At 39.5% G+C, this 72,089-nt stretch overlaps 3 protein-coding genes across 3 annotated transcripts; 1 reads left to right on the forward strand and 2 right to left on the reverse strand.

Moving 5' to 3' along the window:
* Positions 1–41,350: 41,350 nt before the first annotated feature.
* On the reverse strand, positions 41,351–46,663 carry LOC141642609 (RNA pseudouridine synthase 6, chloroplastic-like). The gene is made up of 9 exons (XM_074451453.1): positions 46,326–46,663; positions 45,391–45,519; positions 45,022–45,276; positions 44,855–44,936; positions 44,082–44,197; positions 43,918–43,972; positions 43,467–43,578; positions 42,521–42,690; positions 41,351–41,804 (listed from the first exon to the last, which is right to left on the reverse strand). The coding sequence occupies exons 1-9, from the start codon at positions 46,574–46,576 to the stop codon at positions 41,535–41,537; spliced, it is 1,440 nt and encodes a 479-aa protein (XP_074307554.1). The 5' UTR covers positions 46,577–46,663; the 3' UTR covers positions 41,351–41,534.
* LOC141639475 (uncharacterized) lies at positions 46,624–49,509 on the forward strand. The gene is made up of 3 exons (XM_074448593.1): positions 46,624–46,996; positions 47,347–47,894; positions 49,504–49,509. The coding sequence occupies exons 1-3, from the start codon at positions 46,624–46,626 to the stop codon at positions 49,507–49,509; spliced, it is 927 nt and encodes a 308-aa protein (XP_074304694.1).
* A 1,295-nt stretch (positions 49,510–50,804) lies between these two features.
* LOC141639481 (uncharacterized) lies at positions 50,805–51,871 on the reverse strand. The gene is made up of 2 exons (XM_074448596.1): positions 51,060–51,871; positions 50,805–50,907 (listed from the first exon to the last, which is right to left on the reverse strand). Exons 1-2 carry the CDS (start codon positions 51,869–51,871, stop codon positions 50,805–50,807), a joined length of 915 nt encoding a protein of 304 aa, XP_074304697.1.
* Between the last annotated feature and the right edge of the window lie 20,218 nt (positions 51,872–72,089).

The following is a 72,089-nucleotide window of genomic DNA, read 5'->3' on the forward strand; positions in this document are numbered from 1 at the left end:
CAACATTAAATGGGACGATTCAGCAATTAAAGCAGTAATTAAGGACGTAATAATGGATATTATTACGGGTAATTAATACGGAATATTTAGCATTTATGAAGAGATTTACCAGCCGTTCAGCATATGATTATATAAGAAGCATTTGGAAATCATTTGAAGGGAGAAGACATATACAAGACAAATTCTAGCATACAATATTCTTACACAACTTTTAAGATAATTACATCCCATTGTGCTAAATACTCAATATAATAGTGAAATCCTCTCCTGGCTTGGTGCCCGTGGTTTTTTCCCATTTAAGAGTTTTTCATGTACAAAATTCTTTGTCTTATTATTGTTCTTTTTATTTTACTTTCACTTTTGCATTTCACCCTGACGACCTGATTTACAGACTAACTAAAGCTAGTTAACCATACCTAAATCTTCCCTGACCTAATTTTGCCCTGCGTAAAATCCACACAAAACAATTGCGCCCACCGTGGGGCATCTAGCTTTTTACATCTTTTTTCCTCATCTTACAAAAAACCAAATAAACTACAAAAATGGCCCAACCTACCGTTGAAGAACAATTGAACGCAGCCCTCCAACAAATAGCTGAGTTGGACAGCTTGAAAGAGAAAGTAACCCAAACTGAGGCTGAAATTCTACAGTTGAGAGAATCTGAGTCAGCTCTGAAACAAAAATTGGAGAAAACCCGAGGAGCATGCTCTAGATTCCAGCCAGGAACCCCATTTTCATCAATTATCAAAAACATCAATTTTTCCAGTTTTGGGAGCCCAAGTGTGGACAATGGGCCCACGGGGGCGCTTGGGAGAGAGAACAAGCGTTTGCATTTTGTGGAGTCGCCACCAATTTTTATGGGAAATTGGAACCGTTCGAATACCTCGTGTCATGTCAAGACACAAAGTAGAGACATGAACACTAAGCAATCGTTACCCTTAGCATTCTATGTCTAGAATGACTCTCGTGGATGCCAATGAACACGGATGTTCACAGAGATCTGGAGTAAGGGGTGAGGGTACGTATTAGGAAGCTCTTTTGATCGAACACCTAATCCCGCCCGCCTCAATAGCGGCCTCTACTAATGATTAGGGACATCATCTATACTCGATATATCGTCGATTATATGCATGCAATGCAACATCCAAGTTTTAATCCTAGCATGTGAAGATTAGACTAAGTCGGTTAACACGCAATTTAGCATACGATTAATGTCGAAGTAGGATTTAATGCTCAATTACATGTGAAGGAATACAAATGATACAAAATACAATGATAAATATAATAAATAAAATTACAATAATTACATTGGGTTCATTGATTTATGTCGAAAATACCTTTAAAACGGATGATTTGAGAAAAAGAATAAAAGAAAGAATTAACGGACAGATCAGTAGGCGGTAATACGGTTAATAGTTAATTATACGTAAACTAACTAAACTAGGTCAAGCAACGACAGAGTTCAGAGACAGAAATCAACCTGGAACAGGCGTAGCAGGACTGCGCCCTTTGGAAGAGGCGCGGCGATTCTGCGTCTGTTTCAAGGGTGGTGAGTCTGGCCGTGAAGCCGAATCGCAAATCGTTAATGTAAATTGGTGATTTTAATGGTCGATTAATATATTTACTCGGATGAAAGTGATTAACACGTTATTTACAAGTGAATAAGGGTCGTAAAAGCAACGAAACATGGATGAGACTGATTTAAGACGGATTATTTACATGGATGAAAGATTGATTAGTGACATGGGTGAACAAAATAGGTTAAATATGACAAATTAACGACAAATTAATGACAAAAACGACAAAAGACAGATGAAAATATATCAAAGATCGAATTCCAGAAACCCGATATGAACAAATCGAATTCCTACAACCCGGATTGAGTTTAATGACGAAAACCCGCAAATATGAGATTATAAGGGATTTAAGTCGAATTTAAATGATGGATTAAACGTGTTAATGATGAACAATATTATACAGATGAAATTATTATGCTATTGTATCGAAGAATTAAAGAAAACAAACGAAAACAAACAAAACGAATTACAGAGGACGAAGGAAGAAGAAAGGAAGCAGGAACTGCGGCAGCCTCACGAAGAGGCGCAGCAGGCACTGCGCTCCTTCGAAGAGGCGCAGCAGTTGCTACGTCCTTTCTCGACGGTCTGTCTTCTAGAAATCCGTAAAAAGGGTTCTAAACACGGTTTTAGAAATCGGTTTTAACAAGGTGTTTTCGACATAAACCTTACATTAATGATGATACAAAAAGTAAAGAACAATAAATAAAAGAGAGATTTACACCCTCAGACTTACATGTTTGACGAAACGAGATGAACTAAGTTATCGATTAGTGATGCTCGACTCGAATGTAATGAAAGTGCCCTCGTAAGAGGAATACGATTAGATTAATTAAGTTGATTAGTTGTGGAGTTGGTCAAATTGGTTGGTCATGCAAACGAGGCTGGTACTCAGAAGGATCCGAGCTTACGTGGTCGAATGTTCAAGCACGTAGACGCCAAAAAGTAAGAACAAAGGTCTAGAATGCAAAGGGAGAAGAGAAGGGCGGACACTCGCGTGAGAAATATGAGGAGCGAAGGCTCCTATTTATACTAATCACGTGAAGGAATAGGGTTTTCAGAGAGACTTTGGAAGTGAATCTCGGAAAGATATGAAAAGGATACGAGAAATACGCAGAAAAGGACCTGGGAAGAGGCGCAGCAATCACTGCGTCTCTTGGAAGAGGCGAGACTGCTGCGTCTGTTCTGTGTGGTTTCCTCCTGTGGAAGAAAGATTTCCGTGTTTAAGTTATGGAATGACGGAATAATTTGGTTTTCCTTAATATTTTGTATGAATATTACGGGAAATTGTTTACCAAAGAATAAAAGATTGTGAAATATTTATAAAATATGGAATAGAAACATCCGGAACATTCTAGAACATCCCGACTGGGGATTTAACGGTTATCAGAAAATGAAGACGATTTTAGGCCCGGACTCTAAATGTACTCTAATTACTGTCAAAACGACCGTATCGGCGCGTAGATGACAACTAAGAGGTAGACATTAGTATTTGAGCAATCACTTGACGATAAACTTACGAACTGTCACAAATCGTTCCGCGTACCAAACATGCGGCCCAATCATCACCGGGTGGTTTGCGAGAGGTGCAGAAATGAGGTATCTACAGATCCCCCACTTTGACTGAGGCTTGGACAAGGCGAAAGTCAAAGTATAGCCATCAGGTCAATCGAAGATTACAACCTGACGACTATGGTGACGCGAGGCGGCTCAAGGGGTCTGAGCTCTGTCGACTATCGGGGAGGGTCGTTTAAAGTCCATTAGACTACGTAAGGAGGCTCGCCAGTCATAAGAAGAGACCATACCTGAGACTTCTGGACGAAACGGGACTGAAGACGCTTCGGCGAAACTCTTTGGTCTGAAGATAACTTGGTGTCTGAAGGTATGAAGGAAACAATGATTTTGAGGAAAGACAGCAGGACACAGTCTGGAACTGCTGGGGGAAATTTGTTTGTGTTCAGCTTCAAATAAACTTCGGAAGAATTCGGGATCGATGTTGATCTCCATGTCCTGAGAGGAAGTGACTGTCGGTCGTGAACTCTCGTTGGGGAACATAATCGGGAACTTATCTCCATGTCTCGAGAAGGATAGTCGATCCGCTTACTCTCGCTGGGGAATATAATGAAGGCGTGTCGAAACACCTGTGAAGAAATACCCGCTCGTTGTAACAAGCAAAGTCTTGGAAGCGATGTATAATGTATAACAGTCTGCTGTTGGCTTAAAAATACAGGTCTGAACGGAAGATAATCGTCAAACGGACCAAAAAAAAAGAAGATAAAATGGCATCGAGGAAGAGGCGCACCAAAGATGGGCCCACAAATAACGAACTCATAACGAATTTTTGAAAACTCGTATGGAGGGAACACCAGGAAGAGGCGCAGCAAGAGCTGCGTCTCTTGGAAGAGGCGCAGCACCTGCTGCGTCTGTTCCTGAGGGTGTCTTTTCTGCGTAAAAACGCGATAAACAGAGGGATAATTTACTTCATTTGTTCGAAACACAAATTCCTCATTTTCTCTCTCAAATCTTAACCATTTCCGCCAAAATTTGATTCAAGAGCTTGCATTCATCATGAATAATCGAGGTATGTATATCATTGTTGCATCAATCCCTTACATTTTGCTTAATTTGGATCGAAAAAATTAGGGTTTTCAACCCAATTGATTCGAAAATTTGGGGCTTTTCCCCCAAATGGATTTTCCTTGTAAAATTGGTACTAGAAACGGATAATTGGTAGCATAAGGAACATAACCATGTATTTGTTGCGAATTTTCGTTGAGTTTTGAGCATTTGAGTGAAATTGAGACGGTTTCACAGCTAAACTGTAAATTGCTTCGAAAATAGCCTTAGGATTGCCCATTTGTAACGAAACTTGATATTTGGAATCCTTGTATGATGGGTAAACTTCCTACCATCTCGGAATTTTGGTTTGTGACGGCTTTTTCAGGACACTTTTCTAGGGCATAATCGCTGTTATAACGAAATGCTGCCGAAATTTCGACTCGAACCCATTACTAGGCTTCAACTTAGGCTTGACTTGGCCCTAACTACCACATGAGTGATCGGGTTAGTGAGAATGCGGCCAAAGATGGCGAGAAAAGAGCGATTTCAGGGCTTCCGAAGGCTCGAAAATCCCTTAACTAAGGCTCGTCGTCACGTGACGCGGCCTAAATTACTTTATTGTTGCAGGTGATGAGGCTTCTACTTCAGGGAGAGCTTCCATGGAGATAGACGCTGCTGTTGACCCTTCTCGTGCCATCGAGGAGGCTTTGGTGGAGGATTTCACCGCCGCGGTGATGGCTGCTGGGGACGAGGTCCACGAGGAGGAGGCTGTTGAGGAGGAGGAGGCCCCGAGGCGGGCCAACGTTGGACGAGGAGGTCGTCAGCTTAGGGGAGCACCCGCGTGGGCTGAGACTTGGGACAGCAGGCACTTGCTTTGGGCTGTGGAGGGTCACTTGTCCTATGGGATGGTGAAGAGCTTGGTAATCTTGAATTCATTACTCATCACTCATCTTCTTTCATTTTACTTGCTCATATCTTTTCCAACTTTCACTCAAAACTAAAGATATCTTTTGTTTCAAATCACCATAGGAGGCCGGGAACATCAGGTCGTTCTCGGGTTACACGATAACGATGGAGTGCTACGAGCGGCTGTCGGCGGAGGAGCGCGCCATGATCGAGCGTGGAACGTTTGGTGCCTTGGTGCAGGCCTGGAGGTATATCGCGAAGAGGAAGCTGCGGGCTAACCTTAGCCTGGTCCGCGCTTTCTTGAACCGATTCTGGGACACGACTTCCACGTTTCACATGCTTTTTGGTGAGGTGGGAGTCACTCTGGAGGACTACGGCATGATTTCGGGTCTGCCGTGTGGGACTGAGGCTGTGGAGTGGTCGGAGACTGCCATGAGGGTGGACTCGGCCGAGGATAGAAGGTTGATCGGCTGGAACTTGTCGCCGAAGGCTGTTACAGTGCCTGGTTTGGTGCCCAGTTCCTATGTCCGAGACTACTTTGCGGGGAGACCCCGACGCTGGTGACGATTGATGGGAGAGAGACGGCTCCTCCTCCCTGTACAGCTGAGCAGAGGGCCCGTTTGTGGCTTTGGTGGTTTCTGTCTTCGATCTACCTCGGAGACAAGGGAGAGAGGTTGTCGACGAAGCTTCTTCCCTTCCTTTCTGACCTGAGCTCCCTAGGGCGTTGGGACTGGGTCACTGCTGGTTTTGCGGTCCTCATCCGCTTCATGAGGGCCATGGTTTGTCCGGAGTTGATGGAGAAGGGGACTTCTCCTGGTGCTGTCGGCCTTGGACTACTGTTGGAGGTATGAACCTTCATAAAATCAATTCTTTTCCTTATCAAATTACGAAAGATCGTTATTGACTATCTTGCTTCACAGGCGTGGGTGTACTCCTACTTTCCGAGCCTCTCGCCCAAGAGGACGGAGCCGCTGGAGAAGGCATATCCCGTCGTGAGGGATTGGGTGATGTGCAGGACGAGGAGAAAGCGTTCCTCTCACGGTGTTTACCGGCGGGACGTGAACGTTCTTCAGCTGGACAGCGTGAGCATCTCACTTATATTTATTTGCTTCTATATTGCCTTTAATCGATCATAAGAATGATTCCTTGTTTGTCTTGTCCCAGTGGGTGCCCAGGCCTTGGGCGGAGTACGCGGGAGCGCCTCCTTTTGTGGCTGAGGTCCTTCATCCTAGGACCTCGAGCCGGCTATTGTTGAGGACGTCGATGGGTCCTGTGTGGTACTTGGGCGAGCTCTTGGCTCGTCAGTGCTCTCGGGACGTATTTACGGTTCCCATCGATCCTCCTAGGACGATGTTCAGGGAGCCTTCTGAGGCTGAGAGGGAGGCTGACTTGGCTGGCGTTGGTGGTGACGCCCTCCTTCTTCCTGGCAAGGACTACTCGGCGTTCCTCTACAGGAGGTTGGCGTACTGGCCGGTTGTGGTAAGTGCTTTTATCCTTTTTTATTTTGATTTTGAGAATACGATGAAAGATCATTGATTAACGAGAAACATCTGACTTTGCAGGAGGTTGAGGCGGCGGGCATCGAGCCCCCAGAGTACCCCGAGACCCTCGAGTACACTGACGCGACCGGGAGGACGACAATCTCCGAGCTGCGTGACTTTGACGTGGCTGTGACGGGTGCTGGCCTGGACGATTGGCAGCATCTGATTCGGAGGGTGAGCCTCTAATTTGCGTAATTTTTGTGTAAGAAAACCTTTGATTGAACTTATTCAATTATTGAGAATTTCTTTTTGAAAATGCAGGTTGCGCCGTCTCGGTTCGTGGCGTTATGGAGGGTGGCCAACCGGCTGCGAGCTACTGCCGTCGAGGCACTTGTCGGCGGTCGAGGTCGTCAGGTATGAACCCTGTGTCTATTTCATTTTTGAATTTTGATTTTCCAACTTCTCTTGTAATTGCTTGAAATGATTGACATGAGCCAATTTTGTTGTTTACAGGGGTACCGTGAGCTGGAGCGAGAGTTGGCTCAGTCTCGGGAGGAGACAGCTCGCTTGTTGAGGGAGCTCGAGGTTCGAGACACCAAGGTTGTTGCTCTTGCGGCAAGAGTTGCGGAGCTAGAGGGCGACCGACAGTAGTTTTGCTTTAGTGTGTCGTTTTGTATTTTGCACATTTGTACATTTTGGACCTTCATTTTGGACATTTTGGACTTTGCTTGGGGCTCGAGCCCCCAGTTTGTTGTACATTTCCCTTTATGGTTGTATATATGATGGCCTGAGTGCCTTTGCTGCTGGGTTGTGTCGCTTGTATCTGCAGGTTAGCTTTGAACATGTTTGGTAGATGACGGTTTATGCCGTCATGCTGCCGAAATTTACATAGAAATCACGTAGAACATACATTTGTATATACATATGGCCTGAATTAGCGCAAAATGAATGACTCAAAAGAATGCAAAAATGCAAGAGAAAATGCAAAAAAGTTGCCGGAAATGACCGGACGGTAGGGAGGGTTACCCCTAAAAAAAGAAAAAAAAAATAGAAACCTATAAGTTAGAAATGAAACGAGAAAAAAAATATATATATAAGTGAAATAAATATATGAGTTTTGAAATGAATTAAATTACAAATGAAAATTATTTCCTAAAATGAATTAAATTAAAATGAAAATTATTTCCTAAAATGAAAATATACAAGTGTGGTAAAATGACGAAAATGTTGATATCGCCTCGAAATGCGTGCCCGCGGAATTAGGAAACACGAAAAAATGGCAATTTCCACGTATTTACCAAAATAATAACCCGTAGGAATAGGAAATTATTCGTCAAGGAATTTAGGAAAGATCCAACGCGGAAAATCACATAAACCTAGCAGAGGAAGAGGCGCAGCATGAGCTGCGTCCCTTTGAAGAGGCGCAGCAGGTGCTGCGCCTGTTCCCAGGTGTGTCTGTTCTGGCAGATTTTAGGAAACAGAAATTAGTATAAATAGAGACATCGATAGAGCTTTTATTCACACAATTCTTCCGTCTCTTCTTCGTCTTATTACATAAAATTCTTAATATAATCACTCATCATGAATACTTTGGAGATTCGCCTAAAAGAGTGGACTAATGAGTTTTCCAACATGGAGAAACACGACATGGGCGCCTATAATCTTGGATTGTTGTTGAGTTTGAAGCTTATCAAGGTTGTCAAACCGTTCTTGGATGCTTGTCTTGATTATTGGGATCCAAATTATCATATTTTTGCTTTCCCCGGAGGCGACATTTGCCTATTTCCTGAAGAAATTGCTGCGATCGGTGGGTGGGACCCGGAACACTTGCCTGCAATTCCTTCTACTTCGCAAGGATATAAGAGCAAATTTAGAGACTTGCTTGGACTGACTAGAATTGAGGTGGACCGTTTAGTGACCTCGAAGGGAGTGCGAATGTTGGACTTCATTGACCGATTCATTAACAGGGCCGACCCCACCGTTTCTTATGTTGCTAGGCGAAGGGCATTTGGATTTTGCTTGTTGCATGTGTATGTCCTCCAAGGGCATGTTGATGAAGACTTGAGAGGTGATCCCGGTCTTCTGGGCCTAGTTGAGCAAATGGAGCTGCGCAGGAGCCCAGCTTGTTTATGCTTAGGAGAGATCCTGTTGGGCTTGGATAATAGGAAAGCAAACTGTGACCTACCGTACTTGGGAAGTCCCGTTATTCTGCAGGCAAAAGAACTTTCTCTTCTTCTTTTTTTTTCTTTTTTTTTGTTTTCTTTTTTTTGTTTTTTTTTTCGTTTTTTCGTTTTTTTTTTCTAATACCCGCTTTTGGTAGGTTTGGCTTATGGAGCATCTCCAATTGATCGAGCCCCCAGTTCATGTTCCTTCTTATCATGCTCGTTCGATTGCGATGAGGACTAGGCTGTACATGATGGACTTCACTCGAGTCTGCAATTATTGGGAGAACAAACTGAAGAGTGATGATGGCCCCTTGATTAGGTGGATTGTACCATGGTGGCACCTCAAATCTGTCACTGGAGTATCTTCCTTGGAACCTACTCGATCTGCGCGCATTCCTAGCTTGGAATTCATGGTGTGCATCTTCCCGGAAAGGCTGATGAGGCAGGTTGGACTAAAGCAGACGATCCCGAAGCTTGATACCGTCCCGCAGACTGCCGTGGCGCAAAGAAACGTGTGGTTCTTGAACTCCTCCGCTAATGCTTTATGGGTGTCGGATTCTTATCTGCGATGGAGGAAAGCTACTACTCCGGAAGAGCGCGAGAGATTGAGGAAGCGCGAGCCTGTTGATTACAAGGTGCACGAGGTGGAAAAAGAGAAAGAGAAGCATTTGACTGAGGGAGAGGAAGAAGCCGGGTTTCGAGTTGTTCGTCCTTCGAAGAAACCGAAGACCTCTCCTGCCGTGGATAAAGTGATTGACAAGAATGGGAAGTCTAGGCCTCGAGAAAGACCGTTGATGATTAGGTCCAAAGTGGCGCAAGAGCGTCCGACTCGAGGTCGTGACAAGAAGTACGACAAGAATGACAAGGGCAAAGGGAAAATGGAGGAATAGTCCAAGTCTTTATTATTATTTATTATTATTATTATTATTATTGTTGTAATAAAAAGGTGGGGTTTTTAGAATCCTAGCCTATATTTTTTATTATGTAGCGTATTATTATTAGAAAATGAATGAAATAAAAAAGGTTAATTGGTTATGAAACCGTTGTGACTTTCTATTTATTATTCTTGTCGAATTCCAAATGCAATGCAAATTCCTTCTATTTACATTTTGAAATAATGGGTTGTATCCTGTGAAGGATTGCCTACGTATTCATTAAGAAAATGAAATCAAACCCTTGCGCGTAGTTCGAGTAAATGTAAAAGAATAATTGTTCTAAGCAAGAGCTTGTAATGAACTTAGAAAATAAGCATGAGCTTTTTGCTTACTCTTAAGGTGCAAATTTAGTTTATTTGATGATATGAGGATGACAAATTTGTCAAAATGCAAAAGCAGAGTGACATTAGCTTATTTCAGCTTGGCCAGGGGCCGTTTATTTAGTGGCACAAGAGCGACACCTGAGGTTACGCGAGGCGCGTTTTTGTTCCTATTCTAGGCATAATACCGCTTTAGTTGGTCGAGGTTCGTCGGGTTGGAAAACTCATTCCCATCTAGGTCTGTGATCCTAACCGCGCCCCCTGGAAGTATGGACTTGACTAGAAATGGCCTGGCCCAATTAGGTTTGAATTTTCCCCGTGGATCGACAGGTAAAAGAGCTCTAACCGACTTGAGTACTAAGTCTCCTTCTTTGATGTTCCTTGGCTTAACCCTTTTGTTGAAAGCTCGTTTGATACGTGCTTGATATGTTTGGACATTATGCAAGGCGCGTAGCCTACGTTCATCCAGGAGGATGAGTTCTTCATATCTATCCCTCTTCCAATCGGCTTCCGGGATTTAACTTTCGAGTAAGATACGTAAGGATGGTATTTCTAACTCGATTTGGTTGTACGCCTTCCATGCCGTAAGTCAAATAGAAAGGGGTGGCCCCAGTGGGCGTCCTAACAGATGTGCGATATCCCCACAAAGCAAAGGGTATCTTGCTTGGCCAATCTCGATAGTTGTCAATCATTTTCTTGAGAATTGTGACAACGTTCTTGTTTGCTGCCTCTATCGCGCCATTAGTCTGTGGTCTATATGGCGAAGAGTGGTGATGTCTAATTTTGTACTTGACTAGCAATTGCTCAGTCTCAGCTTGGAAATGTGATCCATTATCACTAATGATCTCATGTGGGCAACCGTATCGACAGATGATGTTGTTTTGTATGAATTTTGCCACGTTTTTAGCCGTGAGACTAGTGTAGGACGCCGCTTCTACCCATTTGGTGAAATAGTCAATTGCCACTAGGATGAAACAGTGACCTCCTGTTCCGGCCGGGGTTATCTTCCCGATTATGTCAATTCCCCAGGCAGAAAATGGCCAAGGAGATGTCATCATGTAGAGCAATGAAGGAGGGACATGTTGTACATTCCCGAAGATTTGGCAATTGTGGCAATGTCTTACGTATTTGATGCAATCGGATTCCATTGTGGTCCAATAATACCCCAAACGCGTGATTTTCTTTGCCATCATGGGCCCACTCATGTGAGGACCGCATTCTCCATCGTGGACTTCTTCTATCACTTTCCGCGCCTGTGAATGATCAAGGCAACGTAGGATTACACCAAGAGATGTTCTTTTGTACAACTCTCCTTGCATGAGAACGTATTGGGAAGCTAGCAGGCGTATAGCACGTTGTCCCTTTTTGTCCATGTCCGGTGGATAGGTGCCGTTGAGCTTGAAATTTAGGATTGCTTGGAACCAGGGTTCCTGTGCGATTTCCTCTTCGTCGGTGATTTGGTGGACATAAGCTGGCTCTGACCGTTGTTCGATACATAAAGGCATTTCTACCGTGTCATCTGGGATATTAATCAAAGATTCAAGTTTTGCAAGAGCGTCTGCAAATTGATTTTCTTCCCGAGGTAGGTGTATGTCACGTGATCAAAGAATTGGGCAACTTGGTCTATTCTGGCTTGATAAGGTGCTAGGCTTTCGCTTCATATTTTCTAAGATCCCGTAACTTGAATGATGATCAGGGATGAATCCCCATGTACTCGGAGGTTTTTAATGCCTAAGCTCACTGCCGCTTGTAGTCTAATGAGACAAGCTTCGTATTCTGCAGCGTTATTTGTCACCTCGAAGTCGAGTTTGACAGAGATTGGTGTATGCTCACCTTCAGGAGAAATGAGCAACACTCCTATTCTAAATCCTCTTAAGTTTGATGCTCCATCAAAGTAAAGGTCCCAGGAGTCTACATCAGTTTGGAGTATATCTTCGTCTGGAAATGACCAAGTGTCTATTGTTTGTGCATCATTGATGGGATTTTCTGCAAAGAATTCGGCAATGGCGCGCCCTTTTATAACTTTCAGGGGCACGTACTTGAGATCGAACTCTGAGAACATCAAAGTCCATCTTGTTAGGCGTCCGTTGAGAACGGGTTTCTCGAAGAGGTATTTGACTGGATCCATTTTGGAGTATATTTTGACGGAATAGCTAAGCATGTAATGGCGTAGCTTCTTCGTTGCCCACACAAGAGCGAAGCATGTCTTTTCGAGTTGTGAGTATTTGCACTCGTACTCCAAGAACTTCTTACTAAGGTAGTAGATAGCCCATTCCTCTTTCCCTACGGTTTGAGCTAGCATGGCGCCCATGGCTGTTTCAGTCACTGTGAGATACAGACCAAGAGGTTGATCTCGTTGAGGTGGCATGAGCACTGGCGGTTTAGCCAATATCTCCTTGATTCGATCAAATGCCTTTTGACAATCATCATCCCACATGGTGTGGTCCGTTTTCTTGAGCTTCTTGAAGATAGGCTCACAAATCAGGGTGAGTTTCGATATGAATCGACTTATATATTGCACTTTTCCCAGGAATCCTCTGACTTCTTTTTCTGTTTGAGGTTGTGGCATTTCGATCAGAGCCTTGATCTTGGAAGGGTCTATTTCTATACCTCGTTGGCTAACGACGTATCCCAGGAGTTTGCCAGATGTTACTCCGAATGCGCACTTCTGAGGATTGAGCCTCATGTTGTACTTTCGTAGCCTTGCGAAAAATTTGCGAAGATTCGCAATATGCCCCTCTCTATCCTTGGACTTGACAATCATGTCGTCTACGTATACCTCAACTTCTTTGTGCATCATGTCATGTAAGAGTGTAGTTGCGGTGCGTTGATATGTAGCTCCGGCATTGATTAACCCAAACGGCATTACCGGCCGTGTAGCAATAGGTTCCCCATTGAGTGACAAAGGCGGTCTTATGCATGTCTTCTATGACCATCTTGATTTGGTTATAGCCCGCATATCCATCCATGAAGGATAGTAATGCGTGATCTGCAGTATTGTCCACTAATATGTCAATATGTGGTAGAGAGAAGTCATCTTTAGGACTTGCTTTGTTTAAGTCTCTAAAATCAACACAAACACGGATTCTCCCATCCTTTTTGGGTACAGGTACTATGTTGGCTACCCAGTCAGAATACTCGGAAACTTTGATGAACCCGGCTTTGAATTGCTTATCAACTTCTTCCTTAATCTTGAGAGCCCATTCTGTTCTCATTCGACGAAGCTTCTGTTTAACAGGCTTGAAACCTAGCTTAATCAGAATCCTATGTTCGGCGATATCCCTGTCGATCCCTGACATGTCTTTGTAGAACCAAGCAAAAACGTCTTTGAACTCGTGTAGGAGGTCTATGAAGTCGACCCTTTCGGTAGAGCTCAAGGTAGTCCCTATCCTAAGTTCTTGGGGTTCTAGTTCGGTTCCTACATTGATGGGTTTAGTATTCTCTATTACTGGTCCCCCTTCCCCTTCCTGTAGTATTTCTTTGGCTACGTAGGGAGGTATTTCAATTGAGTCTGGGTCTTGGTCATCCTTAGTATCATCGTAAACAGAATTGCACCCAAGATAACGCAAAGAGTAAGCAGAACCTGATTTATTCATATTAAAGTTTGAGAAAAGTTGAAACAAAGAAGCCATATGATCTGTGGTCAGTGGCGGTAAAGGGACAGTGGTTGGGACATTTTCCGAACTACTGTTACTACTTGAGGCTAAGCTAGGAGAAACAAAGGGAATGGGGATGACGACAGGAGGAGACTCCTTAGTGACTTCTCTAGACTCCGACTCTGACTCCGACTCCGACTCTGATTCGAATTCATCGTCTTCTGGTTCTCCTTTGAACATCTCTCCTTCTCCAGTGGTGAGCTTGAAGAGTCTTCCTTGATTGTTGGTCCACTTGATTGATTTTCTCCATCCTTTCTGCTGATTCGCGTTTGTTTCTGTGATCAACGCGGTAGGGTTGAAGTGATCGTCTTGAAGTATCATGGTAATGATCTCATCCTGCGCGGCTCTAACAAATCGATCTTCTCCAAAAAATAGACTAACAGCTTGTTCGTCTACGCAAGGTGCTTGACGGGTTTTGACGGTAGGAACCGTTTCGGGAGGAATGAAGTAGCAATCGTGAAAGATCTCGATTCCGGCTAGCTTCCTTTCGAGATAGTGCCAAGGTTCGGGAAATCCGCGAAAGAGTTCTAGACTTCCTTCCTTAACGAAGTATCCGTTTAGGGTAGGGAGATAGGGTCGCATTTGGACTCCTACGTACTTACGGTTCTGAACTTGAGCAAGCATTTCGAGAACTTCCTCTTTGGTGGGTTTGTACCCTAGTCCAAGTGGTATCCTTTTTGAGTTGCCTTCCTTGTATGGTGCGAAGGTGTTTCTTCGGGTAGGGTTTAAAGGCATTCCGGGAAGTATCCCTGGGATTTGAGTATGTGGTTGACCACCAAGTTGGAGTAGGGATCGTAGTATAAGGGTGCCAATTCACTTTCTATGAGGCTTATGCTTTGGAAGCCCCCAAGCTCATATACTGGATCCGCAAGGACTTGATTGTTTGACTTCTTTTCGATTATTGCCTTGATGGGTGATCGTCATCACTTTGCCATCTAGTGGGATCTTGATCTTTTGATGAAGGGTGGATGTCACCGCTTTGGAAGCGTGAATCCAAGGCCTTCCTAGAAGTATGTTGAAGGAAGCTTCAATGTCCACTATTTGGAAGTTAACCTTTCGCACAATTGGCCCTGTGGCTATGGTTAGGTTAACGAGTCCTACTACCTTTCTTCGTGTACCATCATATGCGCGAACACCTTGATTGGTAGGGGTCCAATCCGACTCTTTCATGCCTAGTTTGTATGCCGTTTTGAGGGGTATGGCGTTGACCGCGGAGCCATCATCAACCAAGGTCATTGGCACGTTCTTCTTTAGACAAATGACAGTGATGTAAAGAGCCAAGTTGTGACTAGCGCCAAAAGGTGGCAAATCTTCATCTGAGAAAGTAATAGGATTACTTAGCTTTGGTGATTCTTGGAAAACCAAGTTGACTACATCTTCGGGTGTGGAGTTATGTGCTACACTTAGGTTGGCCAAAGCTTGCAGTAAATCTTGGCGATGTGGGAAAAAGCTTGCTACTAATTGCCAGACTGAAAGATCAGCCTTTGTCTTCTGTAATTGCTTGAGCAAATGATCAGTTGAGTCATCTTCGTTGTTATTTGGTGTGACAACGTTGGTTGGACCATTTTGAGTAGTATTTTGATATGGACGGCCCGAACGAGTTAGGTGGTCCACATCTTGGTCTTCACCATTTTGGACTATTTCTTTGACTAGGGAATTTTCAATGAGATACTCATCCTCATCATCATCGGCCCAAACTCCATTGATTGTAGCTAGTTCCCTCATTCTCATGATCTCGTCTTCTAGTCGTGTGATTGTTGGGAAATGTGTCCTCAACAATAGTGCGATCACATGATTTAATATCATAATTAAATCTCATATAAAGAATACGTAAGGGATGATTCAATTATATAGTCAACTGATCAACATTAATCGGTAACGATTGGCTTGCTAGAGTTTGACGTTACTGTCGTGGGACGGTGGTGGTCAGTTGATCCCTGGTCACACCTAAAGGATGATGCCCTTATCTATAAAGTTAATTAATTGTATGTCGATACAAATTGATTAATTCCTTAAAAATGAACAATTTATTTTTAATGAGAGGAAATATGTATCTTATTATAATGTGATTAAATAAGATCATATTTAGTGGATTAATATGTTAATTCACTAAATTATGTTGAGGTTTTATAAAAGTTTCGAGGTGGAGGTAATTGATTATTTACATTTACAAGAGGTTGTAAATTTAACTAACTAGCTATTATGGGACCCATTATACGTTGATATAATGTTAAAATATTACTCAATAAGTTGAGTGAATATATGTTTATTAATTTGTCTCATAATTGTTGTATGATCAAATTAATATTTAATTATGTAAGATAATTAAATATAAGACTTATAAGCATTTGTGGGACAAATATTATAAGACAAAAATGGACCATAATAAGTGCATTGGACCGTTTTTTTTAGAGGATATAGGACACTTGTCCTATGTCTTCTATTTTGTCTAAAAAGCTTATGACAACCACAACACTTGTCATACTCACTCTACCATATATGAGACTATCAATAAAGCATTTGTAAAAGAGTTTTGAGAAGAAAAAATTGCTCTTATTAAGAGCATATGGCCGGACCACTTTAAGGGTGGGAAGAGCTTTTGTTCTTTTTTTTCTTCTATCATATTCTCAAAATATGCCACATGCAAAAAAACCTCTCTCTTGTTCATAGTTTTTCCTCTAAAACTTGAGAAGTTTGATTCAAATTATTCAATCAAATTACTAATATTATTAGTTTAATATATGAGTATTAGTAATCAATTTTAAGGTAAACTACTAAACAAATATCTAGCAAATATTATTTAGTGGGGATAAGGGATAATCTTGGGTGCAATCAAGAGGAGTGACTTCTATACTTGAGGTCTTTGAAGGATCATCCTAATACTCATCATAGCTCAAGAACAAGTGAAGGTAGGAGACCTTACTTGTGCCCATAAACCGAAATTTACAATGTAAGGGACATTGTTTTCTTATAAATCTTTCATTTTGTTATGCATGCACTAGATCTAAAGAACATATAATTAATAAGTTAATTTGTTCACTATTATAGGAGTCTAATAATAGGTATATGAACCTAACAAGTGGTACCAGAGTATAAGGATGTTGCATGCATAATCGGTTATTGTTTTTCCGAGTTAAAAGGTTAACATATAAAACTAAAAATTTGTGATTTATAAGTATAAGCCACGAAATCACCATGCATGTTATATATTCTGGTCCTAAAATGTTTTTAGGTCATTTTTATGATTTAAGGAATTTTATTGCTCATTTTAAGGATTTTTGGTCATTTTATTACATTTTTATGACTAAAATGAGAATTAAAATGCTAAAAATAGTTAAAACTTAGTTTCTGACCTTGGAAATTTTATATAACCTCACATGCATATTTTACAAGCTGTGTGTAAAAGGTCGAGTTAATTTGATTAAATATTGCATGATTTATGATTTTTATGAGATAAAAATGGATTAAAAGAGGTAAAATGGTTAAAAATAGTTAAATCTCGAATTAAGCCATGATCTTTTAATATGATGTCACATGCAAGATTTACAGAATGTATGTAAATTGCTAGATTAAAAGATCTTCTTTAGCATGATTTATGGATTTTTGAGTAAAAATGGTATAAATAGTTACTATTTTAGCAAAAATTAGCTAAAACGTATTGCATGGCTTGAGAAATTTATTTTAAGTTGTATTAATATCCCACTAATCAGATCTAAGGTTGTAAAAATTATTGGAGTAATTTTTGGATACTTTAAGTATTTTATGAGATAAAACCGATAAAATGCAACTATATTTTCTCAAAATAAATTCGAAAATTTTAACCATGTTTTTTGACATTATGAGTGTCATGGAATTATTCCAGAATGTTCAAAAAATTTAAAATTCAAATTTTGAATTTTTATAATTCGTTTTGAATTTATTTCATAAATATTAAGTTTTTAAGGTAAAAAATGAGCATAAAATTAAATCAAGTTGAATTATTGTCAAAAATTTAGTGATGACTGATTTTTGAGTCCTAAAAGGTGTTAGGATAATTAACTTGAGCTTAGATGTGATTTAAGTGTTAATTAGTGATTTTAAAAGGTTATTATCACGCATTTCCATAAAACCGGGTTATATGTCCGACATAAGTTAAATAGGGCGATTTGGCACATGATTTTGCATGATAGGTACGTATTATAATGATGCATATTTCAATTTTTGATTGTTTTTTATTTATATAATTTTGAATTATGTAATTTTATCTTAGTATGGCCTTAGTTTTAATCGATATTACCCGTAATGAAAGGGAATATTGATTCGGTTGTAATTTAATGTGATCTCGTATCACTTTTATTTTTATTAGTTTTTCCATTTTACAAATGGATAATAGGAATAGATTTGCATTTTTATTATTATTTGTAATTATGGAGCATCTTCAAAGACGGTGTCATTCGGAAAGGTGATCCGACGAAGACGGTGTCTTGGGAGGCGTGCCACTTGAAGATTCAAGGGACCAAAGGAGTTGGTTTCCGAATATGTAATAGATTATTTGATTTTCTATTTTAGGAAGGCCATACAAGGAATTTTATTTATTGCTTTGCATTTCTTTTAATATGTTGCATGCATTGCCAAATCGCCATAACAACACATGCATATCATATCGAGTCATCGACCGTGTCAATTATAATTATCGTAGTTCACCGCTTTAGTTCACTTAAAACGTGATAGATAATAAATTTACAAGACCTCTCACATATAATAATTGAGATAGAGCCTTACCAAATAGTAGAAACCCATGAAGTACCAATTTCATAAGGGAGTTAATCCGGCTTCACCGTAATACAAACCTTGTTACGTTGGAGAAGTGGGGTAATAAAATGTTATTACATCGAAATTTGGATTGAGCTCAACGGAAGTATTGTTGACCGTAGTCGCATGTGTTCCGGGCTAAAGATGAGAATTAGAGTAATTTTTATCGACCGAGAGTTCTAAAAGTAGAATCGATTAAAAAGTTAATCCACCGAGTTATATTAATAAGGGATGAATTGGCTCACCGTGCCCGAGTTGATATGAATTTGGATCTCGGAATCATTTATGTAGTTGGGTGGAGGTCACTATATAAATGCAATACTTGTAGTTAAATTTACGAGTATTATTAAAACGATAGATGTTAATTATTTCCTACATTTCCGTTTTTGTAGTTAATTATTCGCAATGAATTCATCTAATACTCCTACACCAATCACCGTTGAAACATGGCTCCAATCATTCGATGAAAAATGCTCCGAGTATGACAATGAAACGATTAGAGAATTACGCATTGGCATTGGTCAGGATGGAAATTTTTGCTTCTTTACCACCTCCACTCCACCCACTCCAATATTATTGCCCACCACCTTAGAAAGAAATTCTTGTGAAGAAAATCTTACAAAACCTAAGGAATCCTTGTTTGAAGAAACAATGAGAAATATCAAATTGAGTGGGAGTTCTAGCAAGAGTGTCCTTGCAAATGAAAGGAGTATTGGTATTAATAAAAGGAAGGCAAAAATGGGTGAGAAACCCAAACCTGATTATAAATTGGAAATGGATAGTGGGACTACCAAGACCAAGACCAAGAAGGGTGCCAAATCCTATGAGGAATGTCATTATTGTAATGTCATGGGCCATTGGAAGCGAAATTGCCCCAAGTATTTGGAAGATATCAAAGTTGGGCTTGTTACTCCAAGTAGGACTTGGAAATGTGGAAAAGCTAAACAAGAGTGATATGAATCTCCGACAATGAAATGGAGCTCAGGTAGCCGCCACTTCAAGGGAAACTTATGTACTTGTTTTTGCTAATAGCTTTGAGTTATAATTTACATAATTGTTATTATGTATCCACTTAGTCTAAAACATTATTTCCATTTCTATGTGAGACATGAAAGGATCTATATTTTGCCATCAAAGACAATTGTTGTATTTTATTGAAAATTAACATGGATGTGAGCAATGTCACTTATCTTTATGATACACAAGTTTTAGACAGTTCCAACTCATGTAAACATATCTACATAATACGCACCAAAAGACTCATAACTGGTAATCCAAATGATTTGTACATTTGATTTTTCAATTAGGTTACGTAAATGAGAAACGCATTAAACGCTAGTGTCAACTAGAATTATTGAACCATTTGATTTTCAATCATATGGAATATGCGAATCTTGTCTCCTTTGCAATATAATTTGTACTTCCTTTAGTGGTAAAGGGACACAAGCAAGTGATTTGTTGAGTCTAATACATGCCGATGTATGTGTTCTAATGAGCATCACCGCAAAGAGAATTTATGACTACTTCGTCACTTTTACCAATGATTCAAGTAGATAAGGGTATATTTACTTAATCTAATAAAAGGTGAAGCATTTGAGATATTTGAGAAATTTATAAAATGACGTAGAGAACCAATTGAATAAAGTTCTAAGCATTACGACCCAAACGTAGTGGCAAAGATCTAAGTAATAAATTTGATTTATTAAAGATGGATTATGACCTAGCGTCACTACCCATAAGATTGAACTAATATGAGTCGGTTTGAGTTGTTGAACTCAATTTTGGGAATTTGCAATCCAAAACGGACAAGTAATTCTAAACGGATGGTCAACCATGAGATACCTAGAATAGAGAGTCTATTAAACAGATGACATGGATAAGACTCGTATATTATCAAGCTGCCATGTTAGGATGGCCTTTTGAATGCTAATACATAGTCTAAGTAAACTCCTAATACTCCGTTAAATATATATGTTTGTGACTCACAAAGCTATCTCTCATGAATATTGATATATTTCTGAGAGATAGAGTGGGAGTAGATTGAATCGTCACAAACATCTCTTATAGTTGAAATGTTACTTTGTGAAAGTAATAGAATTATAGAGTGGGAGTTGGTATTGAACTATTGTCTATGAAGATAGTATGAGAGCATAGTTCAGTGGGAGTTTATCGCACATGTCTTATTGTTCAAAAATATTACTTTGTGAAAGTGATAGTATCATGACCTTGTTACATACGAGCGAAGCATTACAATCCAAAAATTGTTACTCAAGAGTAGATTTACTTTAAGGCGCGGGTCTCCTCAAAAGTAAATAGAGCTCCGAGTACACAAATGCATAAGATTTATATGAAGATGTTGATCAAGATAAATTGTGTTAGGAATTGCCACATTTCATTACATGAAGAATGGCAAATAAAATTTCGCTTTTCTAAAATGGGAATTTAGAGAAGGAAGTGTTTGAAACACAAAACCTTAGATGAAGATCTAAGAATCCTAACATCTTATGCGTAGCTTTCTTAAGTAAACCTAGGATGGTCTTAAGCAAGCATTAAAGGATTATACTTTTCGTTCATGTGATTATAGTGAATTGTTTCATTCACATGATTGAAGAATCATGATATACATGAAGTTAAGTGGGAGCTAGAATTGTTTCTCTATGTCTTATATGTTGATAACATATTACTTATTGAGAATAATGTACCAATTCTCTCTTCTAGCAAGAGTGATTGGGAGACTAGGAAAAGGTGAAATATACTTTAGATTGCCGAATCTATGTGAGAGTATATTGGCATAGAGTTGAGAGTCTTATGAGGATAAGATCTTTCGTATCTGTTGTAACATCAACAAGGTTTAATGGTTTATTCATGATGATGAAAGTGGAATTACTATGATGGAATCATAGTCGTTCACCGAACCCATTAAGTTGTTGATTACATGAAATCGATTGCTAATGTTTCCGCTATTAGAACGATTATGTATGCCAACAGACGCACGTGCGGTGATGAAACATATGCCTAGGGCATAATAAGTCAATAACAAGATAATTCCCATCATATGGCTTGTGACAGCCTTAAAGAACATCCTTGAAATTCTTGAGAAGAATTAAGGATTCGTTCACATGTTTGGATGACAAATTAAGATAGGTGTTGAAGGGTTACACAAACTTTAGTTTCCAAACCAAAAGGGATTTGTTGAAATCCTAGGATGTCTTATTGACAAAGGAGTAAGAGACTAAGAAAGGTGTTTTAGTTTCACGCATTGCAAATATCTACAAAAGGAATCTAAGTAAGTTTTGATAAAATAATCAACGTAGGGATTAAGAGTGAATCCCTCTACAAATGATTTTGTCACAAGTTATGCGATAACAGTGGGAGCGTCTTTCAAGTTAAAGAGCCCATGTCTAGCAATAAGTCTAGATAAATACTTAGAAATGAATTCATGTCATTAGAGATGACATTGAATGGAAGGAAATAGCAATTAATAAAGTTGGAATATATGGATATCGGGTATATCCACTTGCCAAGCTTGTATTGCATTTTAACTAGTGTTAATAATACCCTAAAGATTATAGAATATGAAGTAGTAATAGTGTATTGACTATTCATATGTGATAATCACATTTATCGTTTGAGTTTTATTAAACTCACCCGCTACCTTGTCGTATCCGAATGGGTTGTAGAGACAAATTGAACCCCATTAAAGTGAACTGGATTGACATGGTATTCACCCCTAGTTACTTATATGAGGTGACGTCTCCAAGTGACTAGAGTGTGATGCAATTGATGGCAAGTTCAAGTGCCATAGAGTCATATGGGATGACTAGTCGATCACATAGGCAGACTGTATGGGACATTCTGTCGGGCAGTGACCGCTTATAGAGTTCTGGTAATTCATATAGCCTGGTCGTGGCAAGAGCTACTATAGTATTCTTATGAGTCAATTATTTTGACTAGAGACTATTCGCCCAAGTTGGCACAACTTCTGATTCGCTTTGATTTATACTCTACGATTTCGTAAATGAGGTCATACTGGTTATATTTTGGGTTATGATGGACTGTGGCTGAACGAAGGGAATAAGGCGATAGGAATTGTCCACCCTTTGTCAGGGTTTTTTGAAATCTCAAGGCCACTCGAGGAGTAGTTAACTGGAAATGCGTGGCCACGCTCGGAAGGCATCTATGATAGATAATTCCGGTCAGACAGTTAATCTCCAGATCGAGAAAACCACTCAAGATATGATCAAATGTAAGTACGACCTGCAAGACACCTTGCATTGAGTGGGGGATTGTAATAGGACAAGAGAATTGGTGACGCACACTTGTCGAAGACAAGTGGGAGATTGTTGGGAAATGTGTCCTCAACAATAGTGCGATCACATAATTTAATATCATAATTAAATCTCATATAAAGAATACGTAAGGGATGATTCAATTATATAGTCAACTGATCAACATTAATCGGTAACGATTGGCTTGCTAGAGTTTGACGTTATTGTCGTGGGACGGTGGTGGTCAGTTGATTCCTTAAGGTCACACCTAAAGGATGATGCCCTTTTCTATAAAGTTAATTAATTGTATGTCGATACAAATTGATTAATTCCTTAAAAATGAAAAATTTATTTTTAATGAGAGGAAATATGTATCTTATTATAATGTGATTAAATAAGATCATATTTAGTGGATTAATATGTTAATTCACTAAATTATGTTGAGGTTTTATAAAAGTTTCGAGGTGGAGGTAATTGGTTATTTACATTTACAAGAGGTTGTAAATTTAACTAACTAGCTATTATGGGACCCATTATACGTTGATATAATATTAAAATATTACTCAATAAGTTGAGTGAATATATGTTTATTAATTTGTCTCATAATTGTTGTATGATCAAATTAATATTTAATTATGTAAGATAATTAAATATAAGACTTATAAGCATTTGTGGGACAAATATTATAAGACAAAAATGGACCATAATAAGTGCATTGGACCGTTTTTTTAGAGGATATAGGACACTTGTCCTATGTCTTCTATTTTGTCTAAAAAGCTTATGACAACCACAACATTTGTCATACTCACTCTACCATATATGAGACTATCAATAAAGCATTTGTAAAAGAGTTTTGAGAAGAAAAAATTGCTCTTATTAAGGGCATAGGGCCGGACCACTTTAAGGGTGGGAAGAGCTTTTGTTCTTTTTTTTCTTCTATCATATTCTCAAAATATGCCACATGCAAAAAAACCTCTCTCTTGTTCATAGTTTTTCCTCTAAAACTTGAGAAGTTTGATTCAAATTGTTCAATCAAATTACTAATATTATTAGTTTAATATATGAGTATTAGTAATCAATTTTAAGGTAAACTACTAAACAAATATCTAGCAAATATTATTTAGTGGGGATAAGGGATAATCTTGGGTGCAATCAAGAGGAGTGACTTCTATACTTGAGGTCTTTGGAGGATCATCCTAATACTCATCATAGCTCAAGAACAAGTGAAGGTAGGAGACCTTACTTGTGCCCATAAACCGAAATTTACAATGTAAGGGACATTGTTTTCTTATAAATCTTTCATTTTGTTATGCACTAGATCTAAATATCATATAATTAACAAGTTAATTTGTTCACTATTAGAGGAGTCTAATAATATGTATATGAACCTAACAGTGATTTGGTCGACTAGTTTATCAACCAAGGGGACTATTTCTTGCATAGTAGCATTTTGAGAGAAGGTTAGTGGCACATGCTCTATAGGTGTCGTGTTGGGGTCATGTAAAGTTGTCACCACATTTTCCAATTCCCAAACTTGCCTATCCACACTTCTTGCCCATGTGATGAAGTCGGAAATGGTAGGGGAGATGGTAGAGTAGAACCCTTCATTCTCAATCGCGTAGATCCCATCTTCAATTGGAGAAATGAGGTGTGAACAATCCAAGGTAGATTCTTCACTTGTGATCACTAGAATCCCAAGTGGGTTCTGAGTGTTGTTGGGTTTACCTCTCGGCGGTATTGGTAGTCGGCCATATTCAATCATGTCTTGAAGCACATTTTTCAATTTGTAGCATTTTTCTGTGTCATGCCCCTTGCCCCTATGGTATTCACAGTACGAGTTCTCGTCCCAGAATTTGGATTTCTTTTCAGGTTCGGGAGTAGGTTCTATAGGTTGGAGTTTGCCTTGCTTCATTAACCTCTTTAGAGCGTTGGAGTAAGTGTCTCCAAGATTTGTGAATTTCCTTGGTGGGGTAATTTTCTTGGATGGATCGAGAAGGTTAACTTCATCAGTCTTGCTAGTGGAGCCGTAAGAACAACTAGTTGAGCCTTGATGTCCTCGACCTACCGTTTTGGACAAGATCCCTTTACGGATGTCATCTTCGATCCTTCTTCCTAGTACAGTTAAGTCCTTGAAAGTTTTGATGTTTTGGTATCTCAAATGATTGGCATAGATAGGTTTGAGATTGTCCACGAACTTCTCCACAAGGGTAGTCTCATCCGGGCGTTAAACTAGTTGGGTACTAGTCTTCCTCCACCTACTTAGGAAGTCGGTGAATCCTTCTTTGTCTTTTTGGGTAAGAACCTCTAAGGTGCGCATGTTAACTTGGATCTCGGCATTATCCGCATATTGTTTGGAAAACTCGATTGCGGCATCTTCCCAAGTAGCGATCTTCTTGTGTTCTAAAGAGAAGAATCATTGCTTTGGGATGGTGTCAAGAGACGAAGGAAAGATCCTTAAGAACATCTCGGGTTTGATGCCTTTGATAGACATGTAATCTTTGAAGGCACGGATGTGGTTCAAAGGGTTCTCATGTCCTTTGAACTTAGGGATATCCGTCATGCTAAAGTTAGTTGGTAATTTGGAATTGACGGCTTCATACTTGCGATTGTTCTCCCTATAAATGTCATCCCCCTTAAGGTACATCAATTGCTCCTCTTAGCCATTACCTCCGGAATTGAACCACCATCTTTTAAGGAAACTATACGGGACAATGGTTGGTGTGAGGCTATGAAGGCCGAAATTGATGCTCTTGAACGCAATAACACGTGGGAGCTCACTGATCTACCTGTTGACAAAAAAGCTCTCGGTTGTCGGTGGGTCGATAAAATCAAATACAAATCTGATGGTACTATTGAACGCCTTAAAGCTCGTCTTGTTGTTTTTGGTAATCATCAGGTTGAAGGTCTAGATTACGGAGAGACTTTTACGCCTGTAGTGAAGATGGTCACAATTAGAGCTTTCTTATCTGTTGCAGCTGTCAAAAATTGGGAGTTGCACCAGATGAACGTGCATAACGCATTTCTACATGGGGATCTTTGTTAGAACACACTTGGTTGATGATGCCAAGTTTCATTATGGTTTAATTGTTTGCCTCTTAGTAAATGTTTAGCAAATTGAAGCATCCCATGATTGTTCAAAGAAGTTCAAGATGATCAAGATAAAGGACAAGTCAAGCATGCCCATAGTCTAGAACAAATGTTGTAAATGAGGTAGTTCAACATATTTCTTTTACGCATAAGTTATGGCAAAACCGTGCAACAGTTCCTGAGACTGTTGCACCATGGTTTCTGGTACTAACGAATGGAGAATTTTCGGGAAAATTCACAGGTGTTTGAAATTCTTTAAAAAGCTTTTCTATGTTTAAAACAAACATTATTTCAAACTGAAGAACAAAAAGAACAAAAGGAATATGCTTGCACAATAATTTAAAAGATGCTAATCCCATTTGTGCACGTTGTTTTTCATGCTAAAAATAGATCTTATGCTTTTTCCATTTGTGGCAAAATTGTGAGTTCCCATACTTTATGGGAAACACTCATTTGCTTTGAAAAAATGCAGTCACCTTGAGCCTCTCAAACCTGATTGTTCTTTTATATTTTTAAATGAAAATGCATGCTACAAACTTGTGGATATTAGATTAAAGTAGTGTTAAGATCCTTCTCTTACACACTACCTTTGTCTATAAATAGCCACTTCATTTTTCATTTATTGTAAGACTTTGAAAGAGCATTCATTGTAAACACTTTGCAAATCTTTTCAGCATTAAAAGCTTTGTTCTTCAATCATTTGCAAAACCGTTTTCTATTTTTCAAAAGTCTTCAATTGTTTTTCAAAGCTGTAAAATCTTCAAGTATCAGTTCGCTTAACTGTTGCATAAACGAATATGTTCAATGATTCTCGTGTTTAGGTCTTAATTGTAATCTCCATGTTCTTAAGTGAACCACTGAGATTCTGACTCTGTAAACCGTTGAGATAGAACCTTAAGTCTTGAAGCGGAGTAGCTTTGAGCAAGAGAAAGTCTTGAAGCGGAGTAGCTTTAAGCATTGCAACCGGAGTAAGTTGGCGAGTTGTTTTCATTGTAATGGTTTAGTTAAGTTTGAGTAAATTTCTAAACAAGCAATAAAATAACGGTTGGACGTAGGCTCCGGAGTAGGAGCTGAACCAATTTTTAAAGATCGTCTTGTTTGTTTATTTACTTTCACGTTCTCTTATCATTCTTCTTTTACACGTTAATCACACTCTCAGTGCTGTGCAACAGTCTCTCATACTGTTGCATAAATTTGTTGTACCATTTGTGAACTTACAATCCATTAAGTCTCTCAAACTCGTATTAATAAATCTTACTTGTGTTAGTCATTAACCAAGTAAAGGAGAAAATTTTTAAAAGGTACACCTAATTCACCCTCTCCCCCTCTTAGGTGTTTATCGTTCTTAACTCTTCAATTGGTATCAGAGCCTCGTGCTCTTGATATTGGTTAAAACCAAAGAGTTGATCCCCTAATTATGGACGATTCAAAACACACTAAGTATCCCATCTTTAAGGGAGAAAACTATGCCTGGTGGAAACATCGCATGGAGCATTATGTTAAAAGTACGGACTACGAATGTTGGTTGATCATTCAAAATGGTCCTTTCAAGATTGAGGTGACTAATGCCGATGGCACTAAGTCTATCAAAAGTGAGGACAAATATGTTAAGGCCGATTATAGAAAAGTCGAGAAAAACTCTAAAGCCATGTCCATCCTTCAATATGGCATCGGTGAACAAGAGATCAACCGGATATCCGGATGTGACTCGGCAAAGGAAATTTGGGACACCCTAAATCTTGCTTATGAGGGAACGTCACAAGTCAAAAAGTACTGTGTTGATCTTCTCATGCAACAATATGAGATGTTCAACATGGGAAAAGATGAGTCAATTAATAGTTTGTCTTCTCGTTTCTCTAGTATTGTTAATGACCTCAAGAGTCTAGGTAGAAACTTTGAATCCGAGGATGTAGTACGTAAAATCCTTCGTAGCCAATCTGAGAAATGGCAACCGAAGGTTACGGCTATTGAGGAAGCTAAAGACCTTTCTTTGCTATCCCTTGATGAACTTATGGGCTCACTCATGGCTCATGAGTTAACTCTCATGAAGCGATCCGGTGAAAGCTCTAAAGGAAAAGGACTTGCACTTTATGCTCTCTCAAGTGATGAGGAGGATGAAGATGACGAGTTTGCAATGTTCACTAAAAACATTGTTGGCATGATAAATGGTCGAAACTCACAAAGGCCTAATAACTATACTAGCAAACGACGCTTTCCCAAAAGAAAGTCTACTTCCACTGTTGGTTGCTTCAAATGTGGTGACAAAGGTCACCAAATCAAAGAATGCCCAAAGTGGAATGACATTAAGTCTAAAGAAAAGCGTGAGTTTGCTAAAAGAGAATACAAAAGCAAAGTAATGACTGCCATTTGGGGAATGCCTGATTCTAACGAGGACGATGTCCTTGAGGAAGAATTGGATGCCAAACTTAGCATCTCGTCTCAGTCACGCAATGATGTTCCAAAGTCAACAAAGAAAGAAAGTGTCAAATGTCTTATGGCTCACTCCGTGGACTCAGATTCAGATTCTGACATTGAGGTAAATAAGCTCAAGAAAAAGGTTCGATCTTTCTCTAAAGACAAGATCTGTCATCTCCTAGACCAATTCATTGATTAGTGTCGTATCCAAAGCAATAAATTAGAGGCTATGAAAACTGAAATTGAGGACATAGCCGAAGAAAATGTTGGTTTAAAAGAATGTCTAAATGAGGTAGATCAACCTAGTTCATCATCGAGTTTTGAAAAGGAGATTAAAAAACTCCGAAAACAGAATCTGTTTCTTGCTAAAAGAGTTGATGAAATACATGCAACATATCAGTGCACTATTGCATCTGAGTCTACGAAGGAAATTGAGACTCTCACAAAACATGTGTCTTCATTAACTAAAGAACGTGACTCTCTGTTAGCTGACCTCACCTTGCGCAAAAGAGAGAACAAGCAACTTGAGCAAATTGGCTTATTGCTTAGTGATGAAGTGAGACATGTGTAGATACCTCATTTCTGCACCTCTCGCAAACCACCCGGTGATGATTGGACCGCATGTTTGGTACGCGGAACGATTTGTGACAGTTCGTAAGTTTATCGTCAAGTGATTGCTCAAACATTAATGTCTACCTCTTAGTTGTCATCTATGTGCCGATACGGTCGTTTTGGCAGTAATTAGAGTACATTTGGGGTCCGGGTCAAAAACCGTCTTCATTTCCTAAAACCGTCAAATCCCGAGTCAAAGCAATGAGCTTGTCTACCTAAGGTTAGGATCTCATAAAAAATTGAGATTATATCTCATTTTGAGTCTCATGTCACTTAATTAAGCTAAACTAAAAGTTTACATTACAAAATGTGCATTTCATTTAGTTAAAATGACAACCCAAACTTTAGGCCCGTTTTACGAGGTGATAACGAATTTTTTGGGTCAGGCCTATTTCACAGAAAGTTCTAGATCTTTCTCTTAGCTTTCCAACGCCACCGAAATCACCATAATCCGAGTCTTGTAGAGAAAGTTATGCCTAAAATAGGACAGGCTGTCAAACGCGTTTTCTACGCGCAGAGGAACCTACCCGGGAAAGGACGCAGCAAGTGCTGCGCCTCTTCCAAGGGACGCAGCACCTGCTGCGCCTTTTCCCAGGGCTTTCTTTTTGTCCAAGTTTCCGTGTTTTAACCTAAGTCGGTTATTTCCGGATCTTTCCTTCCGTATCCTAGTCTTACCATAATTCCGTCGTGTGATTAGTATAAATAGGAGCCTTCGTCTCACATATTTCTCACGCGAGTGTCCGCCCTTCTCTTCTCCCTTTGCATTCTAGACCACGTTCTTACTTTTTGGCGTCTACGTGCTTGAACTTTCGACCACGTAAGCTCGGATCCTTCTGAGTACCAGCCTCGTTTGCATGACCGACCAATTTGACCAACTCCACATCAATCAACTTAATTAACTTAATCGTTTTCCTCTTACGAGGGCACTTTCGTCTACATTCGAGTCGAGCATCACTAATCGTAAACTTAGTTCATCTCGTTTCGTCAAACATGTAAGTCTGAGGGTGTAAATCTCTCTTTTATTTATTGTTATTTATTGTTGTAATCATCATTAATGTAAGGTTTATGTCGAAAATACCAATTAAAACCGATTTCTAAAACCGCGCTTTAAAACCCTTTTTTACGGATTTCCAGAAGACAAACCGTCGAGAAGGGACGCAGCAACTGCTGCGCCTCTTCGTGAGGCTGCCGCAGTTCCTGCTTCCTTTCTTCTTCCTTCGTCCTCTGTAATTCGTTCGTGTTTATTTATTTTCGTTTGTTTCTTGTTAATTCTTTGACCATAATAGCATATTGATTTCACATGTATATTGTTATTCATCATTAACACGTTTTATCCATCATTTAAACCCGACTTAAATCCCTTATAACCAATATTTGCGGGTTTTCGTCATTAAATTCAATTCGGGTTTTAGAGGTTTGATTCAATCAATATTGAGTCTCTGGAATTCGTCGTTGACATATTTGCACCTATTATTCATCGTTTGTTCATCACATTCATCTTTAATTCGCGTGTTCATCATTAATTCGTTATTAGTTCATCATGTTTAGTCTATTTTCATTCACTCATGTCACTAATCAATCATTCATTCATGTAAATAATTCGTTTAATTCCGTCTCATCCATGTTTTATTGTTTTTATGACCATTTAATCACATGTAAATAACCTGATAATCACTTCCATCCGAGTAAATATCATAATCAATCCTTAAATTAACCAACGAATAATTAACGATTTGCAGTTCCGGCTTCACAGCCAGAACTCACCCTTAGAACAGACGCAGCAACTGCTGCGCCTATTCCAATGGACACAGCTCTGCTACGCCTGTTCCGGGTTGAATTCTGTCCCTGAACTCCGTTTTGCCTTGACCTAGTTTAATTAGCTTACGTATAATTGACTATTATTCGTATTACCACCTTCTGTTTGGTTCGTTAACTTATTCTTTTATTCGTTTTCCCAAATTATCCGTTTTAGAGGTATTTTCGACATAAATCACCTAATCCATTGTAATTATTGTAATTTTCATTATTGTAATTTTATTTGTTGTATTTATCATATTCTTGTATTATTTGTATGTTTTCACATGTAATTGAACATTAAATCCTACTTCGACATTAATTGCATGCTAAATTACTTGTTCACCGACTTAGCCTAATTCTCACATGTTAGGATTAAAACTTGGATGTTGCATTGCATGCATATAGCCGACGATATATCGAGTATAGATGATGTCCCTAATCATTAGTAGAGGCCGCTATCGAGGCGGGCGGGATTAGGTGTTCGATCGAAAGAGCTTCCTAATACGTACCCTCACCCCTTACTCCAGATCTCTGTGAACATCCGTGTTCATTGGCATCCACGAGAGTCATTCTAGACATAGAATGCTAAGGGTAACGATTGCTTAGTGTTCATGTCTCTACTTTGTGTCTTGACATGGCACGAGGTATTCGAACCGTTCCAATTTCCCATAAAAATTGGTGGCGACTCCAACAAAATGCAAACGCTTGTTCTCTTCCTCCCAAGCGCCCCCGTGGGCACCCCCGCTGTCCACAACATGCTAAACATGCGTTCGACAAAGTAGGTCAACTAAATCTTAATCATCTTGCTAAAATTGACAAACTAACCAAAGAGCTAGATGAGGCTAAGATGTTCTATTTGAAATGGGAAGGAAGTCAGAATGTCTTGGAGTTTCTTCTAAAACAATCTCAAGAATATGAAAACCGTGCAAAAAATGCTGGACTTGGTTTCAAATGCAACAGTTCTACGCACTGTTGCACTCGAAACCAAGACCCAAGCGTAACTGATTTTCGAAGAAGAAAGTATGTTGGCCTTCCTGAGTACATTATCTGCAATTACTGTGGTAAAACGGGTCACGAGTTCAATGGTTGTGAAAAGAGAGTCCTCGACCTAGAAAGAAGTACTAAAGTGGCTAAACATGTTTGTACTAAAAAGAAGTCAAGAAAGGTGTTGTCAAGAAGGAACCCAAACTTGTTTGGGTTCCTAAACTAACTGTTTGATTTCTTATAGGCATTAGCGAAAGGCAGCAGCAATTGGTACTTAGACAGTGGATGCTCTCGTCACATGACGGGAGATGAAAACCAATTACTTTCGCTAGAAGCCTACGATGGTGGCATGGTGACTTTTGGTGACAACAAACGAGGTGAAATCATTGGTATTGGAAAAGTTGGTAAGTCAAAGTCACTATGTATCGACAAAGTGTTGCTTGTCAAAGGTTTGAAACACAATCTTCTAAGCATATCACAATTGTGTGATCGAGGTAACATCGTTGAATTTCTTGCTAGTGAATATAGAATAATTGATGGAAAAACTAAAGAACTCATTCTTGAAGGTAAACGTGTCAAAGATGTCTACATGACTAACTTATACTCATTGTCAAGTCAAACACTATCATGCATGAGTGTCCAAAAGAATGACCCTTGGTTTTGGCATAAACGACTTGGTCATGTAAATGCTAAAACACTTAATACCCTTAAGAGGCTTGATTTAGTTGATGGCATTCCTAACATCAAATTTGAATTCAAATCACTTTGTGACGATTGTGTTAAAGGTAAACAAATAAAATGCTCCTTTAAATCCAAAAAGATTGTTAGCACTTCCTTGCATCTTGAACTCATTCACATAGACTTATGTGGACCTATGCGTATTGTTAGTAAAGGTGGAAGTCGCTATATTTGTGTAATTGTTGATGATTTTACAAGATTTGTTTGGCTTCTTTGCTTAAGTTCTAAAGATCAAACTTTTGATGAATTCTTAATTTGGGTTAAAAAGGTCCAAAACAAATTTGGTTATAAACTTGTCTCCTTGAGATCCGACCATGGAACCGAATTTGAGAATTTATCATTTGAGTCTTATTGCAATGAGTACGGTATTATCCACAATTTTTCGGCCGCAAGAACCCCTCAACAAAATGGGGTTGTGGAACGAATGAATCGAACTCTTGAAAATATGGCTAGGACCATGCTCATTAGCTCTAAAGTGCCAAGAAACTTTTGGGCCGAGGCCGTTAACACATCTTGTTATATCTACAATCGAGTCATGATTAGAAAAATCATTAACAAAACTCCTTATGAATTACTATGAGGAAGAAAATCTAACATCTCACATCTAAAGTGCTTTGGTAGTAAATGCTTTGTACATAATAATGGAAAAGACAACCTAGGCAAATTTGATGCTCGTAGTGATGAAGGTGTTTTTGTTGGTTATTCCGACCATAGTAAAGCTTACAAAGTTTATAACAAGAGAACCATGAAAATGGAAGAAAGCGTTCATGTAATATTTGACGAATCTAGTCTCTTTGTTTCAAACACTCAGGTTAACGATGAAGAAGATGATGAGGAAGACGATGACTTCGAAATTAGAATGATACGTCATGACATGGATCAAGTAGTGGAAGAAGCTGAGCAACAGTTGGAGCCACTGTTGTATGAGGAGGCTGGCCAAAATTCAGGAGGAATTAACCCTCCCTCATCTCAAAATGAAGCTAGCTCATCCAGGGGGAATGAGGAGTGCCGTGAACCAACCACTAACCAAATTGAAACCTATCAAACACCCTCACACAATATTCCCCATGCAACAGTCACTGACACTGTTGCATCAGAACCAACCGAAACAAATGAGGCCTCTAACACCCTTGTTCCAAAGAAATTGAAGCATCAAGGTTCCCATCCTCTATCAAATTTAACCAGTGACCTTACCTCTGGAATGAAAATCAGATCATCTCTCCAAAATCATTGTGCTTTTGAAGCATTCATATCACAAATTGAACCCACAAATATCACAATGGCACTATCCGATGAATATTGGGTCACGGCTATGCAAGAAGAATTAGAGCAATTTGAGAGAAACAAGGTATGGCATCTTGTCCCTAGACCATCTCAACGTACTGTAATTGGTACGAGATGGGTCTATCGCAATAAGCTTGATGATGTTGGAGAAATCGTAAGGAATAAAGCTAGACTAGTGGTACAAGGGTTTAATCAACAAGAAGGGATTGATTACGATGAAACCTTTGCACCGGTAGCTAGGCTTGAGGCCATACGTATGCTCGTAGCTTTTGCATCTCATGTTGGCATAAAACTTTTTCAAATGGATGTTAAAACCGCCTTCTTAAATGGCTATCTTGAAGAAGAAGTTTTTGTCGAACAACCCCCGAGCTTTTTAAACAATGAGTTCCCTAATCACGTATTTAAACTTGACAAAGCACTTTATGGTTTAAAACAGGCTCCCCGAGCCTGGTATGATAGGCTTTCCAAATTCCTATTAGAAAATGGTTTTGTACGTGGTTCGGTTGATAAGACATTGTTTATCAAGTCACAATCAGAGGAACTGTTGCTTGTGCAAGTATATGTCGATGACATTATTTTCGGTGCAACTAACAATATTCTTTACAAGTACTTTTCGGATCTTATGACTTCTGAATTTGAAGTGAGCATGATGGGAGAACTTGGATTCTTCCTTGGTCTTCAAATTAAGCAAGATGAAAAAGGAACCATGATCCACCAACAAAAGTACTTAAAGGAAATGATAAGTAAGTTTGGGTTAACTAGCTCGAATCCTATGCCTACACCTATGATTGCCAAGCTTAATCTTGACAAAGACGAAAATGGTAAGAGTGTTAGTGAAAGGGTATATCGAGGTATGATCGGTTCATTGCTTTATTTAACCGCTAGTCGACCCGATATACAATTTAGTGTGTGCGTATGTGCTCGTTTCCAATCAAATCCTAAAGAATCACATTTCAAAGCCGTCAAACGAATTTTTAGGTATTTCATTGGAACGCAAGGTTTATACCTTTGGTACCCAACTCATTATGACATTGATCTTGTAGGATTTTCGGATGCGGATTATGCCGGGATTTCGTTGGATAGAAAAAGCACCTCGGGTATCGCCACCTTCTTAGGACCATGCCTTATCTCATGGGCATCCAAGAAACAAAATACCGTTGCTCTATCCACGGCCGAAAGTGAGTATGTAAGTGTCGCTCTTTGTTGTGCTCAAATTCTTTGGATACGACAACAATTGCGTGATTGCGGTCTTATTTTCGAAACTACTCCTATATTTTGTGATAATACAAGTGCCATTAACATCTCGAAAAATCCAATACAACATTCTAGGACAAAACACATTGACATAAGGCATCACTTTTTACGTGATCAAGTCGAAAAAGGAAATATATGTCTAACCTTTTGTAGAACGGAAAATCAAATTGCGGACATTTTTACAAAACCGTTAGAAAGGGAACAATTCGTAAAACTTCGGTTGGAAATTGGTTTGTTAGGCGACATGTGACATAAATTAAAATTATCTTTCCCATATGATTGAATAGAGATGAAATGATGTATATATGTTCTCAAGTTTAAAAATGTCTAATTTGCCATATAACAAGTGTGCCGAAAAAAAATTGCATTGGAACTCCACATTTTGCATTTGAATTATTTTGCATTGAGCCTTGTACTTACTTTATGTCCCATCTAGCACATCCTACTCTAAGCCGCCCCTATGCCATCATTACCCTCATTTATACTCCACCTAAACCTTTAACCACTCCCTCTTTAACACTCCAACCGTCCTTCAAACAAAACCCCCATGTAATAACCCTACTTTCCCATTTACCCACAACTCACTTCAAAATTCAAAAGTTCCCTCAACCTCTTTCATCTCCCAAAACCGTCAAAACCATCACCCACAGAATGGCTCCCAAAAAATCAAATAGAAGAGAAATTCAAAACCTTAGAAATACATTCAACCCCAAATATATTGCCCAGCAAAAAATGGCCACACAATCTGCTGCAAGTATTGAAAAATCCGACAAACTCACCCCGTCTCCTACCAAGCCGCCAACAGTCAAACCAAATGTTGCACGAAAGAAATCTATGGCTGTCAAAGGAAGAGGTCGTGGTAGAGGAGGTCGTGGTGGATTAAAACGAAGTCCACCAATCTCTTTGATGTTGGACTCAAATGTTGATGTTGATTCCGAGGAAGACGAGCCCACGCTCAAACAAATAGCAAGCAACATCCAAAAAGACAAAGAAATTGATGATGATGTGATTGTTGCTACTTTTGTTGAAGAAGAAAAGGAAAATGAGATTGTTGATGATATTGTTGACAAAGAACAAGAATCCGAAAAAGTGAATGAGAAAGATGTTGAAGAGAAAAATGAAATTGAAAAGGATGATGATAAGGAAGAAAAAATGAGTGAAAAAGATGAGGAAAGAGAGCGAAATCGAAAAAGAAAAGGGAACAGTGAGTGAAAAAGATGCTGAAAAAATTGATTTCCCAAATTAAACTTCTGAAAAGGAAGTTCTTCATGAGGAAGAGACCATTCCCAACATTGAAAACATCAATGAACCCACCAATGAAGACACTGTTGCTGATGAATTTGACCCTCTTTTTCCCGAAAAACCCAAAACAAAATCCCAAATCAAAATCACTGAACTATTTGGTGATGATGATGATATTATCACTGAAATCCCCACCAAATCAAAGGCAAAATCTAAGGCCGGTCTCAAAAGAAAGAAGGAACCAAAGCCACAAACGGCTAAAAAGCCGAGGTACCCATGGAAGAAGGAGGTGGTCCTTCCAAAGGAAGATGATGATGTTATTGAGGATAAAATGCCTCTCAATACATGCACGGAGTTGATGGTCACCACTCACGATGAGGCATTCAAGAACGAGGTCCTTGCTCATCTCAACTCTCTCGACCTTCCGGATGACACCCTCAAGTTATGTCACGGCATGCTTACATGTTGCTTCCACAGTGGGAGACGTTACAAGAAAATATGGTATGATTCTTCCCCGGCTTTTGCATTCTTCAAAGTTGCTATTTTTTGTCAGGGTTGGTTTAATCTCCTCGACAAACACTCTTCGGTTTACATGTCGGAGTTAATTCAGTTCTATGCAACAGTCAAGGTTGATGTTGCATCAGGAACTCTCTCGGCATTTATAAACCAAAAACCCTTTGTCTTGACCATTGACCAACTTGCCTCTTACCTTGAGGTTGAAGCCGTGGGTCTTACCACCTTTCCTAAGACCACTTGGGGTGATGTTGATGAAGCTATGGCTAGTGAGGTTATGAGAACCCTTCGACCCGACAATGACAGTGGCACCACCAACATATATGCCCATGAACTTCAAGCCCCCCCACTGTTTCACCTTTAACCTTGTTCACCGAGCCATCTTACCAAGTAATAACAGTAGGGGACGATGTTCTTTCCTTGAGATGCTCCTTATTCACCACATTATCAAACGTCGTCCCATCAACCTTCCCCAACTAATCTTCCACCGTATCAATGAGATTGCCCCCGAACTCCAAAAAGGGAAATTTGACAAGAAAACCGTGATTCCATACGGTATGTAGTTGTCCATTGTCTTCATGAAACAGAAGATAGTCATGAAAGGTAGCCCCGGTATTGAAAAACTCAGTGATGACATGACCATAGGTTTGCTTTCTCAAATGACTTTGGCTATCAACAATGGGAAGTTGACCCGTAAGTTCTCGGGTAGAGGTAAAACTGGTGCAACAGTTGGCTCAACTGTTGAAATGGGTGTTGTTCTCGGTAAGTTGGATAAGCTTATGAACATGGTGTCCAAATTGGTTGTGGACAATGAGACTCTTAAGGAAGATGTTGCTGAGCTCAAAACCTCGAATGAAGATCTTATTGAGCGTGTGCAAGCTCTTGGTGGTCATGTGTCCGATGATGAATGAGGCATCCTTACCTACCCTTGCCTTCCTATCCTTTTGGCTCTTTGTTCTTAATTCTTATGCAAACTATGGACTGTTTCTTTTCTCTTATTTTGAACATTTGTCTCTGGTTTAATTATGTACTACTTGAACATGTTTCTGTCCTTCTCTTGATGATGTCAAGAGGGGGAAGTAGTTAAATTATGTGTTTATGTGTTAACTAACAACTCTTCGGCTAACGTTCACCGTGAATTTGTCGTAACTATGATGATTAGATGTTCTACTTAGGCAAAGCATGTTAACCCCCACTCACCTTGATCATGTTTAATTGATGTTCTTACTATTTGGTTCAAAGACCGACTCACCATGGGCTTAGGGGGAACTTCACACATATTTAAAACTTGCCATCATCAAAGGGGAAATTTTTTAGAACACACTTGGTTGATGATGTCAAGTTTCATTATGATTTAATTGTTTGCCTCTTAGTAAATGTTTAGCAAATTGAAGCATCACATGATTGTTCAAAGAAGTTCAAGATGATCAAGATAAAGGACAAGTCAAGCATGCCCATAGTCTAGAACAAATGTTGTAAACGAGGTAGTTCAACATATTTCTTTTACGCATAAGTTATGGCAAAACCGTGCAACAGTTCCTGAGACTGTTGCACCATGGTTTCTGGTACTAACGAATGGAGAATTTTCGGGAAAATTCACAAGTGTTTGAAATTCTTTAAAAAGCTTTTCTATGTTTAAAACAAACATTATTTCAAACTGAAGAACAAAAAGAACAAAAGGAGTATGCTTGCACAATAATTTAAAAGATGCTAATCCCATTTGTGCAAGTTGTTTTTCATGCTAAAAATAGATCTTATGCTTTTTCCATTTGTGGCAAAATTGTGAGTTCTCATACTTTATGGGAAACACTCCTTTGCTTTGGAAAAATGCAGCCACCTTGAGCCTCTCAAACCTGATTGTTCTTTTATATTTTTAAATGAAAATGCATGCTACAAACTTGTGGATATTAGATTAAAGTAGTGTTAAGATCCTTCTCTTACACACTACCTTTGTCTATAAATAGCCACTTCATTTTTCATTTATTGTAAGACTTTGAAAGAGCATTCATTGTAAACACTTTGCAAATCTTTTCAGCATTAAAAGCTTTGTTCTTCAATCATTTGCAAAACCGTTTTCTATTTTTCAAAAGTCTTCAATTGTTTTTCAAAGCTGTAAAATCTCCAAGTATCAGTTCGCTTAACTGTTGCATAAACGAATATGTTCAATGATTCTCGTGTTTAGGTCTTAATTGTAATCTCCATGTTCTTAAGTGAACCACTGAGATTCTGACTCTGTAAACCGTTGAGATAGAACCTTAAGTCTTGAAGCGGAGTAGCTTTGAGCAAGAGAAAGTCTTGAAGCGGAGTAGCTTTAAGCATTGCAACCGGAGTAGGTTGGCGAGTTGTTTTCATTGTAATGGTTTAGTTAAGTTTGAGTAAATTTCTAAACAAGCAATAAAATAACGGTTGAACGTAGGCTCCGGAGTAGGAGCTGAACCAATTTTTAAACATCGTCTTGTTTGTTTATTTACTTTCACGTTCTCTTATCATTCTTCTTTTACACGTTAATCTCACTCTCAGTGCTGTGCAACAGTCTCTCATATTGTTGCATAAATCTGCTGTACCGTTTGTGAACTTACAATCCATTAAGTCTCTCAAAATCGTATTAATAGATCTTACATGTGTTAGTCATTAACCAAGTAAAGGAGAAAATTTTTAAAAGGTACACCTAATTCACCCCCTCCCCCTCTTAGGTGTTTATCGTTCTTAACTCTTCAATTTTGATGAAGAGGTATATATGAGACTGCCTCCGGGTTTCAGTCGTGGCAAAGAGGGCAAGGTTTGTCGTCTTAAGAAATCACTTTATGGCCTCCGTCAAGCACCCCGGTGTTGGTTTGCTAAATTAACCGCGTCTTTGAAGAATTTCGGGTTTGTTCAATCTTACTCCGACTATTCTTTATTTTCTTTTTCGCGAGGTACGGTGCGGTTATTTGTTCTTATTTATGTGGACGATCTTATTATTGCGGGAAATGATCCGTCTGAAATTTCAAAATTTAAAGCTTACTTGAGTGACTGTTTTCACATGAAGGACCTGGGTAAACTTAAATATTTTCTTGGCTTAGAAGTATCACGCAGCAAAGAGGGCATTTATCTTAGTCAACGGAAGTATGCTCTTGATATTATTGCTGAGACGGGTCTTCTCGGCTCCAAGCTCGTAGCCACGCCCATTGAGCAAAATCATCGCCTTGGGTTGGCTTCTGGTCCTCCTCCTTGCCGGACCCGAGTCTTATAGACGGCTAATTGGTCGCCTTGTTTATCTTGCTGTGACGCGCCCTGATTTATCTTATGCGGTGCATATTTTATCCCGTTTCTTAAGCAGCCCGCGAAGTGAGCATATGGCAGCCGCTCATCGTGTAGTACGTTATTTGAAGGGTAGCCCGGGACAAGGCATTTTGCTCCGAGCTGATAGTTCGTTGTCTCTCCGCGGTTGGTGTGATTCCGATTGGGGTGGTTGTCCTACTTCACGACGGTCTATTACCGGTTGGTTTGTGACTCTTGGTGACTCCCCCATATCATGGAAAACTAAAAAACAACAGACGGTCTCTCTTTCCTCCGCCGAAGCAGAATATCGTTCCATGGCCCAGTTAGTTTGTGAATTGAAGTGGCTTAAATGTCTTTTGTCTAGTCTCGATGTTGCCTTTGCTGCGCCTATCTCCATTTTTGCTGACAGCAAGTCCGTGTTGGATTTGGCCCGCAACCCGGTCTTCCACGAGCGTACAAAGCATATCGAGATTGACTGCCATTTCATTCGAGATGCCATTACCGACGGACTGGTTCTTCCCACTCATGTTTCTACCACTGATCAGCTAGCTGATATTTTTACGAAAGCTTTAGGCGTACCTCAATTTACCTATCTTCTCCGCAAGCTGGGCATTCTCGATCTTCACGCTCCAGCTTGGGGGGGGGGGGTATTAGGAATATCGTATAGTTTATATTAGGCCCAATACAAAAGTCCGACAATGTAATCTATATAAACCAAGTTAGGCTAAGCGATCAATACGATTTACCATTTCATCTATCTTAACAAAAACCCAATCTCAGTCTTCCTGGCCGTTGAAACTTCAAAAATTGAACTCCGTATTTAAGTCTTCATGATATTTCCTGCCAACACAGAGAAAAAGTATTTAGCAAACATACATATTATACGCAAACAACTTTTAGTGAACATACATATTATAAACAAACAATTAAAGAATCATGCGTGGAAAAATAGTTTTTGGGATGAAAACAATATATTGATGTATATATAGTAAGTATAGACGTCGGAGCTAAATATACATGTGATTAGTGATGGTCTTTGTTTAGTTTTAGAATTCTTATGATACCCATATGAGTCGATAACAAATGCCGTTTAATATATATCCAAATCTAAAAAAATATTTGTATTTTATTTAATCGCTTGAAAAAAGCTTCATTTATTAATATAGATAGATAGATATATAGATATTGACTAAATAACAAAAAAAGTAAAAGAGAGGTTTTGATGGGGGTAGAGAATGTGAGAAATAATTGGAAAGTGGAAAATGATTAGATTAGTGACACCTAGGTCGTGACCTTTTATTTGGAAGGGTGGAAGTGGATCAAGATAAATAAGGCGAAATTAAGAATTCGTATGTTTGAGAACTGACTAACTCGACCTTCTGCTTGGGAATGGTCTATAGTAAGTGACTTGACAATGTTAAATACGAAGTACTTCGTATGTGTGCCAATGATTCAGTAACATCTACCATCATAATAGATACTAGCCTTTAGAAAATTAAAAAAAAAAAAAACTACAAAATCTTGCAAATGCCAAAGTATGAGATGCACAACACTAATTTAATTACAAAAAACAGACTTAATTTCTCTATTAAACGAAACATGAATTCATTGAGTAAGTAAATTACTCGATGTTCACCACAGCCAGAGTAAATGTGGCAATAATCTACATTAGAGAGCCATTGAAAATTAGTTTCATCTCCACCACGGCGACCTAGCTTGGTAGATATGCTCACCGTCGTCCCAAGATATCTGACAAGCTTGAAGTCCGATAGCAATAGTCGGCTCCTTCCCGTGAAGAGATACCCAATTATCAATGGCACTTTTATCGTCATCACTTGTATGCCCTCGAATATAACCGCCAAACGGATTGACTTCAGGACAGGTTATTTCTGCAAGAGAAGCGGGCATGTACATTGAATCACCTACTAGAGGTGCCCCACAAGCAGCTAATTGGGCCCGGATCTGCTTAAAGCCAAACCATTAATTGTTATTTCTGAAGATAGACTAGATAGTCCAACAATGTTTGTGAAAGAACTCAGGAAATCCATAGAAGAAACACAATACTTTACAGTTTTACATAATTTTTTTTTCTCAAAAACAATTATAGGAAATAAGTACCCCTATAAAAGGAATTTTGGTAACAAACATGATTTTATGATATGGGCATAGCCATATAGGTGTCTTTAATAGATGGTTTTAAAATATTTAAAAATTTAAAGTGTACCATTGTTTTACAAAACTTTTGACAAGAGAAAAGCCGAAAACCAGCAACTGCATATAGTGTTCACTTATTCTCATACGTAATGAAAAAGCCGACACCTTTTTTTGCTTTTATTCAACACTTTTTACTGTTCTCCAACTTATTATATACTACATTCCGCAAATGTTCTTATAACTTATAACCACTTACTATATCTCATCCTTGAAGATTAGTCTACTGTATGTTATGGGTGGAAACAACTTAAGCCTTTGTCTGGAAGAAGCTACTGGAGGCCTGGAGGGAGAGGGAGGGGCAAATTCCTAGTTTGTTAGCAAATTGGGTTCAGAGAGATTTGGATAGGACATAAAATTCTTCCAATAAATAAACAATTTGAAGAAAACTCTCGTTCATTCTCCCTTCCCTTCCCTTCCCCCCTCTTTTTGTATCCAAACAAAAGGTAAAAGAGGAATCACTATACCTGATGAGTCCGACCAGTTAATAGATTGATGGTACACTCATAAGCAACATCCTTTACAGGCCATCCACAGTCTTCAATTTGGTATGTGTCTCTGATGGAAGAGCTTGGCCAAGGGACCTCTTTGCAATCCAAAACTTCCAGCTTGCACAAAAGCCACTTTTCCATATAAACTGCATCATAAGGTCCAAAACAAATTTTACATGTACTAATTAATTCCCATGTCTCATTATATGTCTAACAACTTATCATATGGTATTCAAATGGATGCCGGATTTTTGTCTATCAAATCGAACAAAGTTCATCCTCTTTAAAACATTACATATCTTGTATGAAGAAACAAAGGTGTAATAAAGGGTATACAAAAGCATTATACCATAGGTCCATAGTACTAGTAATCTTTTTCTGAAAATGACTTTTTATCCCGATATTCATATATTTGTAATCTCTTTGTAAATGCCGTATGACCTTCTATTAATAACAATTGATCTCTCATTCAAAAATCTAAGTTCTGTAAACAGTTTCCATTGTTGCAGATTTAAAGTTCGAATGAGAATCATAATGCATTTCTAGTACGACATAATCTCTTTTGGGTGAGGTGTATAATTGTCGGATCATTTTTGGGTAAGGTTACTTGGGCCCGGGGTTGTTCGGGACGGAGTCTGGTCATCCTAGGTAATGTTTGTCATTAATTATGTAAAAAAAATTCTGTTGGGATTTGGCGGTATTGGACGTGGTTTGGGTCATTTCTAAGTGAATCAATATTGGTCAAAAAAATTCAAGGACGAGTCATTCGTGTTCTGAGTCATTTTCAGGTTCTTCGGATGAAGCCAGTTTTGCGAGGTCCAGTCAGAAGCATTCATGCTGGTCGGCAGAGCAGCCGATACCCTTTGAACATAAAGAATCATATAATTATTAATACATCACTTTATCAGCCCACTTTGATTACCTTCTGAAATAAGACGCGGAGCAAGTTTAGCTGGTAGCATGTAATGAGTCATTGTTCCACATGGAACTGGAGCAACAGCAAGTCCACGGTAGAGCTTCTTTACCCTTTTTTCCTAATATTCACACAAGGTATGTTAGTGCAGAGTCCAAAGGCATGTAATATAAGGCCATAACATGTCTTTAGTGCCTATAAAGATGAATATTAGGATGTTTAGAAACATGGACATACGATTTTATTGTACTGTCATAGGGTCCTGCATCAATGCCAGCTTTTAAAATCCAAATCAATTACATAATGGGGGTAAGAAGTCCTTACTTTGACCCGCTAACTTAGTGTCGAATTCTTCTTGTACTTTTGAGTTTGGACATTGGGTCTTGGGTCAATATTCGCTGGCTCTACTAGATGTATCATTCAGAAATCTTAAACATTCCCACAGACATGAGTTACTTACCCTAAGTTTTTTATGGAAGACAGAGCAGTACTCCTTGGTTCTGGCTAGCACAACACTGCAAATCAGAAAAATCGTTATTAACAAATTTGCGACAAGCAAAGCAAGCTGACAATGACTTCTACGGCCTTTGTAGTCTGAACATTAAGAAAACAGAAAGACGTTACCATCCTTCAGTGCAATTATCAATTTGATGTGTAGTAAAGAGGGGAGAAGTCAGATCCAAAGCACGAGTGGCAAATGTTGCACAACTTTCTTCAATATTGTCAGAAGTTCCTCCAACCTAAACAGGAAAACTTGATAATTAGCTTACTAAAAGAAATATAGCCTTCTATCATAAAAGCATCAGCAATACTCTCAACACAAGTGGGATGCAACTCAAATATTTTGTACAAATGTGTCGAACGTGTAACTAGCTGACAGTCTGTCTTCTTCCACTATTTTGTTTAGTTTACTTTCTCTTTTATTATACATCTCTTAGTTTCTTCTCTATTTCGTTCAACTGATGCTATTCCCATGATTTTCTATTTTTTAGGGAGAGGGGATGTATAATGTAATTGTCCAGTATTACAGCTTCATATACGCAAAATAAGCGAAGGTAGACTGCGGACAGAACATAACTTGACGAACTAGAATGAAGGTTGATGTGAGGCTAAGACCAGAGGTCTTACTGCCTTAGGGCAAAAGTCGAGTCACCAAGAAGGCAACGATCCTTGTTCAAATTTAAATGTTCCAATAAGCATCGGTGAATCAAACACAGCATTTGCAGATTTTTGAGAGGTTAAAATTATTGAATGCTTCACATGTTACATGCTTCAAGAACCAAAAACTAAGAAATCAACATTCACTATGAAGCATGAAAGGGAATGCCTACAACACTTAAGTATTTTTCATGGAGAGACAGCTAAAGACAATGAGTAACTTTTCAGGAAATACATACAGATGTGCCCGAGGGTTTGTCCAGAACAACATAGGAATCTGAAACAGCTAAAATTCTTGACTTCCAATCAATTTCATAGCACCTACCGAATTTAAAAGAAGAGTAGCACGGTATATCAACAAACAGAAAACCAATTTGAGCAGGCACAGAAACCAAATCTCAATTACCTTGGGAAGCGTTTTGGGTGTACATGCACGCGCAAATATGTTCCAATTTCAAAACGCTCATCAACACATGTTACTTTGAAAGTTTTTTGTGCTTCCCGTACAGTCTTTCCCTTGATTGATTGCCGTTGCTTTAAAAGTTCAGGTGTCGTGAACTGCTTATAGAATTGGACTTGCTTATCGGTAGCTGTTGATGGAGGCACTGGACATACAAGCGCATAGTACACAGCTCCAAATTGAATGAGATCAGCAACATACCTTTGTGAAAAAACAAATTTACTTGTATCAATTCCTCGATAAGTTCATCAAAACTGCAGATAATCTATCAGAAATATAAAGGATGGTACGACATGGAGGGAGTGTATCACTTACTGTGGAGGTAGATCCAAACTTTTGCTAATATATGCACCAACAGTGCTTTCCTCCAGCACAACCAAGTGTTCGATTCTAGGCGGCAAGTTTGTTGATGGGCAGGGTAAGAGGCGAGTATATTCCGGATAGCTACAATTAATTGAACTCAATAGTTGTCAATCAATCTAATGAAACATAATATTGGAGACATGTGAAAGCTACCATATGTTGTGTAAATCGAAGTTCAATCAATTGACAATTAACTGCAAAATAAGTACACTACAATAACCAGTTTCGAAACAAAGAAAAATAAATGAGGACACAGTAAAATACCCTCATATGAGTACTCCACACCCATAAACTCATCCAAATAACAAAATCAACAAATAATGGAGACATGATTTTTAGAAACGGAAGCCAACCACAAAGATAACAAAACAATCGAAAATTTCAACTATACATCAGCATCAATTTAGGAGAACTAGAACAGCAAGTGTTCAACAAGACATTGCCAACTTTTAGGACTTACAAGCAAGTTTTCATCTAGGAACCCTTTAAACCTCGTCATACGACAAAAATCATCCTCAAATCAAAATGCAGGACGATCTTACTCAAGTTTCTTATTCTATTACTCCTTAAGGTCTTTGTGTTCGAGTTACGCTCGAAAATTAGTGTAATAACGCCTATTAAGATCAAAATGTCCCCCTTTTCTTCCCATTATACTCCCCCTTACAAATTATAATACACCCATTTACAAAATGCACAACTTTTTTATAACTAGAGAGAATAAATCACTGCATAAAGTTAAATCATTCCGTTATTCACTCTAACTCGCAAAATAAAGTAAATGTAAAGTATTGACTGACAGGGGGTCGTAAGTAATGTATTAATCAATAGAAACACAAGGTAATTGAAGAGTGCAACATGAGAAATAAAGGTTGGGGAATTGAAAGTACCTAGTAATAGGAGAAATGGAAGTAGAAGCAGCAGCAGCATCAGGGGCAAGAGTCCGGATTCGAGCTTGGGTACGGGTACGGGTATGGGTACGGGTCTTAGAGGTTGAACCAGAAGAACGGCGTTGGTAGGTGGATAATGTGCGCCGAGAAATTGACGGAGCTCCGATTACCCGGGAAAGAGCTCGGCGGAAAGCAGAGAGGAGTGTGTTCGTCAAGATTGAACCACCCATATTTACTGCTCCATTTGACATTTTACCCGCTTTTTTTGTTGTTTGATACTTCTGCGGTATCAGCTAGTATGGCTTGGTTAATGAGGGATTTATTTGCTGTAAAGCTACTCCAACTTCTTAAGATTTCTCGGTATGCACCTCCGATCACACATCTTTTTTATGCTGATGATGCGTTTATTTGCTGTAAAGCTACTCCAACTTCTTTTGAGACTCTACGGGACTTATTTCGGTGCTTTGAGCTTGCCTCGGGACAGATGATAAATCTAGATAAGTCTTTTATTAAATTCAGTCCAAATGCACCAGCTGATTTTAAGTCTCATATGTCATCTATTCTGAAGATGAAAACTTCTGATAGTTTTGGGAATTATTTGGGGGTCCCTGTTGATCTTCCTTCAAAGAAGTCTTTGGTTTTTCAACCCTTGTTGGACATGATGACAACTCGTATTATTGCTTGGTCTTCTTTTTTGCACTCTCAAACCACCTTGCAAATTGCTCATCATCAACTCTATTATATTAGGTTCGATACGTTTTTGGATGTCTTCAATTCCTTTTCCGGTCGGAATTTGTAAGAAACTTGACTCTTTGATTGCGGCTTTTTGGTGGCGCAAGGATGTTCGTCGTAGATCTATTCATTGGCTCTCTAGGGACTCTCTGCAGCGTCCTCGGGAAGATAGAGGCCTTGGTCTGAAATCTGTCTCGATGTTAAGTCAGGCTTCCCTTATGAAGAATTTTTGGCATATTCATCACCAGCCGTCTGGTTTATTAGCAAAATTTATGCTGCCCAAGTATAGGAAGGACCTACCGGTTCCTGCGTCGAGATCTAAGGTCTCTCATCCATCCTTTTTATGGTCTGGCTTATGTCGCACGACACGCTTTTGCTCCTAGCTTCTCCTGGAAGCTCGGTAATGGTTCCTCTGTAGATCTTCTTACAAGTCCTTGGGTTAATGGGACTTCTCCCTCGGTGCGACCTTTTTCATCTGGCGCCTCACCTGTGCTTTCTAGTTTGCTCACTCCTTCAGGTGACTGGAATCCAGTAGCTGTTTATCGTTGGTTTCAGTCTCCTTATGCCAATATTATTCTTGCCATGGAACCTCCACATATAGATATTGACGATTTCCTTTATTGGAAATACACGGAAGATGGAGTCTACACGGTCCGCTCTGGGTATGATTTCTTGTTGTCACGAATATCCTTCTCCTGCTCTCCATCTTTTTACTCTGCTTTTCCGTGGAAAGTTCTTTGGGGTCTTCGTTGCTCTCCTAAGTTTCCGCTTCTTGTTTGGCGTATAGTTCACAATATCTTTCCCTCTTTAGAAATTCTATCTACTAGAGGCATCCGGGTAAGTACTTCCTGTGTTTTTTGTCACTCACATGCTGAGTCTTTAAATCATTTGTTTCGAACTTGTACTGTTGCCAGACATGTTTGGCTTTCTTCGGCTCTGGGTATTAATTCTGTAGCTAATCCTTGTTTGCTTGCAACGATGGCTTCTTGATTTTATTGGATATTTTCACGGGGCCACGAATGCGATAGATCGGTGCCTTCTTCGGTTTCTTTGTATAATAAAGGCCATTTGGATGAGTCGCATTCGGTTATATTTGATACTGCGCAGGTTAATCCGTTTTGATTTTACATATGGTGACTATCTTTTTGGCTCTCACTCTCGGTTACTGTTCTTTGGCCTTCTTTTGTGAAAAACACTAACAAAATTTCTATCTTTCCTTTGGATAATACTACGTCTTTGTCTTTGTCTACAGTCACTTATTTTACTCAGTCCGTAGGTCATCTCCTCGGGATCGGTTTATGGTAACTTCTTCGGATTCGATCTCAAGCATCCCCGTTATTCAACATGTCCAGGGCTTCCCTCTGTTTTTTTGCCGCATCGACGAAAGGTCTACTTCTCAATATGTATTGAGCTCATTCTGCATCACTACCATCCGTTTCATTCCAAGTTACTTCAAAAAAATTATCTTCTGTTCTGGCCTCCACAGCGCCAGTACCAATCGAATTGCGTCACTCGTTGGGCACGATTCGTAGTTTCCTTCGTAGATATGTCCTTTGGTCGATGTAAGCTTTGCTCTTGGTGATGTTAGTACTTGATCTCAACTCTTTGTTTGGTTGTTTACATATATATATATATAAAGTTCATTATTGTCAAAAAAAAAATCAGGGATTTAAGGGTGTGTATCGGCCCACTCAACTTTTTATCTTGATTAGCATGAAGTCCACGCATGGTTTTTCTATGGGGTACCCCTCAATTATTGTCATTTCTAAGTTGTACCCTTACCTTTTTCATATTCTTAATTGTACCCTTAAACTCCACTGTTAACCCATCCGCGTGACCATTAAGCATTAATCCGTCAAGTTATTGACGTTAAGTGCCAACTAGGATGGATGACTTGGATTTCCTATTGTTTCCCTCTATTTTTCATATGGTTTCCCTCCTTTTTTTTTTGCCTACTTTCCTTTCCCCCTTTACTATATAATATATCCCCTCCTCCTTACTCTTTACTTCTCATTTTCTTTAATCCTTTCTTCTTCTTTTTTTATCTCCATTCTTTATACTTCTCATGTCTTCTTATTTTTCGGCTGGCTGGAGGAACAACCCCATTGCGGGTCTTCAATTTAAAACGCAAAGTTGCACTCAGTGTGGGAGGAGTACCGTGTTGAAGATTTCTGGATCTACAAAAAAACCCAAGAAAAGCATATTTCAAGTGTCTTGAATGTGACCTCTTTGTCATGTGGTTTGGAGAAGAGCATATTATTGTTACAAGAGCATTTAAGTTTCTAAATGCAAATGAAGAAGATGAAGTTTCCATTACTCCAAATCACTTTGAAGAAATTGCTTGGTTGAAGAAACAATATCATGAAGAATTGAAATGCCTTAAGTGTTGGTTTAAGTTGGCTGTTTTTTTTTGCTATTTGTACTTGTTATTCTTGTTGTCTTTAAGATTTAGATTATAGATGTGGAGTGTGGTATCATGGAATGAATGTAATGCTTCAAAATATGTTCTTGATTAAGCAAATAAAAAGGCTTACTGTTTTCATTCTCCAAAAAGGGCCAAAATGCACATTAAGCAAGAGTATGACAGTTGAAATTGAGATTGTACTAACAACCATTACAAAAGCATTTATTTTACATTAATGTCTTCACTACAATTACTTACAAAAGTTGCAATTTTTAACTGACATTAAACCAAAAAGTTACATTGTTTCTCTTAGACATTAAGCAAACATCCAGCAAACACTCAACTTGTCCTTTGCTTCTTTCCATTCCTGTCTTCTCCTTGGACTGAAGACTCGTGCAATTCACTCCCAGCCCCCATGACAAGGGACTCCAGCATCTGTAATGACTCAAAGGCAGCAACATCAGATGGCTTTTGTAGCCCCTTCTTTCTTGTCTTTGTCACTTTCCCTTGGATTGCATTCCTCTCCTTAGCTGTGTATCCTCCCTTACAAGTCTTAGAGTTATTCCCAAAATACTTGAATTTCTTACACCTAACTACAAATGTTCTTTTTCCCTTTCTTTGTTCACCAGGTTCTCTTCTCTTGTTCCTGGATGGTCTTCCAATAGACCTTCTCATTGTTGGTGGTTCAAGATTGGGGACATCAAATACTGGCCACTGTTCTACATCAGGTATGGGGTTAATTGAGAGTCCATATGACTCCTTGTATTTTCTCACAGTGAACCACTCAGTGACATAAGAGTAAGGGTCCTTATTATAAGAAATTATAGCCCTTATGACATGTTTCCAGGGAATTCCACTTATTTGCCACAGGCCACAAGCACATTCATACTTGTTAAGTGAAACTTTCAAGAAGGACCTGCCATCACGTACCTCATATTCACCATTCCATGATTTAAATGCTTCACATGTCCTTGAGTCCTTCTTTTGCTTCCTTATTATGGCTCTGATGTTAGGAGTAATCCTATCATCTTGCCATTTATCAGCAATCTGCTGTCTAGTAGCATGCCTTACCATGGCCACTCTTCTGATACCTTCAAGCAAACTCAACACTGGCAGATATCTTTGAGCTCCTATTGTGCTGTTAAAGCTCTCCACAAAATTTGAAGTGTTCTCATCACTTGAGATACTTGGGTCAAACATATGCTTACACCATAGTTCCTTATCTCCCAAGTATAAGAACCACCTAGCACAACCCAAACCAGCATGATGCACAACCTGCTCCATTGCTTTCTTAAAGACAAACTCTGATGTGACATTAACAACTTTCCAAAAAAGCTTGTACATTAGTACACCTGGGTACTCTTTCTTGAAATTCTTGCAGAGGTGCCTGGCTCAAAATCTTCTGTAAGCTTCAGGCCATACTGACTCCAAAGCTGGTTCAACACCCTGCAATTTACATAAGAATGTTAGTTGAATGACTATCAAAAAAACTTGACTCCTAACTAGTTTTCTGACTATCAAATCAAAGCGATTTAGAACTTGCCTTCTGCCTATCAGAGATAATTGTTCAATTAGTTCTCTGACTCTCCTCTAAGCACTGCTTCAAGTGCCAAAAGAAGTTGGACCAACTTTCCTTGTTCTCAGATTCAACCACTGATACAGCAATAGGAAACAGCTCATTCTTTCCATCATATGCAACAGCCACTAGTAGTACACCACCATGGTTACCCTTAAGATGTGTCCCATCAACACCTATGAGACATCTACAGCCTGCTGCTATAGCACCCTTGATCTGAGAGTTGAATGAAATATAGATCATTTTGAATTGTAAAGGCCTCTCAGGAGTTTCCATTTCAATCCAGCTGCATGTGGCATAGCTCCTTGGGTTTGTCTCCTTTATCATTTCACAGTATGTAGGCAATTTTCTGTAAGAGTCATCATGGCCACCATTAATCTCTGCCATAGCTAACTCCTTTATTCTGTATATGGTGGATGTCTTCATTTGAATACCATATCTCTTCTGCAACAAATCTTGTATCCCTTTACCAGTAATCTTAGGGTTTGCCTTGATATCTTCCATCAGTTTGTTGGCAACCCAGGTAGAGTTAGTCATAGGATTATGACTCTTAGCACCCACACAACCATGTACTGCATTAATGATGGACTTGATTGCCCATGTGGTTCCATCAAGTAGAACACTTGCATGGATTCTCCACTGACAATTGACAGTTCCACACTCAGCAGTGTACCTAGTGTTGTCAGCCTTCAATACAATAAGATAGAACCCCTCTTGTATGCAGTAGTCTCTGAGAACATCTTTGAAATGTTCCTTGTCCATAAATAACATCCATGACCTCAAGCTTATTGAACCAAAAGCTTTATCATCATACAATTTCCCATTTCTATACATTACTGAGGAGAACCCCCCTTCATCATCATACCATTTTCCCTCATCAAAGGGAACATATCCATCATCAATAAAATCCAGAGAAGCTAATATATCATTTTATTAACCTTCTAAGTCACTTACTTCCTCATCATTGTCAACCTCTTCATCAGATGGCTTGTATGAGCCTTCACTATCAGAATCCCCATTATCTCCATTATCTCCAGTTTCCCCACCTATAACCTGATCTCTCACTACTCTTCTTACCCTTCTGTTGGCAATATTGACATTAGGTATCTCTTTCACTTTGGCAACATAGAGATCCCTTTTCTTAGATGTTGTTTTGGGCATTTTGAATAATTGAATTGCATTTGTAGGCTTTGAGGAGTGGGTTATTTATGAAGTAGGATTGGGTGGTTGGTTTATTTGTGAAGGTGAAATAGGACTTAGTCTTAAACTTCTCCTTGGTGATGAAATTTTAGCAACAATGGCAGAAGAGTTTTCAGTGTTACCAACTTGTGATGATTGAGTTCAAATCTCATTGGACTTCTCCTTGCTGAAAGCACATTTGTAGGTATTGGTTTGGGTGCTCTCCTTACTTCTAGCTTCCCCTTTCCTTTATCAACTGCAGTTAACATTTTGGTACTAACACTGTCAATACTCACATCCCCAATACTCACATTACCATTCTTACTTTGTGCCCTCACTTGTCTAGCCATCAACAAAGCATGGTTAGGGGCACTCAGACTAGCAATGAAAATATTGATAAATCCCCTCCTCTCCTTCAATCTCTCAAACATTTCCATAAGGCCTTTATCATCTGTTATCTCCATAGGCCTCAACACATAATTATATGTCAATAGAGGATTAGTAAGCAAACTTATCCCCTGCTTTTCTGCCTCATCAACCATATCATTTAACACATCAATCAACAAAACCCTATCAGTATCCTCTATCATAAGATTAAAACTCTCATTCCTATAATTAAACCTTAACTTAACATTCTCCATCCTGCAAACAAACCATAATTCAACACAAATAAAGCAATAATCCACCATAAATAACCCCAAATTTGGTTAAAACTCGTATTATATGAACAACCAACTAACAAAACCACACTAAAACAAATAACAGTCAATAAAGTTCAAAACTTTGGTTAAAACTCGTATTATATGAACAATCAAAGCATAAAAGGACTAATTTTTGACTGAAAAACATGGATAATAAAAAAAACAATAATAAAGGAGATTATAAACAAATAACAGTATCAAATTAGCACAAAAACTTACTTTTACAGGTGAGAAATGATGAAGAACTCTGAATTTCACTCGTTGCAATGGTGAGATAGCAGTTTTTGTAAAATAGGGATGTTAGGCCTGGAAATCCGCAGACCACCCTGATTTGCATTTCATCTAAACCTGACTGACAGGCTCTCAGGGCACATGAAGATAGGTGCCAGGCCATGAAGAGGATAACGGTCCAAATATCAGGACAATATTTGATCATATCCGCGTATATTAATGGAAATAAATACGCAGCATTAAGTATGAAGATTATGAAGTAAATACGGTAATTAAGAGGGAAATATTCAGCAATTATTACCAGCAATTATGGAGAATATTCAGCCTTCAATGCTTGATCATGCAGCCGTTCAAGATGGGAAAGATATATAAAGAACACTTTAAAGATCTTAAGGAGGACATCATTCGTACACAAGAAGAAGAACACATATTACTTAGAGAAATACAACCATTGTTGTTATCATAATAATATTCTCTCAAATCATATAGTGAAATCCTCTCCTGGCTTGGTGCCCGTGGTTTTTTCCCATTCAAGGGTTTTCCACGTACAAAATTGGTTGTCTTCTTATTTTTGTTATTTTACTTATAGCTCAATATCGTATCCTGACGACCTGATTAGTAATCTAATTAGAGCTAGTTAACCCTGCACAATATCACCCTGACCTGATTTCGCCCTGCGCAAAATCCACACAAAATAATTGGCGCCCACCGTGGGGCATCTAGCTCTTTAATCCTTTTTTCTTATCCTACAAAAAATTTAAAAACCTACAAAAATGGCCCAACCCACCGTTGAAGAACAGCTGAATGCAGCTCTCCAAAAAATCGCTGAGTTGGAAAGCCTGAAAGAAAAAGTGGCCCAAACTGAAGCATAAATCCTGCAACTGAAAGAATCTGAGTCAGCCATGAAGCAAAAATTGGAAAAAACCCAAGGGGCAGGCTCTAGATTCCAACCAGGAACCCCATTTTCATCAATCATCAAAAACATTGATTTTTCCAGTTTTGGGAGCCCAAATATCCCCAAAGCCATTAACGTAGATGGTGATGATGAGCCAAAAAACGATGATCAAGAGAAACCGATGAATCTGCGGCGGCCATCATGATGGCGTAGTTCAGAGATCAAGAAACTCAATGAAAAATTCGACAAGATACAGGAGTACCGCCAAAGCATGGAAGAAGTCGCCCCGTGACTATCTTGATTCACCCTTCATAGACGAAATAGCCAAAGTAGACCTACCAAAGAAGTTCACAATTCCATCCATGAGGGTCTATGATGGAACCACGGATCCAAAAAATCACGTGGCTCTTCAAGCGAGAAGATGTTGGTGCATCTATTCCTAGCGAGTTGAGACAAGTTTGCATGTGCAAGGGGTTTGGAACGACCCCCGACCGGCCCCCGCCCTACAATGGTACATCAACGCCTCTTGGCGGCAAGATCCATTCCTTTGCCAACCTGATCAACCGTTTCAACCAGCAGTTTGCAAGTAGTAGGGAGTTGGAGAAACGATCCAGTGACCTTTACCGAGTTACACAGAAGCCTGATGAAACCCTCAGGACATTCCTTGCAAGATTCAATAAAGAGAAAGTATCTATACCCAGGTGTGACGTTGGAACAGCAGTGGAGGCATTCAAACAGGGGTTACTACCAAATAGTGACTTATACAGTGAGCTCACTAAGTATCCCTGCCACACCTTCGAAGATGTTCAGGCCAAGACCCTTGCCTTCATCAGGCTGGAAGAAGATAAAAGCTACAAACTTGGATCACCCAGTGGACCAAGGGATCATGAAAGAAGCAATAGGAAAAGCAACAGAGGGAACAATTACAGACCTACCCCATATTCCAGGCCAGATCAGTCAGAAGTCAACCTGACTCATGAATATCAAGGTAAGGCTAAGGTTTATCCACCTATCTCCGAACATAACTTTTGTGTTGATACTGCAGGATTGATCCAGAGGCTTGACAACATGGGAACAGCTGTTAGATGGCCCAGGAAGGTAGAAAATCCAAATCCCAGAAGAGACAATTCAAAATGGTGCGAATTTCACATGGATATTAGACACACCACGGATGATTGTTTCACCCTGAGGAAGGAAGTGGCCTACCTGCTGAAATCAGGATACTTAAAAGACCTGATCAAGTCAAAAGGCAGGAATGCAAACCAGGATAAAGAAAATCAGGAGCACAAGCAGGATCGTAGCCTCCCTCCACCACCACCACTCTATGAAGTAAAATTTATATCTGGAGGTTCAGAGATTTGTGGCCTGACAAGATCAGCAGCAAAAAAGATAGCCAGGACACCAAGGACTGTATCACCCTACAAGCTGGATCCTGTCCCAACAATCACTTTCAACGATTGTGACCTGGTGGGCATTCCTGATGTTCATCATGATGGCCTGGTCATTTCTATGCAGATTGGAACAGCCACAGTAAGAAAGATCCTGGTAGATGGAGGAAGCTCAGTAAACCTGATCATGCTTGACGTACTGAAAGCCATGAAGATAAACGAGGATCAAATCACTAAAAAATCCAGCGTCCTAGTAGGGTTCAGTGGTGAAACCAGGAGCACTCTAGGAGAGATCCACCTACCAACCTATGTGGAAGGAGTCTCATCCTATGAAAAGTGTGGGGTCCTTGACTGCTTGTCATCCTACAACGCCATCCTGGGCAGACCCTGGATTCACAATGTCAAGGCCGTACCATCAACCTATCACCAGTGCATCAAGATACCAACAGACTCAAGCATAGCCACAATCAAAGGGGATCACAAGACAACCCATAAGTGCTACAGCTGAGCTGGCCTTGAAGCCTTCAAGGCGGGTAAGTCCCGGCATAGCAATTACGAGTGCCCGTCGGGAGCACGTATGTAGCACACCCCGAATGGAAACAGATCAGGTAATTCTAGACCCCGAGTACCCCGACATGTATGTTTTAATAGGATATGACGCACTTTTGAGATAGTGTCGGGCCCGAATCGGTAAAATTCCTTAAAAATAAATCATCTTGGTTTGCTTGGTCACATTTTGATATGACTGGAATTAGCGCTGATATTATTACTCATAAGCTCAATGTTGACCCATCTTTTAAGCTGTGCAGCGTGAAGAAAAGGCGCAAATTTGCAAATTGAAAGAAACACCATAATAAATGAAGAAGTAGAAAAACTCTTGGATATGGGGATGATCAGGGAAGTAATGTACCCTGAGTGGCTGGCTAACGTAGTTGTTGTGCAGAAAAAGAATGGAAAGTGGAGAGTCTGTGTAGACTACACTGACCTGAACAAAGCTTGCCCTAAAGATCCATTCCCCCTGCCTCATATTGATGCCATGGTAGCCACAACAGCAGGCCACGAAATGTTGACATTCATGGATGCTTCCAGGGGATTCAATCAAATAAAGATGCACGCTGCCGACCAGGAGAGTACTGCATTCATTACAGACCGAGGCATATACTGTTACACTGCCATGCCTTTCGGCCTGAAGAATGCAGGGGCAACGTACCAGCGCCTGGTCATAATGATGTTTAAAGACCAGATAGGTGACATCATGGAAGTATACATAGATGACATGGGGGTAAAATCCAAGAATGCAGAAGATCATGTGAAGCACCTTGAAATAGCATTTGAGATATTAGAAAAATATAACATGAAGCTGAACCCTGCAAAGTGCCACTTTGGGGTCTCTGCAGGCACATTTCTTAGATATATGGTCACAAAGAGAAGCATAGAAGCAAGTCCTGAACAGATAAAGGCCATCCTGGAACTACAGTCACCCAAGTCTGTCAAATATATCCAAAAATTGACAGGCCGGGTAGCTGCCCTGAACCGCTTTATATCAAGATCTTCTGAAAGATGCAAAACATTCTATAACCTCCTCAGGAAAAATAAACAATTCCAGTGGACGGACGAGCATGAGGCAGCTTTCCAGGATCTAAAATCCTATTTATCATCTCCACCCTTACTGGCTAAACCAGAAAAGGGAGAACCTTTGTCAGTATACCTATCTGTCACCGACACAAAGACCAATCGAGTGCGATCTGGTGAAAGAACAGACGGGCAAACAACATCCGATCTACTATGTAAGTAAAAGCCTGCTAGATGCTGAGTTGAGGTATGGACTACTTGAAAAATATGTTTTAGCTTTAATAATGTCATGTACCAAGCTGAGACCTTATTTTGAAAGTCACCCAATTATAGTCAGGACCAATTTACCCATAAAATCATCTGCGTAAACCTCGAACTTTCAGCGGGATGGCCAAATGGTCAAGTCAGATTAGCACATATGACATCTCCTTTGAACCCAGGGCAGCGATCAAATCGCAGGCCCTAGCAGACTTTGTGGCTGATTTTAGCCCTAACCTTGAACCAGACCTAATAAAAGAGGTCAACCAACTAGAAAATAAAACCCTAGACCAAGAATGGACCTTGTTCATAGATGGGGCATCCAATGCCAGGGAGACAGGGTTAGGATTAGTACTTAGATCACCCTAGGGAGATGTAATAGCTCAGGCTATAAGCTGTGAGTTCAAAGCTACCAACAATGAAGCAGAATATGAAGCCCTGATAGCAGGCTTAAAGGTATGTCTAGACCTCGGTGTTCAAAACCTAAAGGTAAAAACTGATTCACTCTTAATTGCCAATCAAATAAAGGGAATTTATACGGCTAAGGATGCAAAAATGATTTCGTATTTAGAATATGCAAAAAACCTTACCGCTAAATTTCCTTCATTTGATATAGATCAAATATCTAGAGACCTGAATACCCAGGCTGATGCTCTGGCCAGTCTAGGTTCAAACTTTACCCCCACTATTTTTGATAAAATACCAATTGTGCACTTATTAGAGCCGACCATCAGCAAACCTGAACAGGTCAACCCTGTCAATCAGGACGATAACTCTTGGACTAAACCTTATTATGAGTCGTTTCTCCGAGGAATACTACCTCAGGGTAGGCATGAGGCAAGGGCCTTTAAAATTAGAGCTTCAACTTATGCTATCATCAATAACACCTTGTTCAAGAGATCGAGTGGACCCTACCCGAGATGGTTGGAGCCCGACGAAGCCAAACTAGTACTTCAAGAGATACATGATGGACACTTTGTGGCAATCATAAAGGAGGAAAGAGCCTGGCAAGCAAAATTCTCGTGATGGACTACTCGGCCTACGCCGAGGGCGATTGCCTGGAATACTCTTCAAAATGCGAAGCTTGCTAAGTTCATGCACCAATCATACATCAGCCATCTGAACTCCTTCATTCAATTTCCGCGCCCTGGCCATTTATAAAGTGGGGCATGGACATTGTGGGAAAATTGCCCGTAGCTCCAGGACAAAAAGTCTTCATGTTAGCCATGACTGATTACTTCTCCAAATGGATCGAGGCCGACTCTTACAGCAGTGTAACCGAAAAAGAAGTAATATCCTTCATCGGACAAACATTATTTGCGGATATGGAGTCCCATCGAAATAGTATGTGACAATGGAACTCAGTTCGTGGGGAAAAGGACCCAAGCATTCTGCCAAGAATGGAATATCAACCTGGTAACATCGACCCCTGGATACCCAAAAGCTAATGGCCAGGCAGAGTCAAGCAACAAGGTAGTCATAAGTTGCCTAAAAAAGAAAGTCGAAAAGAAGATGAGGCGGATGGGTCAAGAACTCCCATTAGTACTATGAGCAGACAAGACAACTCCAAAGAAGACCGCAATGGGCCGGACACCTTACTCCCTGGTGTATGGGTGTGAAATTTGTCATTTCGGAAATACGGGTACCAACATCCAGATGCAGCCTAAACAACGTTGAAACAAACAAAGACCTAATACAAGATAACTTAGTCCTAACAGAAGAACTAAGAGACGCTGCCAAAATCAGGATGGCATCATATCAACAAGCAGTTGCCAGGACTTATAATAAAAACGTCAGGGTCAGGGTCTTCAAAGAAGGAGACCTTGTCCTACGCAAAGTATTTCCAAATAAAAAAGAAAAGTCAGCAGGCAAACTAGCTCCCACATGGGAAGGCCCTTACTTAATTGATTCAATTGTTGGACAAGGAGAATACAGGCTCCAAACACTAGAAGGGGAGATGATCCCACGATCCTGGAATGTAACTCATTTAAAATTATTACATATGTAAAGATCGGATCGAATTTTTGCCAGTACAAATTCAATCACTACTCAACATGATGTGCTATGTGATGAACTACATGCTTTACATGACTTGTCTGTATTCTATACCTGTTCAACTAACCCATCTATTTACTTTTTAAATCCTGAACAATTATACATAATAAAAGATTATTGCATGAATATTCAGGATTGAGGGCTACTCTATTACTATAATTCCTAAAACAAAAATTCTGCACTTAACTGTGCCTGACGAGTTGGTAACCACCACGGATACGATAAAAGTCGGGACCAATCGAGCATGAAATAATTGCCGGACGACTAGGTTTACTGCCACGTATTACAATCGGCTGGATGCAGCAAGATGGTGCAAGGGTGTTTTATCCCGACCATCAGTCTAAAATGCCCTCTTGATAGGCCGAATACCAAGCCCTCCAGCCAGGCAGGGGACATAAGTCCTCCTGACAGGCCGGATTTCCCACCCTTTCAACCATTATAGCAAAAAAAACTATCCTTGGTTGAAATACTCATGACAAAAATTAAAACGAAATGTGCAGGTTATTTAACTAGAATAATGTGCAAATCATGCAAACAAAATATTTGACAGGTCCAACAGGATGAAACTCACAAATCAAACAAAGACAAAAGTGAAATCAGCCAAAAGAAGGCCATCATGCCTATATTAATAAACCTTTACCCCCTGGGGCAAAGGCGCCAAAATATTCATAAAAGCCAGGGAAAGCCTCCCTGACCCAAAACAGGAAAATAAAAATAATGTCTGTCCAGGGACATCCCCTCTGGATGGGCCAAAATACCAACTGAGAATTAAAAAATATTACTGCTTCTCCTCAGAAGCAGCAGCATCAACAACCTGCTCCCCACTCTTAGCCGGCTCAGCCTCAACGTTCTGCTCCCCTGGAGAGTCGACCTGCTTTGTTCATTTTCCAAATTATGCAGTCGGGATATTTCAAGCAAACAAAAGCCATCTCATTTGCGGGGTCCCATTTTTCCCTGGCCTCGACAGGCTCCGACATGGCAGCCACCCTTCCCTTGATGTAGAAATAGAGGGAGGCATCATCCAACTTGAACTCCAAGTCATCCCTCTCCTGGGTAAGCTCTTCATTCCTATCCAGGGCTTCTTACAACAGCCGTTTGCTCGAAGCTGCCTCAGTCTTAGCAACATCCCTCTCAGCCTGTGATACTATCGTTTCGTACCAAAAATAAAATACCTAAGTACTACTAACAGAAGTCAGCGGTAAGTAGGGTCGATCTCCACAGGGAGGCGGTGTACTATCTATTTGTCCGTTTATCTGTCTAAATGTCACAATGCTGGGGTTTGATTGATTTAACTAAACTTGAGATTAAGGCAAGGGAAATGAATAAGAGAATTAACAGTAAGAGAAAGGAAGTATGCTAGGAGTCGGTCTACCGTGGCAGCTATCAGATCTTATACTATCGGGAATACTAAGGCGATTAGACTATTGATAAGAAGAGCTATGGTCGTCACCTTTCGGTCCTTAAACCGCCCTAGAGCGTAAACAGCTTAACTTTCGCCCTCACTGCAATACCCTATTGTAATTAAGCAAGCCTTCCCTTCCAATCTTTCGATCTAGGTCGGGGTTAACTAAATTTATGGTCTCCTGCACGCGTTCATTCAACCTAATAACAGTTAAATTGCCTAATACAATTCCTATCGCAAGACTAATCTATATAAGTCAGTTAAAACATTGCTACCACGGCTTCCCTAATCCTAACATACTACGGGGAATTAGCTACTCATGGAGTAAATAAGAACAATAAATAAAGAGGGAGAGGGAATAATAAACATTAAATAAAAAGAAAGAAAGGAGAGAAGAAATTACTGATATAAATGATCCGGAAAACAAAGTAGAACCAAAAGTAACAGTATATGAGAAAAATGATAAGAGAGCCCGGGAAAGAAGAGAGGAAGAAATAAAGTGTGTGAGAGAGTTTACAATGACATACTGACTTCCTATTTATAAGAAAATAGGATTAGCTAAACCTAATTGACGGAAATTAACTAAAAAGTCCAAGCCCGTCAAAGATTGTTGCTCGATCGAGCACTTAAGGCTCTCGATCGAGTGATATTCCTTAGCATTCCTCTCGATCGAAGACTTCTTTCCCTTTAATCACTCGATCGAGAAGAAGTAGCTCTCGATCGAGCAAATGGGCCCTCGATCGAATAGAAATAGTTCTCGATCGAGCACTTCTCAGCGCGTAATTCCTGCTTCGCGCACTGAACTTCAAACGGCTGCCATTTCTTCGTTACTTGGTCAAACAGGGTGATTCCGGTGGTATTGGAAAGCTAAAAGGACAAGCTTTCATCTCCAATTGGAATTACCTGAATATCTGTTGTATAACTCGAGATATGGCTCTTACAAGCAGGAACTAGCAAATTGAAGCACTCTCTTGGCTCGCCTAACTTCCTTACTCCAATGCGCATCTCAAAATAGCTTCATTCCCGCTCCAAATTCACTCTTCCTCCAAATGCATGCTAAAAGGATGGTAAAAGGCTTGATTTCACTACTTTTGGGTTCATTCCTGCAAATAAGACAAAACAAACCAAAGTAGCATATTCGGGGCATTTCGTAGCATAAAACCACGATAAAAGCATAGAAATACGTGCATAAAATAGGCTAATAAGACTATATAAAATGCACGTATCAGCCTGCACCCTTGTCAAGTCAGCGGTTTTGGCAGCCAAGTCAGCCCTTGCAAATTCCAGCTCAGACTTCAACCTATCATAATCTGATCTCATCAGATCAATCCTGGCTACCAAAGAAGTAGCCTGATAGGCATTATGGAGACAGGTCGCGGCACCCTGGTCAAAAACAAGAAAAGTATGAATAATTTGTACCAACAATAGAAGACTATCAAAACACATGGAAGTAATGCCAACATACCTCCCTCACAGCAGCCAGGGCACCAGCCAAAAGGCTGACCGGATGATCCACTGAAGCAACTGCTTGAGTAGTAGTCTCAACAGGGTCAAGGGTGAGCATGACATCCGATTTAGAAGCCGCATAGTCCCTGATTTTCACCCTAGCAGCCTCCATATTATCCAACCTGGCTCTTACCTCCCTGACCGGGGCAGAAACATCAACATCCTCAATCCTCCTTTTCTGGGCTGCTGAACTTGTTTCAGCAGGCGCAGTGCTGACCTTAGCAGCATCAGACTGCTCAGTCAAGTCTATAACAGGCTCAGTATCCCCGCTCCCCTAGGGACCTTCCTCCTTGATCTTCGCCAGCCTGGCTGAAAGGTCAGCCATGCCAAACCTGGCAAGACGAACAGATGACCTGGTAGCTGCAACACGAAATATCAGCAATACAAACCAAACATTATCAGGAAGCCCAGGTAAAAAGAAAGGAAAAATTAAAATAGACTTACAGCCTGAGGTACTGGCACCAGCAGCCCCTGACACTTTAGCCGCCCTGGGAGCACCGTCAGCCTTCAAACAGCGAGGAAGGTGACCAACCCCATAACAAAGAGGCCAGGACCTCTCCAAAGGAGGAATAGCAAGGAAATCAGAAACATTGGGAGTAGGATACTCAGTTTCAGTAACCCAGTCATCAATTGCGCACATAAAGAGGTATGACTTATTATTTTCATTTCATTTTTTCACTAACAGGAAAAACATGCAGGTCAAAGAAAGAAACCAAAAGACTCACCAGCCACACAGGCCTCATGATTCAAATACGCCAGGTCAGGACCCACAGAATTGGTCCTGACAAACATATAGCCAGCAGCCCAGCCCTTATCATGGCTTTGTCTAAATTACTCGGAAGAGGAGTAGTTGACGGCCGAACCTAAAACTTATATGGCCAGGACTGTTTGTTTTAACAGCATAACAGGTCTTCAAATCGTCAAGAGAAAAAGAAATATTGTGTTTTTTACAGAGGTTCTCAATAGAACATACAACCTTCCATACCATTGGCATCAATTGATAAGATGGAACACCAATCTCCTTAATAACCTCAACCATAAGAGGAGAAAAAGGAAGCTTACAGCCTGCCCTGAAGGCCCAGTCATGGATGCAGAACCAACCAGGACAAGCCCAGTCGGCCCTGATAGGAGAATCCTCAGGGATCCAGACTTCAGCATCAGCAGGGATAATACCCTTATCCTTCAAAATTTTCTCAAACTCAGGCTTCAAACGGTTTGCAGGAGACTGATCTTCATTTAAAGCCTTCGTGGGCTTAAATTAAAAAGCACCATGAGATATTGAGATCATCTCCAATGAAGGATCACTCGGCTTGTTTACTGTGGGAGATGGAGCAGCAGAAGAAGCAGGCAAAGTTTTAGAGGAAACTTCCTCAGGATTCTGAGGAGGAGGAGTTGCAGGAACCGCTGCCCTGGTAGATTTTTTCTTTGCAGCCATTGTTTGAAGAATTATGGAAGATTGATTAAAGATTTGGGAAGTTGAAAATTAAGAAAATTGAAGATTGTTAAAGAAAGAAGACGAGAAGAAATTGTGTTAATGAAGTTCAACTTAATGAAGCAACCAAGTATTTATAGTGAGGAAGATTAGGGTTTCAGCCGCAAAATAATTAAGGAATTTGCAGTAAATAAACCACGCGTCAGCAATTGCGATAAAAAAGAGCCGTTATTGAGAAACGATCGGGGAAAATTTAACCGTTGGGTGATCTTATCAAAATCGAAGTTATCTCCTCATTTTTTCGTCCTGGCACTACCAATAAGGAGATAAGAGGCAATTGTTAGGCCTGGAAATCCGCAGACCACCCTGATTTGCATTTCATCTAAACCTGACTGACAGGCTCTCAGGGTGCCAGGCTCTCAGGGCACATGAAGATAGGCGCCAGGCCATGGAGAGGACAACGGTCCAAATATCAGGACAATATTTGACCATATCCGCGTATATTAATAGAAATAAATACGCAGCATTAAGTATGAAGATTATGCAGTAAATACGGTAATTAAGAGGGAAATATTCAGCAATTATTACCAGCAATTATGGAGAATATTCAGCCTTCAATGCTTGATCATGCAGCCGTTCAAGATGGGAAAGCTTTATAAAGAACACTTTAAAGATCTTAAGGGGGACATCATTCGTACACAAGAAGAAGAACACATATTACTTAGAGAAATACAAGCATTGTTGTTATCATAATAATATTCTCTCAAATCATATAGTGAAATCCTCTACTGGCTTGGTGCCCGTAGCTTTTTCCCATTCAAGGGTTTTCCACGTTGATAAGAGCGTCGTCGGGGCTCTCAATCAAACACAATTTATAATACTCAACAAACAACTAGTTAGCGGTAAGTCGAGGTCGATCCATGGGACGGTGTGCTTTGGGTTCTAAGTCTATCTATCTCAATTTATGCTAGTGTCACGATTTGTTTGGGTTTGTAGTTGTGTCTAGACTAATGCAAACAATATGGTGAAGCAAGCAATAAAGGGAAAGATGTAAACAAATGATTAAAAGTGCTAGGATATCATGGGGTCATGGGGGATTCATGGTGTTGATCATACAAACATGTTTACAAGGTTGCAAGCAATTAATGTTGTGGAGGAACCGAGTTGGGTTATATCTTACGGTTCATAGGAAGGGTTCGGTCCCGGAGCCGAATCGATTAGATTGTACAACACCTACAAGTCGACTTACTTTCCTCCTATTCAACTTCTATGCATGGTCTAACAAGACTCGAGTTGGTTTATGTCTTACAAGTCAAGTTAAGTAGATAAGAGATGGTAAAAATGCAAGGATTCATAGGCTTAGCATTTCATCAAACATGACATGTGCATAAGGTTGACATCACAACAAGCAAGCAATTTAATCATGTGAACATATTAGATTAAGCATGAATCAATCCCATGTTGGTTTCCCCTAATTACCCACTAATCCTAGCTAAGTAACCACTCACTCATTATCATGGGAAACATGTCATTAATGGTGTCAATCATCACAACAAGTATAAACATGATAATAGAATGAAGAAAATGAACAATAAAGATTAAAGAGTAAAGGAATTATACCAACTTAAGATGATCCAAATAATAAAGCAAGAATAATAGAAGAAACTTGATTGATTGATGGAAGGTTGTCAATCTCCCAATAATAACCCAATAATCTTCAATTACCCAATAATAAACTTGAATAATAAACTTGAACAATAATTAAAGAGAGATTAATGTGTAATTTGTGGAAAGATTAAAGAGTAATCTATTCTAATCTACTCCTAATCTAATCTAAAGAAGGATTTTCTACTCTAAAAACAACATAAGGGAGCCCCTTGATTATTTACAAATGGGGTATTTATAGTGGAAATTAGGGAGGATGCATTAGGATTAACTAAGGGCTAAACTAGTAATTACACTTTTGAGATTTGAGCAGGGAGACTCCGGGATTGTCCGAGAGAAGGGCTTCTCTTATCGTTGCTAGAAGAATGAAAACGTGCTGTGCTACAATCCGTGCGGATGGGAGTCGGGATGGCCGGATTTGGCTGAGGAATCCGAGCGGATTCAAGACAATCCGGACGGATTCTAATGGGGAAATCCGAGCGGATTAGAGAGCGGGACGCTCGGATTGTGGTGATGAGACGGGCGGATTTCAGACAATCCGTTCGGATTGTTCTTCAGCAGTGGCTCTTCTTCGTTTCTTCCCTTTTTGCTCAATTCCATTTTATTCTTTCGAGATTGGTCTTTAGTTCTTGCTTCCCCTTCATACTAGTCCATCTATTATCGTCAAGTAGCCTCCAAATGTGCACGAAAGACGGGAATTTCCGCCTTATTATCTCCTTTTCTACAAAACATATGAAATGCGATAGAAAAGCAAATAGGAAGGTTTTGACGGATAAAATGGCTATAAAATGCTATAATAGTATGCAAAAATAGGCTCAATTAGGGGACTAAATGTGCGCTAATTATGGTCACATCAAATATCCCCAAACCGAACCTTTACTCGTCCCGAGTAAACAGGTGACTAAAACCAGACCTTTATTTAAACTAACCTAATAATATAGCCGATATGAGACAATTAGCGGGTCTCACTCCGCCCCTTCAACTCACAACAAGGCAACCATGAGGTAGGATGTCTTCTTGCAAGGCAAGGTGGGTCTTGCCAAAATGGCGACACATCCAAATATTAAGCACACAAAATCAAGTAATGGATGCATCTACAAAGGAATAGCCACTTTCCTCATCTAAGCGGCGGAAATTATCTACAAGGGAAGCAATTCAAGGGTACACACTCCTTCATAGATGCAATTTCTTCAAACTACTAAGCCTAGAAGGATACCAATAAATCACCTCCAAGTTGTGTCAAGCTAGGGTACTTTTGTCCTCAATCGTTAAATGCTTTTGTCAAGAGTAGACTCCCTATGGTGTTAGAAACACTGGAGGATCGCGGAATTCCCCCTCTTGCCTAGACAAGAAGAAGGGTCGTCCCCTCTAAACCATGCACAAAAATGGATAAGATGGAAAAGGGATCGATAGTATTTGAGTTTTATTTGGGAGTTTGCTTTTGTTTTTGTTTTTCCCCCCAATTTCTTGTGGCATATAACATTTGAGAACACTTTCTTTTTGCCATTTCTTTTTGATTTTTGGCTTTTCAACACTTGACAACTTTCAACTTTTCTTTGCATTTCTTTTTGAACATTTTCGAAGTCACCCCAATTAGTAACGAGGGTGCCTTGTATTTGAAGCTTTTAGGAGTTCTATTTTTGCTCCTCTTTTCATTTGATGCATTTTTGCAAACTTTCTTTCACTTTTCATTTCATTGAACTCAAATTGATTTCTTTTTGTGCCCATTCCCTTTGATGACAAAAATGTGGTAGAACATGGATGATGGATGTATGCATGGTTTCAAGGGTCACCTTGGAATAAACGGTAGCCAAGGAGTTATCACACCACAAGGTACTCTTGACTAGGCCTTAATCCATGGGTCAAAGGATACTAGCATGACACATCCTAGGGTGTTTTACAAGTATTCTAACAAGGAAAGTCTTAAGAATAAAAAGCATCTACTAGGGCCTATATACACTTGTCAAGTTTCCCAAGTAGATGGTTTCACAAGATTTTTCTAACATGCAAACTACATGCCATGATGCAACTAACATATATACATCCTAATGCAAATGATTGTACCAACTAACATGCCAAATAAACTAAATGCAATCCTAAATTCACATTGTTTTTACCGCATCAATCAAAATAAAGCCACATAGTCATTAACATAAAGAGGAAAAAGGAGATTGGAAAGATCATACCATGCGGTCTTCAATATCCTCATGTCTCGGATGTGGCGTAGTCAATCAATGTGAAAAAGGATGAACAAACACAATGTATACAAAACAATATATACAAGTCTACACTACAAAGGAAATGAACTTGTTTTTGGATTTTTCAATTTTTCAAATTTTTATGGTTTTTGTTTTTATGAAATTAAAAGACATATTTTTGGGATTTTTCGAAAATTTTTCAATTTTTATGCATTTTTGGAATATAAATTCCCATCCCCCACTTTATTTTGGACATTGTCCTCAATGTACATGTAGGAGTAGGAATAAAAAGGAAAACATGTTTTTTGGATTTTTGATTTTATGGAAATTGAAGTACAAATGCAATGATATGATATGAATGAATGCATGCTCTAACTAAATGCAATTCTATATGACATATATAACAAATGAATGCAATCTAAACTATACTATATGATGCATGATTAATGCTTGAGTCACCTATGATCAAACCTCCCCAAACCGATTTAAACACTATCTCTAGTGTAGAAAAGAATAGGATTGGTCATTAGTGACTATGCATGAATTCTAGTCTATATGCAACTAACTATATGAGATATATTACAATGCAACTATACTATATGAAAATGCAATATGAAATATAATACAAGTGCAAGCTAAATGTATATGTAAATAACTAAATGCAAGTGTAAATGTAATGCAAAGTCAAAGAAAAGGGTATCTTACAAATGATGGTTTGAGATAGGACTCCACCAAACTAGTTCACTTTGTAAAAATTCTTGTCCATAGAGCTCAAGGCTCTTAGTAGAAGATCAAAAGCTTGTGAACAAGCTCCAAACAAGCATAAGTATGGGTTGCTCCATTTAAACGTGAAATTAGGCCAAGGAAGCTTGCCATAAGTTCTTTCTTTCACCTTATCCTTGGCACTAGAGCTTTCCCAATGCTTCAAACCAATAAGCCCATGATTCTCATCAACACTAGGTATGAAGTATGGTTCATGTCCATCCGAAAACTTCCACTTACCACCTTCTTCTTCAATTTTGGTGACGGTGATAGCATTTTGATTTTTCAATCCTTCCAAGGTGGAAGGAGAATTGTCATGGCTTTGATGATCGAGTTCCTTAGAAGTTGACATTGTGGATGCCAAATTCCCACAAGTAGCTTCACGTGCAAGTTTCTCTTTGAGCTTTGCCACCAAGTAGCTTTTGTATGATGCCTTGACCTTTTGAAGAAGGTCCACCATATCCTCTCCAACAATCATTGGCTCCATGGTAGGTGCCAAGTAGTCTTCGTGGGCAATAGGGAAGGGACATTCATCTTCAAAATAAGATATCTCAAATACTTCAAGGATAGGCTCCTCAAGCAAGGTGATATCACAAGTCCATCCCTTAGGCTCGTCATCATCGCTATCTCCATAAGAATCATAAATGGGGGCTTCACTCTTCTTCACCAACTCTTTCTCCAACACCTCAACATTTACTTCAAATGACACGCCCTCATACTCACAAAGGCTAAGAGTATTTGGCTTACTCAACCTCATGTCTTCATCATCAAATACCACACTTTCATACTCACAAGAGCTCAAGGAGGTTGGCTCTTCCCACTTCTCATCAAAGGTAACTCCTTCAAACTCACATTCATGGTCAATGTCCAAGGAGTGGTGGGGGTGATTGCTTGGGATTCTTTCACTTGGGCAATTTGAATCTCCAACTCCTCACATTGGGCAACAATGCCTTGAAGAACATTGTCCCCCTTTTGGCTCTCCTCTAGAATTTGTTTGAAGAAGTTTTGTTGGTCTCCCATCATTTGGAGAATCACATTTTCAATGGGTTCATCTTCTTGTTGTGGGTAGGTGTGAAAGTGGTTGTATTGTGACATTTGGAATTCATTGTAAAGTGAGTTTTGGGTGGATGGTTGTTGTTGATATTGGGTGTGGTGATTTTGGTGGGAAAAATTGGGGTAGTGGTTAGGATTTTCGTTGTACAAATGATAATGTAGGTTTGTGTTGACTTGCTCCTCAAACTCCCCATACCCATAGTCATACTCAAAAGATCCACCACATACTCCATGTACCAAGTCTTGGGTCATCATAGCTAAGACAAGGAAACAACTACAAGCATGTAAACTACACAAAAACGGTAAGAACAATCCTTGAGGAACAAGTTCCTCAAGGTGAAAGCACAATTAAAATAGACAAACAAGTAAGAACTTAATCACATAGCACCGTCCCCGGCAATGGCGCCATTTTGATAAGAGCGTCGTCGGGGCTCTCAATCAAACACAATTTATAATACTCAACAAACAACTAGTTAGCGGTAAGTCGAGGTCGATCCATGGGACGGTGTGCTTTGGGTTCTAAGTCTATCTATCTCAATTTATGCTAGTGTCACGATTTGTTTGGGTTTGTAGTTGTGTCTAGACTAATGCAAACAATAAGGTGAAGCAAGCAATAAAGGGAAAGATGTAAACAAATGATTAAAAGTGCTAGGATATCATGGGGTCATGGGGGATTCATGGTGTTGATCATACAAACATGTTTACAAGGTTGCAAGCAATTAATGTTGTGGAGGAACCGAGTTGGGTTATATCTTACGGTTCATAGGAAGGGTTCGGTCCCGGAGCCGAATCGATTAGATTGTACAACACCTACAAGTCGACTTACTTTCCTCCTATTCAACTTCTATGCATGGTCTAACAAGACTCGAGTTGGTTTATGTCTTACAAGTCAAGTTAAGTAGATAAGAGATGGTAAAAATGCAAGGATTCATAGGCTTAGCATTTCATCAAACATGACATGTGCATAAAGTTGACATCACAACAAGCAAGCAATTTAATCATGTGAACATATTAGATTAAGCATGAATCAATCCCATGTTGGTTTCCCCTAATTACCCACTAATCCTAGCTAAGTAACCACTCACTCATTATCATGGGAAACATGTCATTAATGGTGTCAATCATCACAACAAGTATAAACATGATAATAGAATGAAGAAAATGAACAATAAAGATTAAAGAGTAAAGGAATTATACCAACTTAAGATGATCCAAATAATAAAGCAAGAATAATAGAAGAAACTTGATTGATTGATGGAAGGTTGTCAATCTCCCAATAATAACCCAATAATCTTCAATTACCCAATAATAAACTTGAATAATAAACTTGAACAATAATTAAAGAGAGATTAATGTGTAATTTGTGGAAAGATTAAAGAGTAATCTATTCTAATCTACTCCTAATCTAATCTAAAGAAGGATTTTCTACTCTAAAAACAACATAAGGGAGCCCCTTGATTATTTACAAATGGGGTATTTATAGTGGAAATTAGGGAGGATGCATTAGGGTTAACTAAGGGCTAAACTAGTAATTACACTTTTGAGATTTGAGCAGGGAGACTCCGGGATTGTCCGAGAGAAGGGCTTCTCTTATCGTTGCTAGAAGAATGAAAACGTGTTGTGCTACAATCCGTGCGGATGGGAGTCGGGATGGCCGGATTTGGCTGAGGAATCCGAGCGGATTCAAGACAATCCGGACGGATTCTAATGGGGAAATCCGAGCGGATTAGAGAGCAGGACGCTCGGATTGTGGTGATGAGACGGGCGGATTTCAGACAATCCGTTCGGATTGTTCTTCAGCAGTGGCTCTTCTTCGTTTCTTCCCTTTTTGCTCAATTCCATTTTATTCTTTCGAGATTGGTCTTTAGTTCTTGCTTCCCCTTCATACTAGTCCATCTATTATCGTCAAGTAGCCTCCAAATGTGCACGAAAGACGGGAATTTCCGCCTTATTATCTCCTTTTCTACAAAACATATGAAATGCGATAGAAAAGCAAATAGGAAGGTTTTGACGGATAAAATGGCTATAAAATGCTATAATAGTATGCAAAAATAGGCTCAATTAGGGGACTAAATGTGCGCTAATTATGGTCACATCACACGTACAAAATTGTTTGTCTTGTTATTTTTGTTATTTTACTTATAGGTCAATATCGTATCCCGACGACATGATCAGTAATCTAATTAGAGCCAGTTAACCCTACACAATATCACCCTGACCTGATTTCGCCCTGCGCAAAATCCACCCAAAACAAGGGAGATTGAATTAGGGCATGCAAATGAGAGAAGAAGAAGCAGAGAAGATGAAAGGGTTTGATTGTGTTAAGAGAGTAGTTTGAAAAGAAAAGTATAGAGGAAGTCAGCCTTTACACAGTCATCAAACCCAATCCAAGTCATCTATCCTACTTGGCACTTAACGTCAATAAGTTAACGGATTAATTCTTAATGGTGACGCTGATTGGTTAACAGTGGAGTTTAAGGGTACAATTAAGAATATGAAAAAGGTAAGGGTACAACTTAGAAATGGCAATAGTTGAGGGGTACCCCATAGAAAAATCCTTTAAAAAAAGTTGACGAAATTAGTGATTATAAATAGTGTGTTAGGGTTAGGTTGGTTTGGTGTTTGTGTGGTGGTCAAGGGGCGATGCGGAAGGGCTTGTGGGAGGGGTGATCGATGACTGCAAGCCGGTATAGGCCGTTGCGGTGGGTGGTTGTGATGAACTTCTGATACGTGCATTTTATATAGTCCTTTTAGG

The sequence above is a fragment of the Silene latifolia genome, chromosome 2, assembly GCF_048544455.1.
Source record: "Silene latifolia isolate original U9 population chromosome 2, ASM4854445v1, whole genome shotgun sequence".
Lineage (NCBI taxonomy): Eukaryota > Viridiplantae > Streptophyta > Magnoliopsida > Caryophyllales > Caryophyllaceae > Silene > Silene latifolia.

Bases quoted from the DNA above. Each gene is read 5' to 3' on its own strand.
- LOC141642609 (XM_074451453.1), bottom strand. From the start codon at position 46,576: ATGTCAAATGGAGCAGTAAATATGGGTGGTTCAATCTTGACGAACACA. The intron at 44,937-45,021 runs GTAATTGAGATT...TAAATTCGGTAG, and splicing joins CACCCAAAACGCTTCCCAAG to GTGCTATGAAATTGATTGGA. The intron at 41,805-42,520 runs GTATAGTGATTC...GGCTTTAAGCAG, and splicing joins TAACTGGTCGGACTCATCAG to ATCCGGGCCCAATTAGCTGC.
- LOC141639475 (XM_074448593.1), top strand. From the start codon at position 46,624: ATGGCTTGGTTAATGAGGGATTTATTTGCTGTAAAGCTACTCCAACTT. The intron at 46,997-47,346 runs GTATTATTGCTT...GCCCAAGTATAG, and splicing joins GTTGGACATGATGACAACTC to GAAGGACCTACCGGTTCCTG.
- LOC141639481 (XM_074448596.1), bottom strand. From the start codon at position 51,871: ATGTATAGAAATGGGAAATTGTATGATGATAAAGCTTTTGGTTCAATA. The intron at 50,908-51,059 runs GTGCTTAGAGGA...TGTAAATTGCAG, and splicing joins TTCTTTTGGCACTTGAAGCA to GGTGTTGAACCAGCTTTGGA.